Source organism: Benincasa hispida, chromosome 1 (genome assembly GCF_009727055.1).
Source record: "Benincasa hispida cultivar B227 chromosome 1, ASM972705v1, whole genome shotgun sequence".
Taxonomy (NCBI): Eukaryota; Viridiplantae; Streptophyta; class Magnoliopsida; order Cucurbitales; family Cucurbitaceae; genus Benincasa; species Benincasa hispida.
The window spans coordinates 15,557,395-15,622,021 of record NC_052349.1 but is presented as its reverse complement, the minus strand read 5'-3'; the positions used below and the strand labels follow the sequence as shown (position 1 = coordinate 15,622,021).

Genomic DNA, 64,627 nt, shown 5'->3' with positions numbered 1-64,627 from the left:
CGTGAAACAGAGGCAAAGGGGAGAATGAAGGCTTGACGAATGGTTAGGGCTCTCGGGCGCACTGAAGAAGAAAAACATTAGAGGAAGGGGAAGGTCGTGAGTGAGATGGTGACAGGAAGGAAGAGAAAGAGTTTTTAATTTTGAGAGAGGAAAATGAAAATGGGAAGAGGGAAATATTATTTTATTTGATAATTTTGTAGCAAGTAAACCAAAATTTAAGAGGGAAATGAAAATGGGAGAGGGAGGGAAACAAAAATAAAGCCACTACACGATCGCTGAGTAAAGTAAAGAAGGAAGAAAAAATTTAATTTGAGAGGGAAATGAAAAATAAAGTCTCTACACGATCGCTGAGTAACACTAAACGATCGCCTAATAAATGCTACACGATCACTAAGCTCAGCTACATGATCGCTTAGCTCTGCTTCATGATCGCTAAGTAATAAAATGCTATACGATCACCTACCAAATGTTACACGATCGCCGAGCTCAGCTACACGATCGTTGAGCTTCGGCTACACGATCACTTAGCTCTGCTACACGATCGCTGAGTAACAAAAATGGAAATGCTATACGATCGCCTACCAAATGCTACACAATCGCTGAGCTCGGCTATACGATCGCTTAGCTCTGCTATACGATCGCTAAGTAACAAAATGCTATACGAACGCCTACCAAATGCTACACGATCGCTAAGCTGGGCTACATGATCGTTGAGTAACAAAATACTATATGATCGCCTACTCAATGCTATACGATCGCCTACCAAATGTTATACGATCGTCTATCAAATTGGAAGCCTATCAAATATCCAAAATATTCAATCAATCTCCACTTTTTTAACCCTTTTACTTGACACGAAAAAAATGTCAAGTAAGAGCTTCTTATACTTGACACATGAAACGTGTCAAGTAAGACCTTATATTACTTGACACGAAAATCATGTCAAGTAAAGATTCACGTGAAAATATCCAAAATATTATGTCAATCTCCGCTTTTTAAACCCTTTTACTTGACGCGAAAAAATGTCAAGTAAGACCTTATATTACTTGACACGAAAATCGTGTCAAGTAAAGGTTCGCGTGAAAATATCCGAAATATTCCGTCAATCTCCACTTTTTTAACCCTTTTACTTGACATTTTTTTGTCCAAAATCATATTACTTGACGTTTTTTCCATAGAAACGTCAAGTAATTAAAAATTACAAGTGTCAAGTAATGTAGATTTTGTAGTAGTGGGACCTAATATATTAGTGCTCCTCTAATGAACAATCTGTTTATGGTCTAACCATTAAACAGAAACCCCTCTTGGGCCAGTGAGAGGGTATGGCATTTTTTCAAGTCCTAGAGACATCACTTAAGGAAACACTCATCAACTTACCCTGAAGCCGGGAAGAAGTGAAATCCATCTTGTATGATTATGTTCCTAGCAACCCACTTGGTCTTATCCCCAAATGAAATCCCTCATGAACAGAAGTTCATATATACTCAGGAGTAAGACTAAGTTGCCTAGGTCATCCTATTGAAATAGAAACCTAACTAGTCGATGGAATTACATCTAGTGGTCACTAATTCGCGGTCCGGTCTTGTGCAAACTCATTGTACAGGATACCCCCACTCCCGTGTCTCCTATAGAAATGCGTTGGATCACTACGTTTGTATCAAATACAAAGTGGGTCATATCTATAGTGTTACCAAGATAAAGTGGACCATTTAGGATATATCTTGAACATTGATCCCCATATGTCTCTACATACAGTTCAAGACTCATAAGACAGCCTAGGATATTAGTTTATTGGATTTTAGGGTTAATAAGACAAAATAAATAAAACATTAACAACACTTGTTGATAAAAAAAAATCATTAATAACTATTTATTAATGACAATCATTTAATTACATTCACTATCTACAAGTTTTAAAGCATAAAACCCAATAGTTACTTCTATGATCCTGAGGATAATAAGATGTATGTGTCTACAAACGCTACCTTTTTAGAAGAAGACCACATAAAGAAGCATATGCCCTACAACAAGATCGTGTTGAATGAGTTTTCGAGTGAAACTATTGAATCTTCAACAAGAGTTGTTGAAAAGCCCAATGCATCAACAAGAATTGTTGAAGTTGGTTCATCTAGTAGGTCACATCCACCTCAAGCATTGAGAGAGCCTCGACATAGTGAGAGGGTTGCAAACCTGCCTATTCGTTATATGGGTTTATCATAAACCTTAGCTATCGTAGCTGACGGAGAAGTTGAGGATCCATATCTTACAAGAAAGCAATGAAGGTTATTGACAAAGATGAATAGATCAAAGCTATGGATCTTGAAATGGAGTCTATGCACTTCAATTCGATTTGGGATCTTATGGATCAAGCTGATGGGGTTAAACTTATAGGTTGCAAATGGATCTACAAGAGAAAACGGAATGCTGATAGGAAGGTGCAAACCTTCAAGGTTAGACTTGTGGCAAAGGGTTATATTCAAGTTGAGGGAGTCGACTATGAGGAGACTTTCTCACATGTTGCCATGTTGAACTCTATCCAGATACTCTTGTCCATTGCTTCATATTATAACTGTGAAATTTGGCAAATAGATGTCAAAACTGCTTTTTTGAATGACAATCTCGAGGAGGCCATTTATATGGAGAAGTATGAGGGATTCATAACCTAAGGTCAAGAACAAAAGGTTTGCAAGCTTAATTAGTGCATTTATGTATTGAAGCCAACTTCTCGATCTTGGAATATAAGATTTGATACTGCAATCAAATCTTATGACTTTGATCAGAATATTGATGAGCCTTGTGTTTACAAAAAAATCATCAATAGTTTAATCGCTTTTCTTGTGTTGTATGTAGAAGATATCCTACTCATTGGGAATGATGTAGACATGTTAACTAAAATTAAGAATTTGCTAGTGACCCAATTCCAAATGAAAGATTTGAGAGAGGTGCAGTTTATTCTGAGCAGTCAGATCTTTAGAGATCGAAAGAACAAAATGCTAGCCCCGTCTCAAGCATCGTACATTAACAAGATGTTTGTCAAGTTTTCGATGCAGAACTCCAAGGGGGGTTTACTCCCCAGGCATGGGCTTATTTTGTCTAAGGAACAGTGTCCTAAGACACCTTAAGAGGTTGAGGAAATGAGACGGATCCCCTATGCATCGGTTGTTAGTAGCCTGATGTATGCGATGTTGTCTACTATAGCTTATATCTACCATGCAATGGGGATAGTCAGTAGATATCAGTCTAATCCAGGTTATGATCACTGGAACGTTGTTAAGAATATCCTCAAGTATCTTTGGAGAATGAGGGACTACATGCTTGTGTATGGTTCTAAAGATTTGATCCTTATAGGATACACGGATTCGGATTTCCAGACTAATAAAAATTCTAGGAAATCCACATCAAGATTAGTATTCACTCTTAACGGAGGGGCAGTAGTCTGGAGGAGCGCCAAGCAGGGCGCATTGCTGACTCCACTATAGAGGCTAAATACATAGTGGTTTGTGAAACTGCTAACGAAGTTGTGTACCTCAGGAAGTTCCTAACTGATCTGGAAATGGTTCCAAACATGTCTAAGCCCATTACCCTTTATTGTGATAATAGTGGTCATGTTGCTAATTTCAGATAGCCTAAGAGTCACAAGTGCAGGAAGAACATAGAGTGGAAGTATCATCTCATTCGGGAGATTGTGCATCAAAAGGATGTGATCGTCATGCAGATAGCTTTGACACACAACGTTGCTGATCCATTTACAAAGACTCTCACGACTAAGGTGTTTGAGGGCCCCCTGCAGGGTATGGGTCTACGAGACAGGCTATATCTAGTTTAGGACAAGTGGAAGATTTTGTACTAGACACGTATTATGCCCTAATGAACTATTTTGTGTACTTTTAGATTAGTTTGACTTTTATGATGTACACCCCACTAGCTTTAGGAGAAGTGGGAGATTGTTGGGATTGATGCCCCAAATCTCATGGGTCCTGTAGTTTGTAATTGTAATGAAAAAACGATTTATTTATTTAATAAAATATGAAATATTTTATTCGACATTTAGTAACATTAACTCACAAATCCAATAGACTAACATCTAAGGTTATCTTTTGTGGCTTAAACATGTATTTAGAGACATACAGGTGGATCATGTTTAAGTGATAATTTAGTAGATGGATGAAGTTGGATATCTTATCCTGGTGACACTACAAATATGGCTCGCTTTGTAGACGTTACAATGGTTGTTAAGTACTACAAATGATTTTATCCTGATCACTCATGTAGAGACATATGAATGGGGATGTTCTATACAAAAGGGTTTGTATAAGATCGGACCACGAAATGAATAGTCACTTTATAAAACGTCGTTAATAATAGAAACTTATATTTCACCAGGATGACCATAAGTGACATGAACTAAATCTTGAGTGAGTTGTGAACTCCTGCCTATGAAGACGGTCCTTTGATTTGTATAATGAGAGTGGTCAGATTTCCGACTCAATAAGCTTACCATTTTGGAAATTCGTCTAACTGGGGAGATGGGAGCACAGCCACACAATACGGAATTCATTCCTTCCCTAATGTCAGGGTAAGTAGATAAATTGCTCCCTTAAGGGCTGATTTCAGGGCTTGAACAATATGACACCACACAATCTCTTGGTCCGAGAAGGGTTTGGTCATAGTTGTGTTGGGCCCCACAGTTTATAATTGTAATGTACAAACATTTCATTTATGTAATAAAATATGTGATTTTTTATTTCAAAATTAATTGCATTAACCACAAACTAATAAACTAACATCCAAGGTTATTTTGTAGCTTAAACATGTATGTAGAGAGATACGGATGAATCATGTTTAAGTGATAACCTAAATGGTCTATAGTAGATAGATAAGGTTGGATACCTTATCCTGGTGTCACTACGAGTTGGCCCTCTTTGTAGATGTTACAAATATTGTAAATTGCTACAAATGATCTGATCCTGATCATTCATGTGGAGACATGTGAGCGAGAATATTCTATACAAAGGAGTTTGTATAAGACTGGACCACGAAATGTTTATTCTCTTTGTATAACGTCGTTCATAATGGAGACTTACATTCACCAGGATGGCCATAAGTTTTTAGGCGTGAATGCCCTAGTTTATTGTATTCATATGTTTATTGTACTTATATGTAATATTAATTTCTCATAGTTAAATTCAGCATCGTTTGATCCTACTAGGAGTTTTAGTCCAAGTGGGAGTTTGTTGGATTTTATGTCCTAAAACTCGTAGTTTGTAATATCATATTCTTGTTCAATAAAGTTGTTATTGAAAATCTTTAGTAAATTTAAATTCTATATTCATGAATCCAATAAACTAAGGTTCCAAGGCTATTAAGTTTAAGTTTGAACTTTATCTAGTGACATAAATGTGGACCAAGTTCAAATATATAGCCAAAATAGTCTATAGTATATGAATAAGATTGGGTGCCTTATTCTGGAGACATGGATGCGGCCCATTTTATAGTTAGTACAAACGATGTGATCCTAAACCGTTCATGTGGAGACATGAAAATGGGGGCATCCCATGTAAAGAGTTTACATAAGACTGAACCATGAAATAGTCACTTTTTATGTTCTAAATGTCGTTTAATGTATAAAACTAACTATTTCGTTAATTGATGACCTAGGTAACTTAATCTTAATCCTGAGCTAACTATGAACTCCTGTGTTCCACTTATTATCCTTAGATCTGCATAGGTGAGGGCAGCTCATTATCGCTGGCCCAATAAGCCTCCCATTTCAGGGGTAAGATCAGGTGGATAGCTGGGAACATAGAGTGTAAGACGGAAATTCACTCCTACCCATTATAGGGATAGTAGATAGGTTATTCCCTTTAGTATGAATCCAGGTCTTTAACAAGGGGCCCCACCCTCTCCTTGGCCCAAGAAGGGTTTGGTTTATAGGTTGGACCTTAAACCAATTGTTCATTAGAGGATCAGTGGAACTTAAGGAATAAGATGTAGTCTCGGGGGTAAAACGGTTTTTATAACCCAGCCGAGATTATGAACAACCTGTGAAGAATTAGCTTACTAATCATGGTTATATCATATGGACATAAATATATCTATAGTGAGGGGAGTGCAACTGCGGGACTACAGTGGAATGACCCATGAGTTAACGAATTTGATTAGCTCTATCTAAAGAGTTTAGCCAGCTAATCTCAGATCATTGGAGCTCATGATCTATAGGTCCATTAGGTTCCCCTACTAGCTCATATGGAATAAACTTAGAACAGTATGATAGAATAATTTGAATTGTTCAAATTAGGTGAAGAGAGAGAAACCGACAAGTATATGTGATATAGTGGTCGGTTTTTCAGTTTATAGATACAACTTAAATATTTAAATGTGATTTAAATATCAAGAATATGAATACGTTCATATTCGAAAGCTTGGAAATAATGAAATGGTCAAAGATGTAAAAAGTCAAAGAGTTGACTTTTGACTTTGAAAAGTCAAACTTTGACCGACTTATATTCAAATGTGATTTTGAATTTCGAGAAAATGAATGCGGATTCATGCTCGGGAGGTCAAAATTAGTCAACTTGGGAAAAATCAAAAAGTCAAAGTATTGACTTTTCGGTCAAAGTTTGACTTTGACAAAATGACTATTTTGCCCTTTGACTAAAGTTAGTGGGAAAATCCAAACTTTTGTTGGATAATTCCACTAACAAAATAATGGGTTAGGTGTTGGCTTATAGTGGAGACATCAAGCCCATTTAGATAGTGGATTTTGACGTGTTGGATTTTTATGAATTTGTTTCATGCAATTTTGCATGACTTTTTTCTATAAATATGGGCTTTCAATTTGGATAAAAGACTTTTGATATTTTGCCAAAATTGGTTTCAAATTTGGGTTGGAAAAATCACTATTTTTTAGAAAAATTCAAAATCCAAACTCAACCCAAAAATCCATCTTCTATTTCCATCTCTTTCTCTCTCTCAGATTCTTCATCCATTGGGTCCCACAACCCGGTTCTAAGTCCAGAGGATAGTAGGTCAGCTCTAGTGGTTGTCCAGTTCGTGTTCGAGTGGAGATAGAAGAGTTTTGGAAGCGTCAAAGGTAAGATTTTAAAAGAATCCCTAATTAATTAATTTAGGGTTATATGTTTAATTTATGTAATTAGAGTAAAATTGATCCTCATTTCCACTGTTCATGCCTATTTTTCATCATCAGTAACATGACCTGAATTCTGAGTGAGTTATGAACTCCTGCCTATGAAGGTGATCCTTTGATTTTTATGGGTGAGAGTGGCCAGATCGTCGACTCAACAAGCCTACCATTTTAGGGATTCGTCTGATTAAGGAGCTGGGAATACAGCTACACAAGATGGAATTCACTTCTTCCCCGAGGTAGGTGTAAGTAGATAAATTGCTCCCTTAAGAAATGATTCCAGGTCTTGAAAAATGTGGTGTCACACTCTCCCCTGGCCCGAGAGGAGTTTAGTCATAGTAGGACTATGATTTATTGTTCATTAGAGGGAACAATGGTACTTAAGAAGTTAAATGTAACTACAGGTGCAAAACGATAATTTAGTCTAGTTGTATTTACGAGCAATTTGTGAAGGGTCAGCATACTGTTGATTGGTTATATCCAATGGACACAGAAATATATTTGTAGTGCGAAGAATACAGCTGTCGGTCTTTATTGGAGTGCCCGACAGCTTACAGATAGTGAATAATGTAATTAAAGAGTTTAATTAATTATTCATGTACCATTAGAGCTTCAAGCCACAGGTCCATAAGGCCCCATTGGTAGCGCAATAGGATTTAGTTGAGAATCAATTTTTGGATTAATTTGAATTGTTCAAATTAATAGAGAGATTTAATTATATATGATATAATTAAGTTGTTTCCATTATGGTGATATAATTGTCATAATATATTTGATACATTATAGCTTAGTGGGAGGAAATAAATATTTGAATGAGATTCAAATATACTTTCTATGATGGGATTTATAGTTGTTAAATTTAATATAAATATGATTTATATTAAATATCATATAATAGAGAAAAGAAACTATAATTTATATTGTATGTGATACAATATTTAAGTTATAGATTATAAGTTATATTTGATATAACTTGTAGTTAATATATATATTATGATAAATTAGTTATCATATTTATATTTATATTTATATTATTATTATTTTAATAATAAGAAAGGGAGTTACAACTTCCTTCCCCATCTTTTCTCTCTACCCACATTAGTGGGTGGTAGTTATTTTTTATGGCAACTAGAATAAAAGAAAAGTTTCTTCTTCTTCTTTGAGAAATCAGTATTGGACGATTGAGAAAGAGGTTACAGAAGTGTTTTGTGTCTTTGAGTTTTGATTGAAAATTCTCAATCTTCTTCCTTTTCTACATTAAATATTCCCTCTTAACCAAAATGGTCAGAGCCCACCACTCCTAGGTTCTCACCTTGAGAATACTAAGGTTTTGTTTGTGGTAGTGTCTGGTTCTGTTCGAGATTTATCTTGAAGAAGGTCTTCAAGAAGTTCGTGATCCATTCGAGAGAAAACTTGAAAAAAAAAAAAAAAAGGCCTTCAAAGGCGAGGTTTCTTGAAACCATTTTCTTTGTTGTAATTTAGATTTAAATGCATATTTTATTACTTGTTTACTGTAAAACTTTGTATTCAATAAATTATGGAATTCGGTCGATCCGCTTCCGCTCAAGGTTCTCTCATTAGAGTTCCTTCAAGGACTGCCTTCATAGACAGGAGTTTACAACTCACTCAGGATTCAAGTCATGTCACCTATGGTCATCCTGGTGAAATGTAAGTCTCTATTATTAGCGGCATTATATAATGAGACTAATCATTTCGTGGTCTAGTCTTATACAAACTCTTTGTATAGGATATTCCTACTCACATATCTCCACATGAATGATCAGGATTAGATCATTTGTAGCATTTTACAACACTTATAACTACAGCTACAAAGCGGGTCATATCTATAGTGTTATTAGGATAAGGTACCTAGTCTTATCAATCTATTACAGACTATTTAGGTTATCATTTAAACATGATCCACTTGTATGTCTTTACATACATGCTTAAATTACATAAAATAACCTAGAATCTTTGTTTATTGGATTGAGTGTATACTCATAAAATAATAATTTTTTTATAATAATAAATTTTTTATACAAAGTTTACAACAACAAGAGAGATTTAGGATACCAATCCCAAAAATATTATATTTGATACAATATAAAAACTATAAGTTATGTGTTATATATGATATAACATATAGTTGAAGTTGGTTTTACATATCCTTCGTCTTCTTCTTCCCAAGTGATAACAGGGAGTTCTGTAAGTTTTATAGAAAATCTTCCTTGAAACTTTTCCCCTCAATTTCTTCTCTCTCTTTTCCAAAAGAAGCAGAGCACTCACCTCCTGCCAATTCCCTACCTAAAAGAGAATACAAAAGGCTCCGCTTGGTGGTGTCTTCATTGGGTATTCATGATCGAGTTGTTTGTGACAGATCAAGGAGGGATTTCGTGAAGGTCTTGTTCTTCAAGGGTAAGTTGAATTCTAACCCTTCTCCCTTTCCCTCCTTAGCATGCTGTAAATTATTTGTGAATATGCATAATTTTGTTGTTCTATGAATATTGGGAATTGGGAACGATCCCGCTTCCACAGTGGACCTCACGGTTCCTTCAATAACGATTATAAAATAATGAACTATTAAAACCAATAACCGTGCATCTAATGATATTATTTAAATATAAAATTTATATTTACTAAGTAATGTCATGCTCAATGCAACTTCATTTTCATCATATAATATAATACTTATATTAATCACTAAGGAAAATAAACATATCCATCATACATATTAACAATTATATTAAAGTATGATGCATGGATATACTGAATAATAAATCAAATTATACAATATAACACTTATATTAAATAATATGCATGTATATGCTTATAAGATCATTCAACTATATCTACAACATCTATATTAAATATGATGCATGATTAATGTTTATCCTAAGGTGAGATTTTAAAACTATATGGTATACATTATGCAACATATAAAATTTAATCATACATCAAATATAAAATTAAATAAATAGAAAAAAAATAGACCGAATTTTGGCACCCTAAAAATTAGTTAAATTAATATAATCATATTATATTAATTTAATTAATTAAAATAACAAAAAATACATATAATTCGAAATTACAAAAATACCTAGCTAAAACCGCTAGAGGATCAAATCCAAAGACCTCCAACTATTTGGAATGCACGCATGAAGCCTTGGAGCGTCACAACGTTGTTGGAGAGTGTTGCGACGCTATTGTCGTAGTGTAATACTATGCTGCCTCCAACATCGCAACATTCGAAAGCAGCGTCACGACATTATCGCCGAGCGCTACGACACTGGGCTTCTGTGTCGCAGCATAAAGGTTACCATTGCAACACTCTACTTTATGCTGCGACAAGCCCTAACAACTTTAATCAAAACTAAAGTAGTAAACTAAGTGCCAAATTCGAAAACATCAATTTTGGTAAACTAAACATTAATAATGCAGTAAACACCCACATTTTCTCTGATTTTCATTTCAAATTGAAAAAAAAAATTGCACGATTTGACTTTGATACCAATTGTAGGAATGAAATTCCTTTGCAAAAGCGTGCAAATTCCGTGCAATTGGTTTCCAATTTGAAAAATGTATAATATAGAAAAATTACATACATTCAAAAGGCATAACAAGATAAACATCATATAACCTATAAGCATGTTGCTCTAAAGAGGAAAGGAAGAAGTAGACTTACCCTTGTAGAATTATCCTCTTCACGAAAGTCCTCTCCAAAGCTCGAACACAACAATGCCCATGCATAACAATTTCTCCAACAAAAAGGACACCATCACTTGGAGCCTCTATTATTTTCAGGACAATAGATGAAAAGTGTGGTCTCTTTTTTTGCTTTTGAGAGAAGGGAAAGACAGAGATTTTAGAGGGAGTGAGAGACCTTGAGAGAATGCTTCACAGAGAAAAAATTCTACAAAAAAATTTCCTCCTTTTTGTTAAACAAGAGAGATGGAGTGAGAGTTATTAAAAAATAACTCCCCACCCACATAGGAGTTATTCGAATTAATTTAGATTATATATTAAACTACTTTAATATATAATTAAATTAATAAGGTTAATTAACATTTAAATATCATATATTTAATATGATTTGAATCATATTCAAAGTACAACCTCACGTATAACCTATAGTTTTAAAATGAATCATATTTACATTAATTTTAACCTACAGTATTTATATAAATTAATATTTGAATCTTATTCAAATATTATATAGTTTTAACTATAAGTCATATTTATAATTAACTGTATACTATAATGTATCAGCATACATCATACTTTATATTAATCACATTAATATAATTAACACCTTTAATTCCTTCTAATAATTTGAACAATTCAAATTATTTCAAAAATAATTATTTCTTGTTTTATTCTTATGAGCTAACAAGAGGACCTTATGGACCTACATATTAGAAGCTCCAATGATATGAGATTAATTAATTAGACTCTTTAATTAAATTAATCAATATTCATTAATGGCCAATCACTTCATTAAGGACCGACAGTTGCACTCTTCACACTGTAGATATATTTTTGTGTTCATGGATATAACCGATCAAAAGTAAGTTAACATTTCACGAATCGCTCGTAATTACAGTTGGGTCAAATTACCATTTTACTCTTGTAGTTACATCTAACTTCTTACATACCACTGATTCCTCTAATGAACAATTAATTATAGTTCAACTATAAACTAAACCCCTCTCTAGCTAGTGAGAGAGTGAGGCGCCTAATTGTTCAAGACTCGGAATCAACCTTTAAGGGAGTAATTCATCTACTTATTCTCAAGACGAGAATGAGTGAATTTTATTTTGTATAGCTATGTTCCCAGGTTCCCACTCAGACAAATCTTCAAAATTGTAGGCATATTGAGTCGGTGAATCTGGTCACTCTCACCCATACAGATCAAAGGATTGCTATCATAGGTAGGAGTTCACAACTCACTTAGGATTAAAGTCAAATTACCTATGGTCATTCTAGTGAAATGTAAGTTTCTTCAAGCAACGACGTTATAAAGAGAGACTAATTATTTCGCTATCTGGTCTTATACAAACTCTTTATATAGGATTTCTTCACTCACATATCTCCACATGAACGATTAGGATCAAATTGTTTGTAGCACTTTACAACCATTGTGTCAATTAAAAAGTAAGTATTATTCATAGTGTCACCAAGATAAGGCACCCAACCTTATCCATATACCAGGGACCATTTAGATTATTACTTAAACACAATCCACTTGTATGTCAACCACATACATGTTTAATTACCTAAAATAACCTTGGATCTTAGTTTATTGGATTGTGAGCAAACTAAATGTCGAATAAAATAATACTTTATTTCATTAAATAAATAATTTGTGTACAAAGATTTACAAACTATAAAAACCCACGAGATTTAGGACATCAATCCCAATATATATTTTATGGAAGAAAATTTTGAAAATTAGAAGTAATTTAAAAGATAGATTTGGGAAAGAGGCTACTTACATTATTGATCACTCATATTTTTTTTAGCTTGATTACAAATTCTATGAGATATGTCCTATTTATATTAGTTGACACTCATAAATTTTTTGCTAGGATTTTGCCAAACATGCACATGATCTAGCAATTACAAATGATTCTTTAGAATATTCTTTACAATGACACTTTTTTTCTCCTATTTTAGAGAATTCTACAATATACTCTAGAGATCTCTTAAAAGAGATTTCTCTAAAATATTGTAATACTTGATGCTTTGAGCTTCTATTTGGACCATGTTTTAAAATTTTCATCCAAATCTCGAGGCTCGAAATTTTGATCGAGGAAAATTTCATTTTTCCCCAATTTGACGAAATTTCGAGATTTCACAAAATTTTTGTTCCACTTCCCCTCATTTTGAGGAAATTTTGAGATTTTGAGAAAATTTTGAAAATTTTCAAAAATTCGAGAAAATTTCATTTTTAATTAACTACATTAGCTCCATTCAAGTTTTTCAATTTTATGTCGTCATTACACACAATTCTATAGTTTCACACACCAATGCCATTTTCGACGAAGAATTTAGCCTTTCTATGTGCTACTTTTTTAATTTCCAACTTTTCTCAATTTTTAGCTTTCTTTTGGATCCAAAACTTTCATTTCTAAAGAAATTAAATTTGAAAAAATCCACAAAAAAAACTTATATTTATATTTAACCTCATTCAAATTTTTTTCATTAAATTTTCACATCATTTTACCTCAAAATTGAATTGATGTGAGTTCTTTCTTTTTTTTTTACCATTAAAAACTTTCATAATTTTTACATCATTTCATCTTAAAATATTCCTAAACTTTATATTATTTTGTAATTATTTTTTCATTTTTTTTTAATTTCCTCTCAAATAAATATTTACACATACATTTACAATAGACATCTAAATGTTATCATACTTTATAGAAATTATAATTAAAAATAGTTAATTATAGTCTAATTAAACCACAATCAAAGTTTCATTAACTAATTATAAAAATTTCCATCAATTTCCATAACTTTTTTCAAAATTTCCCTCAACATCGATATTTCGAACCTTGATTTGGACTATACTAGACTCAAATATCAAGTTTATATTTCAACAATATACACATAAGAAAAAAAGATAAAAGATGTCCTCAACACATAAATCTTGTAAACCACATCTAAAACACAAGGTTTTTTTTTTTTTTTTTTTTTTTTATAAACATCATACATTATCACAAAACGAACGAGATAATCAAAATGTCCCCTATCACGGGAATCTCCCACAAAACAACCCACCCCTTAGAACTTAGCATAGGTGCAAGTATTTGGGTACGAGTAAGCATAATAGTTCAAAAAGGGCATGTACATTTTGCAAAAATTCGTCTTCCTCCATTAATAGACACAATGACAGATCAAAAGGAAAAAACATGAACAAGAAGTTGGATGATTTGAACTGTTTATACTATAAACTTTATAGACCAAGTTGTCCAATCCATTCTTAGCCAAAATTCACTCCTCAAATTTAGTAAATACAGAGGTGTAACGCTCCCAATTCAACAGATCTCTAATTCTTAACATTCTTCCTTTATTTAAAAAAAAAAAAATCTTAATCAACATATCAATAACCATCAAGGGGTCTATTTCAAAGGAGGATGACTTCGACCGTCAGGTATGCGGTGAATCCGTCCAGCGTGGAGTTTGAAGCCAAGGTAACTCCGGTGGTTCTCACTTCTTGTATAATGGCCGCCACCGGAGGCCTCATGTTCGGTTACGACATCGGTGTTTCTGGTAAGTAATAAATATAAATAATTAGGAATTGAAGTATAATTGTTGAAAGAATTGATAAAAAAAAAAAAATGGATATATGCGTTAAAAGTGTTGATGTAATTAAATTTCTAGCTACCTAAAAATTTAAGTCGTGTTTAGAGATTATTTAGTTTTTGCTTTTTGGTTTTTAGAAATTAAATTCTCATTTGATATCTATTTGATTTTTTGGTTTTATGTTTATAAAAATTAAGTCTATAAACACCTTTTATAACTCTAGATTTCTTGCTTTTTTATACTTTATATTTACATATTTTTAAAACCAAGCCAAAGTTTGAAAATTAGAAAAAGTAGCTCTTAAAAACATGTTTTTGTTTTTGGAATTTAGCTAAGAATTCTATTCAAGTGCTTAAGAAAGATGCAAACTATTGTAGGAAAATATGGTTAATTAAATAGATATAATTTTCAAAAAACAAAAACAAAAAACTGGGTGCCATTTGGTAACCATTTTATTTTTAGTTTTGGGTTTTTGAAAATTAAGTCTATTTTCTCTTCATTTCTTACCATGATCTACATCTTTATTAAGTATAATAGTTGAATTCTTAATCAAATTAAAAAAAAAAAAAATAAAAGCTATTTTTTTTAGTTTTCAAAATTTGGCTTAATTTTTTAACCATTAATAAAAAAGTAGATAACAAATGAAAAATTTTAGAGATAGAAGGCTTAATTTTCAAAACCAAAAACTAGAAAAGCAAATCGTTACCAAACGAGGTCGAAATGATTACCAAACAGGATCTACATTTTTTCCTCCCAATTTGGTTTTCATTTTTCTTAAGTAAAAGAGTTGAATATTTAACCAAATTCGAAAAAGAAAAATATTTATTTAAAAAGCTAAAGCTTAGTTTGGTAACCATTTATTACTATTTTTTAAATAAAACATATTTCTCCTCGATTTCATCTTTCTTAAGTAAACATTAGTAAAATAGTTTAATTCTGGGCCAAATTCTAAAAAGAAATACCAATTTTTTTTTTTCAAAAGTTGACTTGATTTTTAAAACTAAATAGATACAAAACGGCCAAATTTAGTATATATAACAAAACAAAAAAGTGAATGAAAGTGGTGTATGTACTGCAATTTTGAAAAAGAAAAAAAAAATAAATGGTTACTAAACGAGCTGTAACTTTCGAGTCAATCAACGATAGAAAATGGCATGAAACCTCTAATCTCATACTCAAACTCAATAATATCATTTCCTTGTATATTAATATTGATTTGCAACATTTTAAGTTAATCGGTGATTTAACCGATACAATAACATATGGTGTGGGTGCAGGGGGAGTGGTGTCAATGCCTTCATTCCTGAAAGAGTTCTTTCCAATAGTGTACGAAAGAACACAAAATGAAAAAGAAGAGGGCAACAATTACTGTAAATACGACCACCAAGGCTTACAATTGTTCACATCTTCACTTTATGTGGCTGCTGTATTAGCCACATTAATTGCATCATACACAACCAGAGTTTTGGGTCGGAAAAAGACAATGGTCATTGCTGGAATTTTCTTCATTGTTGGAACCATGTTAAACTCCACTGCCATTAGCCTTTTCATGCTCATTCTTGGGAGAATTTCTCTGGGTATTGGAGTTGGATTTGCCAACCAGGTTAGAAAATTCTTCGAGGCTTTTTTTTTTTTTTTTTTTCCTTGTTTTCTTTTACATTTGAAATTGAGTAGTTTTTTTCTTTTTTCTTTTAAAAAATAAATAAATAATAGGCAGTACCATTGTTTCTGTCGGAGATAGCGCCAACGAGGATGCGTGGAGCTTTGAATATATTGTTTCAATTCGATGTTACCGTCGGGATTATGTTCGCTAACCTCATTAATTATGGCACATCCAAGTAAGTCAACCTAGTTGGATTAATTAAAAATCTCTTCTATAAAAATGCTTTTAGGAAAAATATGTAGGTTGGACTAGTTTTTAATTGGTCTCTAAGTTTTCAGGAAGTTTTGGGTTTTATTTGACTTTTGATATTTAGGGTTTGTTTCAATTTGGTCTTTTAAGTTTTATGATTTAGATTTTTAACCTTGACTGTTTAGTAAATACATGTTTTTAGACGTTAATGTTTATTAATTATTTTAAAAAAATTAATTAATTAATACACATTAACATCGAAGTCTAAAGTGATAAATTTTGAAACCTAGAGACAAATTAAAACAAAACTTAAATTTTAAGGGTAAAATTATAACATTTTGAAACTAAGTGTCTACAATGAAATCAAACTCAAAATTTATTGATTAAGATCGGTGGGTGTCTTACCCAAAAGAGTTTAAAATGGGGAAGTGAAGTTGTGAGCACCACTCCTTATTTTATCCGAGGAGTGGACCTTACCTCTAAACACATAAAGAAATATTTAAGGAATTAATCTATTATATAATTAATATTTCATAAATATCCTAAAATTTAGTAATATTTCAAAAAATCTAACAATTTTTTACATTTTTTACGTTTGGATAGATTCTCTCTCATCTTTTAATTTCGTAATATTTTAAAATAAAAAAATATATCATTTTTGGATTTAGTATTAATTGTATAAGGCTTTTAATTTTTTCAAATATTATTAATTACATTATCTCTTATCGATAAATTTTCAAAATATTTAATTCTTTCCTTATTTCTACCATTTTTTTATTTTTACTTTTTTTTTATTTATTAATTTCAATTGATATTCGTTTAATACAAGATATTTCAAATTCATGTTTTCCTCATTTTAGTAGATTTCGTTTATTTTCCTCCATATTAATAATTAAAAATGGACTTCTCCATTAAGAACTCAAGTATATGTGGAATATACTGTAATATACAAGAAAATTTAAATATACATCACATATACCATTGTCTATTTTTTGGTATATTTACATATATTTAGAAAAAAAGATATATATCGCATATATCGTTCAATATATAAGACGACATATCATACTTTGTCTTATTTATGCACCTATCAAATATACTCTATTTAGTTCTAAAAAATCAACATGTCTTTATATATCAAATAAACCTTTTTTTCTCATTTGAAACTAATTACCAATTTATGTTTTCTTTTATGAGAGCAACAATTTTTAGATTTTTAGAGTAGCTTTCCTTACTTATGTATATTTTGAAAATATAAACAAAAACATTCTCTTACATGATTATTTTGATATTAATATTATTATATATATGTTTATTAAAAAAAATTAATGGTTAGAAGGGCTAAACAGGTAAATTGAGTCAAACATTTGTGCAAAATAATAGTCTATTGGACTATTCATTTAAAAAATAGGGAAGTTTAGACAATTGTATAATTAAACCTATATATATATATAGAAAGTCCTAACATAAATTTTTATGCTTTATTAACTCCTTCCTCAGTCAACTTTTCAAATCCAGCTGGTTTTGAAATTTAGGATCAAATAGAAACTAGATACAAAATAAAACTTAAAAAAGAAAGTAATTTTCACAAGTTTTTATTCTCTAATTGCTAACAAATCCCCAAGATTGAAACAACCTTATATGATATTAGGATCGGGTGCGGATGGGGATGGAGGCTATCAATGGCATTAGCTGGCGTTCCGGCGATGCTATTAACTGTGGGAGCTATCTCAGTTGATGATACTCCAAATAGTTTGATTCAACGTGGGTATTTGGAGAAAGGCAAATTGGTTCTGAGCAAAATTAGAGGCACAGACAAGATCGAGTCAGAGTATTTGGAGATCGTTGAAGCAAGTCGCATTGCTCAAGGTGTCAAACATCCTTTTGCAATGCTTCTTACGCGCCAACATCGACCGCCTTTAGTTATTGCCATATTGTTTCAAGTCTTCCAACAACTCACTGGAATGAACGCAATTATGTTCTATGCTCCAATTTTATTCAACACATTGGGATTTGGTAACGATGCATCTTTGTACTCCTCTGCAATAACAGGGATCGTTAATGTCCTTGCTACATTGATCTCTATTTATTCAGTTGATAAAGTTGGCCGACGAATGTTGTTGTTAGAAGCTGGAGTTCAAATGTTCATTTCACAAACGATCATTTCAGTTGTGTTAGGCTTGAAATTCCAAGACAACTCTAATAATCTATCCCAAGGGTTGGCCATTTTGGTGGTGTTGATGGCGTGCATTTTTGTTTCCTCTTTTGCTTGGTCTTGGGGACCACTTGGATGGTTGATACCTAGTGAAATTTTTCCACTGGAGACACGATCGGCTGGGCAAAGTGTGACAGTTTGTGTGAATATGATGTTCACGTTTATGATAGCTCAATCTTTTTTGTCCATGTTGTGCTATATGAAACATTGGATATTCTTGTTTTTCTCTAGTTGTGTGATTGTAATGTCATTGTTTGTGTTCTTTTTGGTGCCGGAGACAAAGGGTATTCCAATTGAAGATATGAAGGAAAGAGTATGGAAGCAACATTGGTTTTGGAAGAGATTTATGGATAATGTGGTCGAAGAGACGAAGTATTCTTTTTGAATCTACTATATATATTATATGTACATTAGAGAAATGTTTTGTATTCAAGTGTCCATCTACATACGCTAATGTAATGAAATGAGATCGAGAATGGAAAAACAGGTTAAATTTAGATCTTTCATATATGATCTTGATTATAGATATTATCTAGTGATGGTGAAATGAAATGTTTTATCATAATGTCAAAACTTTATTTACAACAAAGAAGATATAATTTTCTAACAAAGAAAACTCAAATTTGAGTGTTTAGTAGTATGTCCATGTGGTGGATTTTTGGCTCCCTTGTACGTCATTGAAAAACAAAGTCTTCATTTCAAAATGGAGTTTGAGAATAACTTAACTAGTTAAAGACATATACTTTCAACCGTAACTAATTCAAGGAGAATGAAAGTGAAAGAACAAGGAGAAACAAAAGGGAAGGATGGTGATGGAGTTAGAGTGGATAGGGGAGTGGGCAGCATTGATAAATCATTGAAAGAGGTTGGTATTTTCTCACATCAATCTAACAATTTTCGATTTGTGACCGATAATTCTCTTGGTAGAGATTCATTTTAAACCTATTTCACAAAACTTAGGGATTAACCGTGCATGTTTAACTCTTACAAAATATTAGGGGAAAAAAGTACACGTTTTAAAAAACGTAAACCAAAGTAACCAATATATTAGGTAAAAACTCAAAGACCAAAAATGTATTATCTTCTGTACTTTAATGTGAAAAATATTTTAATAAAACAAAAAATTAGATATATTATAATATATTTGAGAGTGATTTTAAAATAGTTAAAATCACTTTTGTTATCAAAAGTGTAAACATGATTTTAATCCTTTGAAATCAAGGTTAAAACTCTGGTCATTCCAGAAGAAGAAGATAACTTTAGAAAGTAGATTAAGACCTAAATTTATATCATGAGACCAAATCATTGATTTGACTTTTAATCAATTACACTGGTGAGGTATATGTGTATTTTTATTTATTATTATTATCACTATTATTATTTTAAATTAAGACTAAACATCAAATTCGTGAATTTTTTTAATCCAAGCCAGAAAAGTCAGCAACTTTGACTGTTCATTAGCAGAGGAAGTAACCAACATTTTCTTCCATTATATTTATAAACTTGTTTCTTTCTCTAATGGTCTGACCGTTTCTTTCAAATTTCAATGGCTTCTATTGAATTTTTACATCTCTCTCTACCATTATTTCTCTGTTTTCTCCAATGTTACGCCCAAACCCAGTCCCCAAACAACACAATCAAATTGGGTTCATCAATCATTGCTGGATCCAACGAATTCTGGCGATCCTCCTCCGGCGATTTTGCTTTCGGGTTTCACCAAATCGTCGATGGCAGATACCTTGTCGGCATAGTGTTCGACAAAACTCCGGAGAGAACTTTGGCATGGTCCGCCAACAGAGACGATCCAGCAAAGGCTAATTCCACCGTTCTTCTCAAACCCACCGGCTCATTTGTTCTAATTCATGCCAACAACACCCAAGTTTCGATCTACAATGGCACAGCCACAAGCTCTGCTTTCATGTCCAACAATGGCAACTTTATGCTCCTGAATTCCTCCTCCAATCCCATATGGCAAAGCTTCGATCATCCAACCAACACCCTTTTGCCTGGACAGGCCCTCCGCATCGGCCAACGCCTGATCTCCAATGCCAACGGCACCGCTGATTATTCCACCGGCCGGTTCATGTTGGAAGTTCAAGGATTCGACGGTAATGTCATCATGTCTGCTTTTCGGTACGTCGACCCTGCTTACAAATTTACCGGAACCGTCAATAACAAAAACGCCGCCATCGTCTTCAACCAGACCACAGCTTTCTTGTATGTAGTCAATGACACGACCATCATCTATTCTATGACATCCCAAACCCAACTGACGGTGTCAGTAAAAGACTACTACCACAGAGCAACGGTTGATGATCAGGGTAACTTCCAGCAGCTGATTCGGATCAAGAACGGCGGAGGCGAGTGGCGATCAGTGTGGAAGTTTGTTGAAAATCCTTGTATGGTGAGTAATATTTGTGGGGTGTTTGGATTTTGCACCACAAATGATAATCAAAACGTGAATTGTGAGTGTTTAGAAGGGTATTCACCAATTGATCCAAACAAACCTTCCAAAGGATGCTATCCAAATAAGATTGTGGACTTTTGTTCAGATTCAAATTTCAAAATTGTCAAGCTTGAAAATGCTGATTTCCCATTTCTTAAGGACTCTGACGCAACAATGGTTGAAGCTACAGATGTAAACCAGTGCGAGGAAGTTTTGAGGAACGAGTGTTTCCGTACAGCGGCTGTGTATTATGATGGTGCTTGTTACAAGAAGAGGATGCCATTGTTAAACGCAAGAGGAAACATTCCAGATACGAATAATCACGTGGCATTCCTTAAAGTTCCCGCAAACAATAACATCCATAGCAAAAAATCCCCTTCTAAGGAAGTTCTGCTAGCAATATTTGTGCTCTGTTCAACATTTGCTGTTGTTTTTATAGCCATGGCCATTTATTATCATCCCATTACAATGGGTTTCTTTCAAAGGAAGAAGCCTACAAAGCCAAAGCCATTGGAGGTGAATTTGAAGGCATTTTCATACAACGAATTGAAAGAAGCAACTAATGGATTCAAAAACCAACTTGGGAGAGGAGCTTTTGGCAGTGTTTATAATGGAGTTTTGATGTTAAACGATCAAGAAGTTGAGGTAGCCGTGAAGCAATTGGAGAAGGTGATTGAACAAGGAGAGAAGGAGTTCATCACAGAAGTCCAAGTGATTGGATTAACTCATCATAGAAACTTAGTTCGTTTATTGGGTTTCTGCAATGAAGGAGATCATCGGTTGTTGGTTTATGAGCTGATGAAAAATGGTCCTTTATCAAATTTCCTCTTTGGGGAGAGAGAAATTCAAAACCCCAAATGGGAAAACAGAGCAAAAATGGTGTTGGAAATTGCAAATGGGTTGTTATATTTACACGAAGAGTGCGACACCCAGATCGTCCATTGCGATATAAAGCCACAAAATATTCTCCTAGATGAGAATTACACAGCAAAAATCTCGGATTTCGGCTTAGCAAAACTGATGAAGAAAAACCAGACACACACAGCCACGATGATAAGAGGAACAATGGGATATATGGCGCCAGAATGGCTGAAGAATGCACCTGTTACAACAAAAGTAGATGTTTATAGCTTTGGAGTAATGTTGTTAGAGATCATATTTCGTAGAAGGCATGTTGAAGAAGAAAAGGAGATGATGCAATAATACTTGTGGATTGGGTTGTAAGTTGCGTGAGAGCAGAAAGATTGAAAGACATAATAAGCCATGATTCTGAAGCATTGAATGATTACAGAAGGTTTGAAAGGATAACAATGGTGGGTTTATGGTGCATTTGTCCAAATCCTGCACTTAGGCCATCAATGAAAGAGGTTGTGCTGATGCTAGAAGGAGACATTGAAGTGAGAATTCCACCTTTGGTTGAAACAGATGCTTATTTGCATGGTTAATGTTTTGATTAAGTAATTATGATGTAATTATTGACTGAGATTAGAGACAAGTTATAGATGAATCATAGAAAAATAAGAGAAAATTACAGATGAAATCATAGAAAAATGAGAGAAAATTACACTTTTAGTCCTTTAGTCCCCAAAATTTTAAACTCAATATTACTTGCTGAGGTTTGCTTTTGCTACCACTGTAAGTCCCTCCATTGGGTTTTTCGTTAATTCTTAACGAAAAGTTGACGTGACAATTAATTTTTATTAGAATATATTTTTCTTAATTTCTTAATTATTAAATTAAAAATATATTTTCTTTTCTCCCTCTCCCTCTTCTTCTTTCTCCCTCCCTCTCATGACTGCCACCTCCCAACTTCTTCTTTGAATATTCAAAAGTACCTAATGGAAGAAGAATTATTACACTTGAAGCCATCGGACTTGAATTATAGTAATAGTAGTTTTCTTTTTTTTTTTTTTAAACCACGTAGTTGTTAAATTTAATTTAGCTAACAAGATAAAAGATATCACTGTCCTTTCATTTAATTGTGTAATTACATTCAACAAATTTATTTGAAAGATTTGGTAGAAAGACTTTGACTTAATTTGGTAGAAAGACTTTGACTTATTTACTTAATTCGTCATGGTCAATTTAAAACACCTACTAAAATTTTTTAATATGTTAAAATTAAGGTTTATCCTAGACTTTAAAAAAAATAATAAAATAAAAACTATATTTTCAATCTTATTTATCACAAATTTTTCATTATGTATCTTATAAAATACATTAATAAATTATGATAATTAATAACAACCATTCAGCTTAAACAAACTCATATATAACATGTCATTGGTGTCCATGCTTGTGTTATTGTCAATATTAGGATATGTTGTTAAAATTAAGTAGAGTGTTAAACCAAAATTTGTAGAACATAAACATATATTCAGACAACTTACCCAACAAGTAGCACCACCTGTCTTGAAGAAGCAGGCTACGTAACGCAACTGTTTGGTTGGATTTATCCTTAATTACTTTGTAGACTCTCAAATTCAAACGCCACCCATAATCCTTTTCTTTCTCCTCCTTGATTTTTCTCAACTTTCTAATACAAGTCAAAATTTTTTGTATCAAATCAAATGAACATTACAATGCAGCTTCCAAAGACCCTTCATTTCAAATTCAAACCCAATTTTTCATAACTTCTTCAACTCCATCTGGATATATACTGCAACAACTAACAACATCCCATGGCGTCCATGATATTTCTTTCATTTGTTCTTCTAAACTTCTATAAGTGTTTGGCTCAAAATGGCTCCCCCATAAGCCGGGGTTCCTCCATAGCTGCAGGATCTAACCATACTTGGCTTTCTCCATCTGGGGATTTTGCCTTCGGTTTCTATCGTCTTCCCAACAATCTCTACCTTGTCGGAATCTGGTTTGATAAAATCCCACAGACACTGGTTTGGTCGGCCAATCGTGACAATCCGGCACCACCAAATTCCCTCGTCAAGTTGAACAGAACCGGCCAGTTTGTGCTCTCGTTCCCAAATGGCATCATTATTCAACCAATATTCAAAGAGCAGCAGGCCCCAGCAAGTTCCGGCCAAATGCAGGACGATGGCAACTTCGTGTTGAAAGACTCCAATTTCGTGGCTGTCGGGCAAAGCTTTGATTCGCCGACAGACACGCTCCTCCCCGGACAGATTTTGGGGGTTGACAAAAAGATGTTCTCTGCAAAAAACATATCAGATTTCTCAACTGGGAATTTCATGTTGCAAATGCAAAAGGATGGGAATCTGGTGCTTTCCAATTACCACTTCTCCAATGTTGGGTATTGGTTCACAATAGCAACTAACATTGAAAACACTGTGTTAGTGTTTGATAAATCCTCTGCTTTAATGTACCTCACAAATAGAATTAACCCAAATGGACAGAGTTTACGCAATTTGACAGTCAATGTTCCAGCCCCAGTTGGAGATTACTACCACAGAGCAACAATAAATGTCCATGGCGATTTCAGGCAATATGTTTACCCGAAAAGTAACGGCAGTGAATGGATAAAGGTTTGGGGAGCCATGAGAGACCCTTGCCTTGTGAACACGGTTTGCGGCTTAAATGGGCTCTGCAAATCACCCGACAACGATACCGTAACCTGCGATTGCTTGCCAGGTTTTGTTCATTTGGATCCGGCTGATGCTTGGAAAGGCTGTCGACCGGAAACAGTAATCAATTACTGTATGGGAGATTCCGGGAAGAATTTTACCCTCCAGGTGATCGAGGATGTGGATATTGACTTGCCCCCTGAATCAGAGCCTTTCTCAGATTTGGTTCGTATGTTCAATGTCGATTTTGAGAGCTGCAAAAGAGCAATCATGGAAGATTGTTACGTTATGGCTGCAACTTGGAAGAATTCGACATGTCTGAAGAAGAGGACGCCGTTGATGAATGGTAGAAACACTAATATTACCAAAGGAACCAAAACTCTAATCAGAGTGCCTTTATTTTTTAAAAACAGTTCAGAAGTTCATGACGGCAAAAACGAAAACAATTTTAACTACCGAAAAGTCCTGGAGATTGGCAATATAATCGCCGGAGTTTTGGCTTTTTGCTTCGGTGCCGTTGTCGTTTTCTATCATCCAACGGCTCGAAGATTGATTAGGAGAAAGAACTTTTTAAGTGCGAGTGCCATTGGAATCAATTTCCGAGAATTCACTTTCCAGGAATTGGTTGATGCAACCGATGGATTCAAAAAGATCCTTGGCCAGGGAAGTTCTTGTAAAGTAGTTCGTGGGAATTTACACATAGACGGTATCGATGTGGAAATTGCAGTGAAAGTGCTCGACAAAATGACTGAAAGAACCGAGACAGAGTTCGTGACAGAGCTAAGAATCATCGGCCGAACATATCACACAAATTTGGTCAGATTGTTAGGTTACTGCATCGAAAACAAGAAGCAACTTCTTCTAGTGTACGAGCTAATGCCCAATGGAGCACTATCAAGATTCCTCTTCGACAATGGCGAAAACATGGGAGCACTATCAAGATTCCTCTTCGACAATGGCGAAAACACTATCAAGATTTCTAATTGTAATTGGACACAAAGGGTAGAAATCGCAAAGGGGATAGCTAGAGGGTTAGCGTACTTACACGAAGAATGCGAGACACAGATCATCCACTGCGATGTGAAGCCTCAAAACGTGCTGCTCGACGCCAATTACGCAGCGAAGATCGCAGATTTTGGGATATCGAAATTGTTGAAGAAGGACCAAACGAGAACGAACACAGAGGCGAGAGGAACGGCAGGGTACATGGCGCCAGAGTGGCTGAGGGGCGCTCCGGTGACGGCAAAGGTGGACGTGTACAGCTATGGGGTAATGCTATTGGAAATCATTTGTTGCAGAAGACACATTGAGTTGGATCGAGTGGAAGAAGAAAGTGAGGAGGAGGATTTGGTACTATCGAATTGGGTTCTGAGTCGCGCGGCGGCCGGGAATCTAGAGACGGTGGTCGGAGATAAGGCGGAAATTTTGATGGATTTCGAGAGGTTTAAACGAATGGCAATGGTGGGATTGTGGTGCATTCATCCAGATGCATCTCAAAGACCATCAATGAAGAAGGTTACCCAAATGTTGGAAGGCACCGCCGAAGTTGGAACCCCTCCTCTGCTTCTCTGTTCCTGAATATCTCGCCTCTTCCGCTTCTCTGGGCCAAAATTTCATAAAAGGATTCCAATCTCAAAATTTTTTGGAGATCGAAAGAGAATTAAGAGAGGAGAAGAGAGATTGGAATTTTTTTTCTTAGAACTATTTTTCTTCACTGTCTTCTTTGTCAAACGAAGAAAAAGAAGCCAAAAAAATCCCAATTCCTCACTCACCACGTCCTGAGTTGAGAAATTAGGGAAGTAAGTTATTTCTTTCTCTTAGTTTTAAAATATTAAAATTAATAAATAAATAAATAATTTTAATATAAGATATAAACTAACTTAATATATTACTATATGTTATATCATATATAATTAAACTAAATTAATTATATCACATATAATTAATTCCCTCAATTAACTTGAACAATTCAAATTAATCCAAAATTGATTCTCATTTAAACTTTGTTCAACTACAGAAGGGAATTCATTGACCTGTAGATTGAAGCTACAATAGTACTTGAATAATTAATTAAACTTCTTTAATTAATTCATTCAACATTCATTAATTTTCAGGCAGTCCACTAAAGACCAACAGTTGCACTCTTCGCACTACAAATATATTTTTGTGTCCATTAGATATAACTAATCGACGGTGCAATTACCCTTCATAAATTGTTCGTAAGTACAGTTAGGCCAAAATTACCGTTTTGGCTCTATAGTTACATCTAACTCCTTAAGTACCACTGATCCCTAAAATGAATAATAAATCATAGTCCAACTATGACTAAACCCCTCTCGGGTCAGGAGAGGGTGTGACACTACATTGTTCAAGCCCCAAAATCAGCCCTTAAAGGAGCAATTTATCTACTTATCCTGACCTCGAGGAAGGAGTGAATTCCTTCTTATATAGCTATGTTCACATCACTCTAATTAGACGAATCCCCAAAATAGTAGGCTTGTTTAGTCGGCGATCTGGCCACTCTCACCCATACAAATCAAAGGACTGCCCTCATAGACAGGAACTCACAACTCATTCAGGATTCAAATCATGTCACCTATAGTCATCCTGGTGAAATGTGAGTCTCTATTATGAACAACGTTATATAATAAGACTAGTCATTTCATGATCCGGTCTTATATAAAATTCTTTGTATAGAATACCTCTACTCACATGTCTCCACATGAATGACTAGGATCAGATCATTTGTAGCACTTTACAATAATTGTAACATCTACAAAACGAGTCATATTCGTAGTGTCACCTGAATAAGGTATCCAGCCTTATTCATCTACTACAGACCATTTATGTTATCACCTCAACTTGATCCACTTGTATGTCTCTACATACATGTTTAAGCTACAGATGATAACCTTGGATGTTAGTTTATAGTTTCTAAGTTTAATGTTACTAAATGTCGAATAAAACATCTCATATTTTATTAAATAAATAAAATGTTTGTACAATACAATTACAAACTACAGAACCCTACGAGATTTAAGGCATCAACTCTAACACATTCCACTTTTTTTTGCTTACATCTCTCACATTGTGATTTGGGCTCTCGTTTACTCTCGTTTTCTCTCATTGTCTCCCATCTTCATCCGAGCATTTGGCCACCTTCTCGTTGGTCGTTTGTACACATTTTGCAGCGTCGTCGATCTTTGAAATGTATGCGACTCTTCTCCTTGAATGCATGTTGATATTAATTTAGGGTTCTCGCCGATTGTTTAGGGTTCACAAAAGTTCATGTCTACCTTTTGTTAAACGATCTCTCAACTTATCCTAGGCTAGCGTTTAGTATTATTTAAACGATCGGTTAGAGAAACGTAAACGATCGTTTAGATAATGATGTGCAATTATTTAGTTTTGTTTACGAGGTCGTTTAGTTCTTTGTAATGCGATCGTTTAGTTGTTTGTTATGCAATCGTTTAGGTATTGTAATATGATCGTTTGGTTGTTTATTACGCTATCATTTAGGTATTTATAATACGATCATTTAGTTATTTGTTACGCAATTGTTTAGTTGTTTGTTATCCGATCGTTTAGTTTTCTGTTACACGATCGTTTAGTCATTTGTTATACGATTGTTTAGTTTTTATTATGCGATTGTTTAGTTTTTATTATGTGGTCATTTAGTTGTTTTAGGCGATCATTTACTTATTGTGGTAATGTATACGTTTGGTAAAGGTTGTTAAGATGGTCGTCCCTACTGAAAAATATTTTCCTGCTACAGTTTCTTACCAAGTCCACAAAAGTGCATCGGTTATTAAGAAAAAGTTGACAAAAGAGCATATGAAAATGCTTAGGATAACGGCCTTTGGTCCATTGTTGGATGTATATCTTGTATTTAATGGGCAAATTTTTCACCATTTTTTGTTGAGGGAGGTAACATATGCGAATCCAAACGTTATATCATTCAACATACTGGGGAAAAAGGTAACATTCTCTCAAGACGATTTTAATTTGATAACTGGGTTAGCCGAGCAAGGAAATAATACAAAGAGAAACAACCAGTGAGAGACTGCAACAACTCATTTTTAGACCGAAGGACCCAAATGATAAGGATTGTTCTTAAAATGATATGAAAAATGCATTCGAGAAGTTCACTTTTACAAACGATGAAGATGCCATCAAGATTGCATTGGCATTATTCTTCGAAATGGTGATGATTGGAAAAGACAAGAAAACCTAATTTGATGTGAGAACATTTGGGATTGGCGATGACCCCGAAGTCTTTAGACATAATGACTAGTCGTCTGTCTTTTTCAAACATACATTGAATAGTATGAAAACTATCATGTACGGGAAGAAGGAGGCACATGAGACAAAGAAAGCAGTAAATGCTCATCATGCCTCATATTACTATATAAAGGGATTTGCACTTACACTCCAGGTATATACTTTCATTTCCATTTCACTTTAATTTGTATGTTATGTATGTGTAACAAAGCTCCCATGTTATAGGTTTGGGCTTACAAAATTGTATCCACGTCCAAGTAAGTTCATAGCCATGAAAGTCAACAAAGCTGCAATTCCTAGAATTCTTAGATGGACTTTTTCTCGTGCTCCATCTTATAAATCATTGAGTAAGAATGTGTTTCAGCCTAAAAAAGTAAGCGTTCCAATCACTTTTTAATTATTGGCATCTATCATAGGTTCATGCATTCTGACTTATTCATTCGTTTATGTATAGACTCTTGTTTTGACGAGACTTGTACCGAGCACAAAGAAGATAAAGTATAAGGAGGACTAGTTGGAAGGACTCGATGTTGAAGGAAGAAGGATTGAGAAGATTGAGTCATGACCACTCTCTTGATACCCATGAGTCCTTTGAGGGGTACAATGGGTTCAACCAACATGTTGGGAAGCAAGAACACCCTCCATCCAATGAACCCCATATTGGTGAACAAGATCAGCATGTGACTAAGCATCGTACCGTAGAGCCCAAATAATCATGTAGGTCGGTTCAGACTAACCAGGAGAAGGGTAAAAGCAGGTAAGATGAATCATCAAATACGCAACATAAGTCCTCAAAACATCGCCATTCCAAATCGTACATAGTTCTTAAAGAGGAAATTAAAGAAGTTCGCAAAGATTTGGCAAATTTGACTACCATGGTTCGTCAAATGGGTGATACATTTATTGTCCAACATCATCTGATGGGCCAACAGCTGAACGAAATAAAGTTGCTAGTCCAGCGTCTATATGGGATATGTATGTATATAATCCTAAAAGATCGATTGGAAAATCGTAAAAGATCGTTTGGAAAATCGTAAAAGATCGTTTGGATAATCTTGAACGATCGTTTGGATAATTCTAAATGATCATTCAAGATAATTCAAATGATCGTTTAGAAAATCTTAAACGATCGTGTGGATATTTCTAAACGATCATTTAGAAAATCTTAAACGAACGTGTGGATATTTCTCAACGATCGTGTAGAAAATGTTAAATAATCGTGTAGAAAATATTAAACGATCGTTTATATAACCATGTATGATCACTTATTTACTTGTATATTTTGTGTGATTTGTACATGATAACAATGAAGGGACTCATGGCAGTAATAATAATGATGGAAATGATGATGATGGTAATAATGAAGAGACTCATGATGATGATGATGATAATAATAATAATAATAATAATAATAATAATAAAAGAACCTTCATGATGAGTAGTCCAAATTTATCAATGATCAATGCGTGGATATTGAACACAAGACAACGGAAGCAACCGCCGGTGAAAGGATTGAATTCTACATACAATTGTTCAATCTTATGAGCCACTTCGATTTAGATCCAACCAATGTTATGGAGAGTGCAACTCAAAAGGAAGCCATTAAAATCAAGTCGTTGTATGAATTAATTATCTTAACATTGGAATCAAGGTAAAGTCATCATTATCTGACTGATTTACAATTTAAACGTATAAGAAAAATGATCTCCCCGAGCACCGAAAAAGGAAGAAACCAACCAAATTTTCATCCGATGATGGAAAAAAAAAGAGGAAAAAGTCACATATGGTTGGTAACAAAGAGGGAGAAGCTCAACCACCTTCAAATGACATCCTCATCCTTCAAGTGATCATCAACCATCTATTTTAAGTGATCCACACCCTTAATCACCTTCAAAATTTTACCAAGAGGCTCAACCACATCTAATTGAGTCACAGCCACAAGCATCTGCAGCGGAATTGAAACCAACCACTGGTGTTATCAATCCCAATCCATTGGTCTCGGTACCTAACTTTCCCATAAAAATCGTTATTTCCCACGACCCGTTGTTCCCAATCCCGGATATGTTGTGGAATGCATACAAAAAATGAAAAAGGCATCCGAAAACTAAAAATGAGGAGCAAACGGTGGTATATACAGTATGAACCAAGGAGTTCTTCAGGACACTTAAGCAGAACACATGGGTGATCGGGGACGTGAGTAATTCTATAACGATAACTTATAAAATTTCTATACGGTCGTTTAGAAAATGTTACGATCACTCAAAAAACCCTAAACGATCATTTAGAAATTACCAAACGATCATTTAGCAAATATTATACGATCCTTTAGAAAATCCTCAACAATCGTTAAGACAATCGTCAATAATCATTTATAAAAGCTTGAACGATCATGTAGTAAATCTTCAAAGATTGTTTAAGAACACTTAAGCAATCGACTAGAAAATCTTATTTATATCTTTTTTTATTTATTTGTTTGGATCAATATATGGATCTCTTATTGGTATATGTGCATCATAAGTTGCAATTGAGACCTGATTTGTGCAAGTATCGATTCACAGTGGTTGATTCGAGCTTCACGGTATGCAAAATTTCACATCATAATAACTTGTCATTCAACTTTATATTTACGTATTTGCTTTGCCCCAGGATGCAATAATGTCGCTAGAAGGAATTGTTTCTAAGATCCGGCCAGAAGGTATGGCAATGGAAAATGGAAAAATGGCAGATTGGTTGGATTAGGAAGCACACATGAGATTTTGGACAAGTTCGTCTTACTTCACTATGTGCTTGGACAACACGAAAAATATGAACCATCATGGATAGATGTTGACTTCATATTTGGGCCAATCAACATAAAAAAACAGTTCATATTTGCCATCAATTTAGAAACATGCATTGTCTATGTATTTGACTTCATGCCAAACTACATAGGTAGTGATATACTTGATAGTTATCTTTAGATGGTGGCCAGATCAATACTTTTGATGTTGATTTCCGTCAGATATGACAAGTGATAGAAAATTTAATTACGGACCATGGGAAGTGGAAAGATTGAAGACAACTCTCTAACAAGGCAAGTCTCTTGACTGTAGAATTTTTCGTGCTAAGTTTTTCGAATACATTGTAATGGGTACGAATAGGGGTAGCCTAGATCAAAACAATATGGAATTTTTTAGGAAACAATACGTTGCCCAGTTGGGCTAATCAATATATATGGTAATCTATACTTGAATTTCTTGAATTAAATTTGCACTGTATATAAATGTTAAACTGAATAATATTAAAAAACAATACAATGAAGAACAAAAAAAAAGTACACAATCGCACAGAAATAACTAAATAATCATCTATAAATAATTAAACGATCGTGCATATAATACTACACGATCGGTTATAAATAACTAAATGATCGCATATATATAACTACATGATCGTCCACATCTAACTAAACGATCGTTCATAAAAATGTAAACGATGACATAGAATTAAGTACACTATCACATATACACAAGTAAACAATGGCTCATAAATTACATATCATTAAGCCTAGATAGGCCCGTGCCAATTATTATTAATGTCTGTCTACAAGTTTTTTTGTTATGCTCTCTCCGACCACATCATGTACACCTGTGGATTTGTCGTGGCTCCTCTCCAATAGAAGGTATCCTAACAATTTGACGTCGACCATACCTAGTACCTTTCGTGGTGGTAAAAGTTCAAAGTCTTCAAATTTTGATCTTCAACTCCACTCTTGTCTATGTCCAACAAGGAAGATCGATTCTGCATAAGCAGCAAGCACACATTCAACTGTAAACCATTTTGCACATAATGTTTGAATATTAATGTTTCTAAGATTTGCCACAGATATTGTATGGGAGCATGGGATATCAATACAATTGAACTCCATACGAGTACATGTCCACAAACAAAGATCAACCAACCCTCCAAATATCCATCGTCCACATTAATTATATGCATGTCCACTGGGAAAACACGATATGTTCTAGACATTAGTTTTGATTCCTTAAGAATACTTATTGCGTAATCAGTTACGATGTTTGTGCATGCCATTGCATGTGTAGGTTGGACATAAAACCAACCTTGTAACCACTCACGGATATGCTCCAATAGCTTCGTGATTGGTAGTTCTCGTGCATCTTTTAACACTTCATTGAGACATTCTACTATATTTTTCGTCATATTGTCATACCTACAATGGACTTGATAAACCCTTTCCCACTGTTGTAATCCAATCTCCTCAAGATAGGCCGTCACTTCAAGATATTGATAGAGCTTAGCCCAAGACATCTGAAACTCAAACATTCTATAAGTTTTCAACACTAGATAGAAATGTGGAATTATGTCCTTATTCTTTAACCTATCCACCAAATTGTTCCAAAAATGGTACATACATAAGATACGAAATGCATTAGGGAGTATACTTGAAACAACCTTCGCAATTGAGATGTGACGATATGATATAATCACTAAATTTAGAATATCTCCTACCAAAGCCTTCAAATGAGTTATGAACCAATTCCATGATGCATCTTTCTGCCCATCTACAATATTGGAAGCGATAGTATATATGTTGTTATTGTCATCAATGCATGTTGTTATTAACAACATACTTTATATGTCTTGTATAGATGTGTCCCATCAACAACGATTACTGGGCGGATGTAGTTCAAGAAACCCCTAATACACAGACCAAGTGCCATGAAGACATACTTAAAGTAATGTTCGTCCTCTACTTCAACCTCAAATATCATACTTGGATTTGTAAGCTTAAGTGCCTCATCGTATGCCCTAACAATAGCATATGATCCCTCTAGTGACCCTCGTGCAAACATCAATTCATACTCTCTAGTACGATAAGTTCGTCTGTAACTTATATTCACTCAAAAATATCGTCAGACCTCCTCAATGATATCCCTCGGGCAGTATGTTTGACCAACTTGTTCATATTTGGACCAACTTGTTCGACCAACGGTATCACTTTGAAGGAATCGCTTTCTTTCAATTTTTTGCACGGACCCTCCACTTGCATTCCTCTACTGAGCACTGTACAGTTAGCAAGCTCTTCGTTAACTTCTTTACATGATAGTCAAAGTTCTTTTTTGTTGCAAGTATTGACAATTTAACTGAAAAGTCATATTTTGAAAAGAAAATCTAATAGACATTTTGTAGGATTATATCAGCATGCAGTGAAAGCAACAAGGATCAATAAGCATTATAATTCATTAATTTTGGCTATAAATAAAGCATGCTCTGATACCAATTGTAGAAGTATATCAGCATGCAGCGGAAGCAACAAGGATCAATAAACATTCTAATTCATTAATTTTGGCTATAAATAAAGTATGCTCATATAATAATAAGAGGGTTTCACAACATACCTTTGTAGAACCTCTTGAAACTCGAATTCAGCTGCAAATCTTCTCCAAATCTTGTTGTGAACCACCTCAAGGCCTTCCCTACTATTCTCTTGGAGCTTTAGATTGAGTTATGAAACTCAAAATAAGCTTGAATAAAGGGAATTTGGAGAAGAAGCTCACTGATGCTCCTTTGGAAGAACACTGTCTTCGACTTAAGTTTTTTAGCAAAAACTCAACTAATGCATCAGTTTTTTCATACACGATTCTCAGCTCAAACTTTCTTATTTACTGCAAGACTATCATGCAAAGAAGAATGATGCATGAAGAGCACCTCATGCTTGGAAGATTGAATAAAGAAGTTGGTGAGAATTGTGTGAGCTACTTGGTTGAGAAAGTGGAGATTTCCCACTTTTCATTTTGTGTTTTTTAAGCTTTTTCAATTTTGTTTTTATAAATTGATTTCCAAAACCAATTTTGATTTCACAATTAAAAAAACTTTATTAATTTTATAAAATTAATTTCATAAATTAATTTTTTAATAAAATTAATAATTAATAATTAATTGAACAATTTAATTAATTTTAATTAATTCAATATCAAATATTAAATTAATTTTACACAAATTCCACTATCATGAATCCCTATTCATGAGTTTAATATTTAAATCATATTTAAATATTAATTAATTCTCTAATTCCGTTTAATTCTAAAATTAAACACGTAATTATATCACATATAGTTACTAATTCCCTTAATTCTAATTTGAACGTTTTAAATTAACTTATCACGTTACTTTAAGGCTAATCCATTTATGAGCTAGTAGGGGACCTCGTGGACCTACAAATCATGGGTTCCAACGATCTGAGACTAATTGGAACTTTTTATACCGAATTAACCACATTTGTTAACTAATGGATCCCTCTACTAAAGCCCATAGTTGCACTCCCCTGTAGATATATTATGTCCACTCGATATAACCATGTTTAGTAAGTTAACCCTTCACAGGTTGTTCGTAATAACGGCTGGGTCAAATGTCTGTTTTACCCTCGAAATTACCTCTTATTTTTTAAGTCCCAATGATCCTCTAATGAATAATTGGTTTATGACCGATCAACAAACTGAGTTTGTCTCGGGCCAATGAGAGGGGAGGGCCCCTTGTTCAAGAACCGGAGTCAACACTAGAACAACCTCTATATTATCCCTTAAAAGCGGGTATGAGTGAATTTCATCGTGCACCCTATATCCCCAGCTATCTACCTGTTCTTACCCCTGAAATGGAGGTTTATTGAGCTGGCGCTATTAAGCCAACCCTCATCTATGTAAATCTAAGGATAATCCCGAATAAACAGGAGTTAATAGTTAGCTCAGAATTAAGGTCAAGTTACCTAAGTCATCGCTTTGAAATAGTCGATCTTAAATAGTAAATAACGTTATAAAGTAAGAGTGACTGATTTCGTGGTCCAATCTTGTACAAACTTATTGCACAGGACGCCCCTACTCCTCATGTCATAACATGTACGAATTAGGATCACATCATCTGTAGTACTTTACAACTCTTTGTAACAACTACAGAGTGGGCCGCATCCAATAGTATTACCAGAATAAGACACCCAACCTCATTCATATACTATAGATCATTTTGACTATTTACTCGAACCTGATCCACTTTTATGTCTCTACATAAAGTTCAAGTACTCATGTAATAGTTATGGATCTTTTTAGTTTATTGGATTTATTTCTAAAACGAAATAAGCAATTCATATATTTAATAATAACTTATTGAATTTTCAGAATAAGATTTATTGTTTACAAACCACGAGTTTTAGGACATAAAACCCAACACATTTATTAAAGGAACTCTTATTCAAGATTACCTATGAGCGAAAGTGGATCTTTCCAATTCATTGTGATAGAATTACCACATATACATTTAAAACATACTAATATGCATTCATAATGCTAAAGAGATCAATAGATTATACCAAATGAAGATTTCTTCTTCATGGCTAGTCTAAAACCCAATCATCTACCTCGAACAATCACCACTCGGACAGAAGGAAATGGAGATGACACAACCACTCAGAGCCCTCAATATTCTTGGAGTGAGAATCCAAAGTGTGGGCTTTGTTCGGATTTGGTAGAGGGAAAGAGGAAGAGAGACCATACACATCGATCAAGTAAGTAGGAGATGAGGACGTCTATCGAGACAAGATGCTTGATTGTTTAGGTGAAGTATACGATCGTGTAGGAAAAAGTAAGCGATCGTCTAAACGATCGTGTAGGAAAGGGCAAGCGATCGTCTAACCGATCGTGTAGGAAAAGGGTGAGCAATCATCTAAAGATCGTGTAGGAAAAACTGGGCGATCTCTATAAGATCGTTTAGTAAATATCAGGAGCTAAATGATCGCTTAGTTAATAGCGCGCGAAGGTGTAATCAGTAAGTGATCGCTTAGCAATATCATATATGTAAGCAATCGTGCAGGCACTATCATATAGACACTAATTTTCTAAGTGATGACACTCTCTTTAACACAATGTCTGCGCCTCCATGCTCAACACACCATCAGCTATTTATGCATCCCAAAGTGATCTTTCAATACACTCATCCATTATTTAGAACAGAAGAGACGTCGTCCCATTTCCTTTATAATCGTCCAATGAATGTGATCTCATCATATTCATAACATATAAATTAATATCATATATTAATTATAATATTTTCCTCTACTAGATATAAATCATATTTATATCCAATTTCCTCCAAATTAATGTATCTCATGCATAAAGTTAATTATATCATATTTAATTAACTCGTTCAATTGTATCATATATAATCGAACTCCCTCTTGTCAATTTGAACATTTCAAACAGACCCAAAAGTTTACTCTCAACTTGTATCCAAGCTACCAAGGGGGCCTTATGGACCTATGGCTCGAAGCTCTAACGGTACGTGAATAGCTGACTAAACTCTTTAGTCACGATATCCACCATCCGTTAACTGCCAGACATTCCACTAAAGACCGAAAATTGAACTCTTCTTGTCATAGATATATATCTATGTCCATTGGATATAACCAATCATCAGTACGATGACCCTTTACAGATGCTCGTAATTACAACAGGCCAATTTACCATTTTGTCCTTGTAATTACATCTTCCTCCTTAAGCACCACTGATCCCTCTAATGAACAATACGACATAGTCTTACTTACCCCTACTTTGGGCCATGAGAAGGTGCGTGGCGCCCTATTGTAAGCCTTAAGATCAACCTTTGAGAGAGCAATCTATCTATTTACCCCTACTTTGGGGAAGAAGTGAACTCCATCTTATGAAGCTGAGTTCCCAGCTCCCAAATCAGACGAATCCCCAAAATGGTAGGTTTGAGTCGGCGCTCTGGCCACTCGCATCTATGGCAGGAGTTCCCAACTCACTTAGGATTGAGGTCGTGTTACCTATGGTCATCCTAGTGAAGTGAAGTCTTAGTCATGAACGGAGTTATATGACAAGACATAAACACTTCGAGGTCAAGTGAGTTTGTATAGGACGCCCCCGCTCTCATGTCCACTACACGAACGATCAGGATCAGATCATCTATGACAAGTCACAACATTTGTAACAATTCCACAAAGCGGGTCGTGTCCGTAGTGTTACCGGGATAAGGTTTCCCTCCTATATCCATATACTACAGACTATTTTGGTTGTCATTTAAGACATGATCCACTTGTATGTCACTACATGCATGTTTAAGTTACATAAAGACAACTAGTGATATTAAGTTTATTGGTTTGTGGTAAAATAAAAAAAACATCTAAATGTGCAAAGTTAAGAAGTGAAGTAAATATCATATATATTATACATCACAAGTGTTCGTACAAATTTGTTTACAAACTACAGGACACGAGACTTTAAGGCACAAATCCCAACATTTATATCTTCATCATTCATATAGTCATGAGGTATTATGATGAGGTCATCATACTAAGGACCCTGTGATGGTCTGGGTGTATCTATAAATAGTTGGGTTGGAACAGTGGAATGTATTTTAACCGAAGGCATCACAACTAGTGGGATGAAAGCAGGTGGGGTTGAAACATGAATGTAAAGTGTTGGAGAAGTTTGTGGTCTTGAAGATTGTCCATATCCATGGTTAATATCGAACTGTGGAGTACATTTGGGTTCATTGTTATGATCAAACTAAGCTTCATTTCGATCCTCCCACAAGTTACATGACTCAATATGATCATCCATCGAAGACATGGTGGGAATATTACATGTTGGAATAGTTGCATATCCAAAGTTTTGACTAGTTAGAATGGGTTGATTCGTTGGATTGCACTGCTGGTACATATTCTCGGTGTGTACTCCATGACTTTGGTGAGGTATAACAGATACAAATAACAACATCTGGGATGCATCACTTTCTTCTAAAAAGAAGCTAAAATCTTCATCGTCAACTATGTCAATTGAGGGAGTCGAGACCAACAGATTGTAGTAACATTTGATGTGTATATCAAACATATCTGGATTGATATTCAGTCGTTAGTGCATAATATTCACTAATTCTGACCTTCAGACCTTTCACATGACCTCCAACATAATTACTTCCATTCCCCACCAATCATACAAAGATGCGAAGTAGCGCCATTGATCAAATTTGAAATCGTGTCGTAATTGATAAGCGATTGCCCAACTATTTATAAGTGTTCACTTATAGTTGTATCCGCGGTCGCATATATACTACTAACGTTTATATAATATTACACTATCATGAAGTAGTATATAAAAGATCGTTTATATAATATATAATACTAAACGATCATTTAAATGTTATATATAAACGACCATTCATATAATACTAAACGAGCAGTTATATTGTAATGAACAATCATCTGTATATTACACGATCGTTCATTCAATACTCTAGCGAATCGTGCTCTATATCCAAAGACACAATGAAATGAACAAATATGAAAGTGATCAACAATGAGGATGTTGTACTGAATAACTGATAGTGACCTTCCATTCTTGATGTCAATTGTTGAAGGCATGGTTTGAAGAATTTTTTTTTTTTAAAATTGGGGGTACAATTGGTATTTCACATCCAAAAAGTCAATCATAGATGAGTTTTTAAGGTCATTCATAGAAAAGTTTTTTTTTTTTTGGAGTTATTTTGTGAAATTTTCCCTTCATTTAAAAATATATATAATTAGACAATGGGACTGGTTTCAAATTTAAAAAATACCTTAAAATTTTCGACCCATTTGATACCCATGGCACATTTGTAAACTTTTACTTTAGCATGTGTTTAGATTTCATCATTTATTTAAGCAATAAATAAACATAGCCAAACTTTTTCATCTGACAAAAGCTTTCAAAGGATATTTTGAAAGGAAAAAAGGGTTAAAATATGTTCTTAACAAAATATTAATATGCATGGTTAGTAGAATGTAATGTCTTAGGAATAATTATGTTTTATATTTATTTTCTTTCGTATATATACAAGTTTATTGGATCTTAACCTTTGAACCATAAGTAATATTTAATGTTGTTTTGATGTTTTTTCTTTTTTAGTACAAAAATGATATAAACATTTGAAGTGAACTATATATATATATATATATATATATATATATATATTATTTACATATTTATATGTGAGTTATAGTGTAATAATAAATGGTTGGAGGATGGGTTTGAGGAGAGATAAAAAAATGAGAGATAAAGTGAGGGAAGGAATGAATTAATTACATTAACATAGAATAAAAAGATAAAAAGACAATGGAAAGGGAAATAAAACATTTTAAAAGACTAGAAATTATTATATCAAACCTAAAAATCTAGAACAATAAGGGGGAAAATCACATTAGACCCTAAAAACCTAATTAATAAACATCCTAACAACTAACTTGAACTGCAAGCCAATTATCTTTTGGATTCTTGCAACCCGTAAGTCCCAGATTAGCTTTTGTAACTTCAATTGAACATTTCCTTTTTCCAAGACATGTCTGCAATCCAAAAATAAATACAAAATAACATCAAAATCTATAAAAATAAAACAATAATATATATATATATATATTGTTAAAAAAAAAAGTGTTTTAATTTAAATTTAACCTTTTCGATAACTGAGAAGGCAGATGAGGAATCACAGCTACCCTTGTGGAAATTGTCACAATTGCCCTTAGGGTTCCCAAAGCTCACAAAATTGATTTCTTTGATAAACCCATCATGGCATGATAGCTCCAAAGTGCTTCCTAAGTAAGGCTTTGCACAAACTTTCTTCACCCTTGTTGTTTGAATATCTATATTCAATGGCATCCCACCAAATTCCTCGAACAAAATCAATGTGTTTTCTTTTCCTTTGTTCATATACGACCTCGGAATATGATACCTATATATATATAATCAAATCGACCTTAATTTATCAGCTTTTAAGTTAATCGATAATGTAACCACAACGATTGTAACAAAAACATACCATCTTTGACTAGGTTTTCCACAATTAGTAGCGCATTTGCTATCATAATAAGTCCCACGGAAGTCACAAGTTGAAGAACAACCATTTTCAGTAGCGAGATAACTTGGCCAATATCTTCCAATACTTTTTCCATTAACCCAAGCATGTCCTTTTCCCATGCCCATTAAATCCACTACCACTGCTTCACGTCCTTCTGGAGTTGGGAAACTAGTCTGTATGAAACACATTATAATATAATCAAAATCAATCAATTAATTAATTTTATGGATGGATTTTTTTCTTGATTAATTAATAATATACCTTATACCAAGTGAAATTCTGATTTAATGGGAGATCGTCAGAGTGCCATGGCTTTTTAAATTTATGGTCAGGGTTGAAAAATTCAAAATTTTCACCATCTAACCCAACTTTGTAAGCCCATTCATTTGTTGATAAATCCCTTATTGTTTCTCCATTAGCAATCAATTCAACTGGCCCATGAACTCCTACCTCAGCATTTTCAAACCGTGCTCCATAATTCTGCATTTATGTAATTTCATATATCAAAAGGGGTACTTTTGCAAATTTAATTTAATTTATATAGTACTTACAGGTAATCCAACGGTTGTACTTAATAGGGCTATTTGGTTGAATCCATGCCTTAGATTCCTGACTGACTTCTCTAATGTGAAATCATATTTCCCATATGGACCAAACTGTGATCCTAGAAAATTTAAAATCTTATATCAATATATGAATATGAATATGAATTTTCATAAATTTGATGATGATGATGATAATAATAATAATAATAATAGTGAATTTACCAATATGTTTCTGGTTGACAAAGGCATGGAGTATATGGCCGCGTGTCTTAACACGTAATCTTACATGTTTGCCAAAAAGTGGATCGGTTCCCTTTAGATGGAATCTGAAAAATGGGGGCAAAATGGGGATTAATGAGTATAATAATTATATTTAATTTCTTCTATGATTATGAGAAATTAAAAAAAGGGGGGGAAACTAAAATTACCCGGTGAGGTACCACAAATAATCACTGGAATCATTTGTGACAAGCTTTTGATCAAGAAGGCTATTGGCTGTGATAATAGCTCCTGATACATCACCCTCATGTGTAATGTGTTCAATTTTCTCATTTCTCCATTGCCATTTCAATGGTTTTTTGTATTTTCCCACTAATCTTGAAACCTTTTCCCTTATTGTTGTTTGAGTGTTTACCTAATATTTATGAAATAATAATAACCCATCAAACAAATATTTGAAAATAATAATAATTTGCACTTATTCATACCTTTGCAGTGTTGTAAACTTCAGTTTTGCAATCAGGAAGAATAGTGACAGACCAACCAGGAACAGTGTAGTTTCTATTTTGAAAGGTGATATCTCTATTACCATTTTCAGCATTTCCAAAGAAGCAACTTGATTTGCCTTTGTAAGTGTAAGATGTTGCCTGTTACAAAATATGTAGGTCACAGTAAGTAATTTTATCACTCATTTCAATTAGTTACAATAATTTAAATGCTCACTGTTGTCAAATGGCCATATTCAGTGTGTTTGACATCACCATAAGTCAAAACTTTCTCCATAGACATCAAAAGTTTATGAAGTTGCTTCAAATGTCCCCACTTTGGCTGGTTCATATTCCCTAACAAACATTTTTAAATCAAGCTCCCATTTTTATTAAATGGGTTTTATTTTAAAATTTAAAACTATTAACTATTAGTTAAATATAATATACCATATTCATCGAGCGGTGCATTGTAATCATAAGATGTTGTAATGTAAGGACCTCCGGAAGTTCTACCAAAGTTTGTTCCTCCATGATACTATACCAAAAAATAAAATCAAATTTAAAATAAGAATAAAAAAAAAAAAGTGATTTTAGGGTATGGTTTATCAAATTACCATATAGTAATTTTGCAAGGAACCACCATATTGGAAGAATCGTGCAACAGCAAATGCAACATCCTCAGCTGTTCTGTATGGGTCTCTTAGTCCCCAACTCTTGAACCTAATTTTTCTCAATGACTTAGTAATTTATTATTATTATTATTATTATTTATTTTGCATTTAGTGTAATATAATATAAAAATTAAATAAAAATATAAGAATTATTCGAATAGGCTAAGGTCAAGAACAAACCAGCCAGTCCAATTCTCAGTCCAGATTTTGGGAGTATTTTTGTTATTGGGTTTGAATTGGTCACAGTAAAAGCCATTGCATGTATTAATCTGTCAATTATAAATTGAAATGTAAATAAATTATTTTTTTATAAATTATATTAAATGAGAGAGGGGCATTATAGTAAATGCATACCATGGGCTGAGGAGCATCGCCTTCTTGACACATGATCCAAGGTTCGCTAAGGTTGTAAGATTGTGCCAACTTAGCACACCATTTCACATATTCATTTCCCGCTTGTCCGTACGATCCTTTTATATTTCCATACTCATTTTCAATCTAATTTTTTAAACATATTCCTATATTAGTATTTCTTTTAAAAAAAATAAAATATATAATAAATAATGAATTTAAAAAACAGGGGAAAAAAAAAACAAACCTGCGCGACAATTATGGGTCCTCCTTGTGAAGCAAATAACTTATTATCCTTCATCTTATTTACTATAAATGTAGTGAATTTTGCCATCTCATCCTAAAATCACAATAAATTTTATAATAATTAATACAATTTTCCTTTTTTTTTTTTTTTGAAGAAACGGTAATAATAATTCTTTTTTTTTTTTATAAAAATACCATGTAAACTTGATTATGGTCCTGAACTGAATACCCGGAGATTATGTAACAAAACAGGAAACCCCTGCAAAGAAATTTCAAAATAAGTAATTAAAAATATATATACAATTTATTAAAAAAAAAAAAAGGTGTATATATTTACCCGTAATTCCACTCGGCGCAAACATAAGGTCCAATTCTAAGAATAGCAAAAAGTCCTTGTTCTTGTACTGTTTTAATAAACTTTACCAAATCATTATTTCCTGTAAAATCATACTGAAAAAAAAAAATAAAAGGGAAAAAAATTAATTAAATTATTTGAAATTATAGAATACACCTTAATTAATTTTTTTTTTTTTTTTTAAATGATGAGATGAAAGTACTTGGCCACGTTGGGGTTCATGGGCATTCCAAAATACGTAGGTTTCAATTGCATTAACACCGCCGTCTTTTGCTTTCTCCATCAACATTGGCCACATCTAAATTAATTAATTAAACGAACAAATAGCAATATTATTAGTTAAATTATGTAAATGAAAAAAAAAATGTTAACAAAAGTAAATAAGAAAAATTACTTCAGGAGTGCTACGAGGATAATGGATGGAACCAGAAATTATAATTTTTCTTTCTCCATTTATCTTCAAAGCTCTCCCATCGTAACCAACTGAAACTTTCTTGGCAGAAGAAATAAATGTCAAACCCAAAACTAAACAGTTTAATATAAGAAAATTTCCACTAAGACCCATTTTTGAATTTTTACCTATGGGATTGATCTCTATTTATATAGGAAATGTAGGTATGGTTTTAAATCTTATTATTGTTTGGATTTTGTTCTTTTGATTTTGTTGTTGAGATTTTTAATAAAACTAGATTTATAAGTTGTTGGGATCTTAACCGTTTTTTTGTTATAAAGAAACGAAAAAGATTAAATAGTTATTTAATGCCTTTTCTTTTTCTTAATTTTTCTTTTTCATTCCTTAATTAACCAACACTTAGTAATTGGTATCAAGTCATAATTCATTTCTTTTCACATTTATATGTTTAATAAAGTTACTAGTAATTTATTTATAACTGAAAAGTTTATTTCTCCATTTGTCTCTTTAATTGTTTTTACATTTATTATTTAATATTTTATAAATTATATTTGTAATTGTGTTTCAAATATTTTCAAGTACATCTAACACATTTCATTTTCGTTAGAAATTAACTCAATAAAACATATATATAATTATAATCATCATCTCTTTCCTTACTTTTTTTAATTTCACCTTTAGGTATTTACTATTTAAACTTAACTACAATTATGTTTATTTAAAAATTTATGTTCTACACATTTTCAATCATGGCATGACCTTTACTTAGTTGCTTAAAAGAAAAAAAGGGAGAGTTTTTTTTTTTTTTTTTTTTAAATAATGTCTATTTTATCTTTCATTATAACTAATTAATCGGATCAAAATAGTTAAGCCGTGTATGGAGATGATCTATATGTGTATGCGAACATGTCTTTTGCCTTTTAACATTTTATAAATTTCTATTTTTTATTTATTTTCAAATTGTTATAACTATTCGAGTCAAAGTAGTGTATCATTTTATGTATATGTATGATTTAGATTGTAAACATATATGAATCATCTAATAGTTGAGATATGCTTGAACAACAATCATATCCTTAATTTTTCTATGAATCATCTAATAATTGAGATAGGTTTGAAGAACAATCCTATACTTAGTTTTTCTATTAATCAAAACAAACTATAAATTTTACATATACATAGGGGTGTTCAAAAAACGTGATGACCCGAAAAAATCGATGAACCCAACTCAACCCGCGCAGTTTGGATTGGGTTATCAACTCATTTGTATTGGGTTGGATTCAAATAAATAAAAATTTTATGGGTTGGGTTGGGTTGGTTCAAAGGTTCACCTAATATAACCTAAACCAATCTGAACCGACCCGAATTTATTCACCTTTAAAATATGTTTTTTTATTACTTATAATCAATTATTTATACATATATTGATTTTAATTTTATTTAATTTTAATTTTATTTAATTTCAATATTTTTTTAATAATTTATTCTTCAACAGCTCTTAAAAGTAGTTTCTTTGCACTTTAAAAAGAAAGTTTTCACTATTTAAATTGAAATTGAGTTGTTAATCTTAATTCAATATATGAAAATAATTAAATAAGTTTTTTACATATTTACGTTGTACTTCTTTTTAGAACAAAATTTCAAACAAATGATCCGAATAACTCGAACCAACCCAACCCAAATATTTCATGGTTGGGTTGGGTTGGATTCATTGGGTTATTTGGGTTGAAGAAACCCATGAACACTCCGACATATACATCAGACTATTATGGGTTAGCAGTTAAATTTTTTTAATATGGTTTAGATTTTGTTCCCTTGATTTTATTGATCTTCTATAGTTTTCTAATGAAAATACATATATGGACTATTGGGATCTTGATCATTTTTGATAGAGAAGAAAAGATTAAATAATTATTTATGTATGAAATGTGTGATTTTAAATTTTAATATGGTTTAGATTTTGTTCTCTTGATTTTCTTGCTGAGTTCTCTCAGTAGATTTTTTTTTTCGGTAAAGAAAAATTGAACAATTATTCGATGCTTTGTTTCTTTTTCTTATTTTTTTTCATTTTCTAATTTACTCTTGGTAATTGGTATGATAGCATAATTCATTTCTTATTGGATTGGTATGAAAGGTCCTAATGCCATGTTGAAATTTTTAAAAAAAATTACTGGTAGTTGTTTTAAATTTAAATTCACCCATTTAAACAGAATGAATAATTACTTTTCATTCTACATCTAGGTAGCTATTCAAAATTTTAAAATAATAATTTCAATAGATAACGATCTCGTCTTCTTTTCTAAATTAAATTTGTTTATCAATATATTTATAATCTTCACTTTTTAAAAAATATTTTTCAATTAAGTAATTATTTTTTCATCTTCTTTAAGATACAGGAGTTGTGTTTTAACAATAATCTAAAAATGATCAAATGGTTTTTAATTAATCATATATGGTAGTATATATCAAATCAATTCACAACGAAAAAAAAAAATTCTAAAAGCAATATTAGGTTGCACCCAAGTTCATACATTTCTATTTTATCAACACAAGAAAATTATTTTTAATAATTTATTTTTAAGTGACAATTTTTAATTAGATGTGCAACAAAGGCAACCAATTAAAATAGATGCAGCTTTTTCCAAAATTTTTAGGTCCTTTTGAACACCATGCCGGTTGATAGTATAAACACTATGCCTGAGCTACGTTCTTGTTGACTACTTTTTTACAAAATTGAAACACATTAGTGAATTTTTTTAAAATAGGGAAATTTCTAAAATAAAGTAGTGATGGTTCCCATGAAAAAAACTTTGGTTCAAAGTTAATGGTATTTTAGTTAACTTAGTCATAAAATTATTAATTATATAATTTCTCTTTTATTTCATATATATATATATATATACTTGTCTCCAATTTATAAAATTTAGTCTCTTAATATCAACTTTGAGCAAAAAAAACTATATATAGAATGGGCCATGAGAGGGCCAACATGAGCATATATTGCTAAAAAAAAGTTGTGAGAGGTTTTTTCTTTTTATTTTTTTATTTTTTTATTATTATTATCATTATATCTATAGTCTTTCGTTATAACTCATTAGATCAAAATAGTTACATGAAAAAGCAATAGATGATTTCATGATGAGGTTGAATTTAGATCATATATATGAAACAATACGTCTATGATGAATATATATTTTTAAACGAACAATCATGTCGATTGCCTTCTAAAATTTCATAAATTTATATTTATATTTTTTTCAAATAGTTACAATTATTCGAATCGAAGTGGTGAGAGGAGATTATGGATGAACATACATTCATTAACATTGTAAATTGAAGCCCAACATAAGATAACCTAGGTATGGATGAGATTTCTATATAGAAGGCCTAAAGAAATGCCCTATTTCAATTATATCTGGTTTTTATTTTCTTTTAAAAAAATGTCCAAATAAACTTCTTTAGTATACAAAAATTAGAGTATAATAACTTTTTAGTCTCATTTCTACACTTAATTACGATTTTTTTTAAAAAAAAAAAAAAAAAAGAAAATTGAAGGGTTTTTTTATGGAAAACTCAAAGGTTTCCATCATTCATGTGCAAATTTAACTTAATTTTTTTTCCAAAACAATCACTTCCTCCTCTATCATTTCACACCCCCATACACCTCACTCTTTGTTCATCTCTCTCGCCCTCTCCCTCTTTCTTTTTCTATCCCCCTCCACACGATTGCACACCCCTTCGTTGCCCTTGTATGCTGTCGCCACCATTCACTCGTCAGAATCGGTCACCCATCCACCATCGTCCACATCAACGCGCCATTCGTCCTCGTTCATCAGCTATTCGTCCATCGAAATCAATCGCGCGTTGTTTGTCCTCATTCATCAATTTTTTTCCATCATCTTCGATTTCCACGTGCCACCGACCGACAATCATCGAGGTTTATTTTCGCTGTTTGTCTCTCCTATTTGGGGCCCGCCTCCCTCCGTTCGTGCCGCTGCACTAAGATCTAACTGCCTATTTAAATTCATGGAGATTCAACACCACTCAATCAGATCCGTGGAGATCCAACACCCACTAGATTAGATTTATGGAGACCCGGCGCCCCTCAATCCAGACCCATGGAGATTTGACGCCCCCCCAGTCCAGATCTATGGATATCTGGCGCCTTAGTCTCAATTCGACACCCCCTTTGATATGTACTCAAATCTATTTTTTGAAGTCTTATAATTTATGATAGAATTTAAGTTTATAATTGTAATTGTGTGATTTTGACATATATGCTATACAACATATAGTTTATTTTGAAAATGGTGTATTCGTATACGATATATACTATGATATATCGTATATATTTTCAATAATGTGAGATTTCAGCAAACTTATTAACATTTAATATATGATATATAAAGTGGGTTATCTAAAATAATAATCATATACTGAACTGTCATATGGATAATAATATATGATATATTTATTGGGATTCTTGACTACTTAAATAAAATTTATGATATATACTGTGACTTATGTTAAACGTGCGTAGTCAATCTTACCAATATATTTGTAAACATCTAAAACAATGTTTCAAATTATATTGACATACATATCATAACATCCGGAGAATATATTACAAGCACGAGCGATACCTAGTTAGAAGTGTATACATATCAGAATACCTAGGATATATATACCAAATAAACAATGAAATATATTATATGAAAATAAAGAAGACGTCGTAAACAACAAGCTGGCTAGAAATGGAAAATAAAATCATATAAAATGCATTTCTCTCTCCCATTGAAAAATGAGGAAAAAAAATTCAATAATACATTTTCTCTTTTCAATTGAAAATAAGAAAAAAATTATATTAAATGCATTTTCTCTCTTTATAATAAATACATTTGTTCGCACGAGATTTCAAGAGAAATTTATTTCGGGGAACTTGAACTTTGTATTTGTATTAATTTTGTGGAAAGTGAGTACAATCTCTTATGCTTTCAAAATAAACTATAAACTTTAAACTAGTTGATCTTCTTGAACGATCGGCCTTTGGGCTTGTTGATTTTCTTGGGTGATCGGTCTTTGGGCTTGTTGATCTTCTTGCGTGATTGGCCTTTGGGCTTGTTGATCTTCTTGGATGATCGGCCTTTGAGTTTGTTGATCTTCTTGGGTGATCGGCCTTTGGGCTTGTTGATCTTCGGCCTTTGGGCTTATTGATCTTTTTGGATGATCCGTCTTTGGGCTTGTTGATCTTCTTGGAGGATCGGCCTTTGAACTTGTTGATTTTCTTGAATGATCTTGATCTTCTTTGATGATCGCCCTTTGGGATTGTTGATCTTCTTGGATGATCGGCCTTTGGGCTTGTTGATCTTCTTGGATGATCGGCCTTCGGGCTTGTTGATCTTCTTGGAGGATTAGTGTTCGCACGAGGCTTCCAGAGAAACTTGTTTCGTGGAGTTGAATTTGAGTTGGTGTTGATGTTGAGGATGATTTGATGCGATGTGGTTCGATCTTTAGTACTTGATCCTCTGATTCTCTCTCGGTTGGGTGGATGCGCTTGACTTGAAGAAGGAAAGCACCAAACGTTCTTGTAGAAGTCTTGGAAGAGTGTTTGTATCTTTAAGGGTCTTCTGTCTTCTAGGAGTGCAGCTTCAGGAGTCTTGAGAGTCTTCTGCTTGTTGATAAATTCTCTCTCGGCTCTCTGAATGTAGAATTACTTGTATCTTCAAAAGAACTTCAGTCTTCAAGCATGGTCAGAATGCTTGTATCTTCAAAGAACTTCAGTCTTCAGGATGCTTGCATCTTCAAAGGACTTCAGTCTTCAGAATACTTGTATCTTCGAAGGACTTCAGTCTTCAGACATGGTCAGCTTCAGGAGTGAAGGAGTCTTCTGACTGTAGAGAATTCCCTGTAAGCTCTCTGGAGTATAGAATTGCTGACCTTCACAAATGAGGAGAACTCCTCTATTTATAGAGTTCTCTACTGGATTTCATGGCCTTGAGCTTGGTCGGTCCATGGGCCTGACTAATTGGATTTGGGTCTTATTTGATATTTTGGTCAAATTAAGCCTATTTATGGGCTAAATTGGACTTTTAGCCCAAAAAATAATATCAAATTGGACAAGTAATCTTATTCAATCCAACGGTTACGAAGGAAACATGTGGCATCATCGGACTTCGTCAATTTATGTCTTCAACTTTAATTTGGGACAAATGTCAACTTCTAATTAGTCTCGAATTCAATTATTTGGAATTTCGTCATTAATTTAGTAAATGACGTGACAATTTGCGATTGGTCCAAAATTTCTCATTCAACAACATTTTCTCTATAGATCCGTAAATAGGAAAATATATATAAAAAAAAGGTTTTTTTAAATATAAAAATATATTTACACTTTATAGCAAAAAGTTCAAAAAGTACAAAACATTTTGGAACTTTTTGCTATAAAGTATAAATATTTTTGAGATTTTTCTATTTATAAAAATTTTTCATATAAAAATTGGATATAAATAAATGAAAAAAAATGGTAGAGTTATCCAAATCTAACACTAAAAAGCTATCTTTGAAAAAATTTCAAATTTTATGATATTTAAGAAATATAAAACATTTCTCTAGGCCTTATATGTAGAAATCTCTTAATCAAAATAGAAATTGATATCTTAACCATTCTTTTTATAAAGGAAAAAAGATTGGATAATTATTTATTGCCTTGTTTCATTTTCTTTAAAAAAAAAATATTTCTTAATTTACTCTTGCTAATTGGTGTGAAGATCATAATTCATTTCGAAATTAAAAGTTATTTTGGATTAATATAAAAGATTTTAATTAGAGATGTCATTTAATCAGTGGGGACTTGTCCTAAAAAGGGTGCAAAATTCTCGATTAGACGAGAAATGAGGGAAGAAGTGGAAAAAAAATTTCATCACCTAAACGGGAACAAGAACGAGGATTATATTCTCTGTCCCGCCCGATTATATATACATACATCTATAGTACACTGAGTTTGAAACTTTCTGTGAGTAACTTATATTGTTAGTTTATTATTATTATTTTAAAAGCATTGTTATATCCACGGTATAGTAACTCATGTTTTTTTAAAACATAAAAAAGCATTGTTAGTCTGTATGCATATAATATATTAAGTTAAGGTTAGAAAATGTGTTGTAATATTTAGAAATTATGAAAATAAAACATTTTAATTATATTTTTATCAAATATAAGTAAAAAAATTAACTATTTAATTAAAAAAATTCATTGTAGTAATTTAAGTTAATTATTAAAAAAACAAATGGGAAAAATTTTCCACCCCTACGAATTTTTTATGAGAAATTTTCATCCTGATCTCGGTGGAAAATTTTGTGGAGATGGAGAATGAAATGAATAGCGGGGATGAGGGATGGGAAACCATCCCGACCCTACCCCAGCCCGTGGATATCTTTGTCAAATATGAGTGAAAATTTAACTATTTAATTAAAAAAATTCACAGTAGTAATTTAAGTTAATTATTTTAAAAAAACCAAACGAGAATAAATTTTCTGCCCCTGCGAATTCCTTATAAAGAATCTTCACCCCGATCTCTGTAAAAAATTTTGAGGAGATGGAGAATGAAATTGGTAGCGAGGTCGAGGAATGGGAACCATTCCCACCTGTGGACATCTCTAATTTTAATTCATTTTGAAAGTTAAAATAAATTTGTTTCTCAATGATCCATATATTTATAATCTTCCTTTTTTACAAATATTTTTATTTTTACATTGTATATATTTTCTTTTTTCATTTTTCTTAAAATACAGGTTGAAATTGTATGTACGTAGGTAAGTATGTATTTAAGTGACTATATTATTACAAAATTAAAAGTAGATTAATATAATAATATTTAATGATTTAATTTCTACGAATTTTAAAGTACAGAGACAATGTTATAAATTAAAGATTAAATAACTACTCATGTGGAAGTTAGATCAATGTGTTTCTGACCTTAAAACTAAGTTCAATTTTGATTTAGTGCATAAATTATGTCCTAACAAATTGTTTGATTTTAGGTTTAAATATTATTTTGGTGGTTTTTATACTTTTGGGTCTGATTTTTTTTTTAAGTCATTCTGTTCCTTCTACTTTTATGATATTCATTTTAGTTCCATGGTCACGTTTGTTAATACTTTTTGTAAATAGTTATATCTCTTGTTTCTTGAAAAGATGGATAAAATGACGTAAATGTTTGATAATTATTTCATTCGACTTCTTGCTCAAAAGTTTCAAAAACAAGGATAGGCACACCACTAGTAACTGAACTTTAGAATAATGATGTCTCCGTAAAATTAAAATAAAAATCGAACAAGAGAAATTACTTTTTGCAATTCTTAAATTTAACCAAATTTTTAGATTTTTTTTAAAGTCTAGAAATAACAAAATTGTTTATCAAATAAGGTTGTTTCTTGAAAAATGAGAAATAGGAATTGGAAATAAGAATGTTATGGAATGACCTTATACTTTCAACTTTGATTCATTTTGGTCCTCTCTGCATTTAAAATATTCATTTTGGTTTTTTTACTTTTAAATTTTGTAGATTTTGGTTCTTGAAATTTAAAAATGTGATTACCATTTTGTTTCCTTAAAAATGGAAATGAAGGGACCAAAATAGTCACTTTTTGAAAGTATAATGACAAAAAAGAACGATAATTAAAAGTATACTGACCAAAATGAACATTTGTAAACTATAAAGACTAAACTGAACCAAAATTGAAAGTCTATGACCAAAATGAACATCTTAAAAATATAGGACAAAAAATGAATCAAAACAAAAATATAGGAACCAAAATAGTATTTAAACCTAAATTTTAAAACAATATGCAACCTTTTAACATATGCAATACATGTTTGCATTTTCTTTCTTTAAAAAAAAAACTTATTTCCTTTTATTAAAAACATTTTTTTATTAATTCATTGAAATCGAACAAGATTATTTGTTCAAACTAGAAAAAAAATGAAAAATACATTAAATTTGTACTTTGTTTAGAAAGATCAACAACTTTGAAAAGTTCAAGTTAACCATACTCTTTAACTAAAAAAAAGTTTTAAAAAATACCTTTATTTTTTTAAAAAGGTGAAATATATAAACAAACAACAAATCGGAGTCCAAACCACGAGCTTCCTCAACAATAGCATAGGAGAACCAAGAAGGCAGAACAAAAGAATCCCACCCAAGTCTTCGGAGGGGAAAGAAGGGGGATTGACAAAATAAACGTCAAAACTACCAAAAGACAAAGCCACACGGGCTAGACGGTACGCCACACCATTCACCGCTCTAGAGCACTAAGAGAGAGACAAAATGCGGTCAACCATAGCCAAAGAGAGATACTCCTTGACCAACCAACTCAATTGTGAAATGTCACTCCCCAACAAGTTAACAACATTCACAAACTCAGAATAATTAGGCTAGATCAACAAGGGGAGAGAAAGAGACGGGCCCACCTGATAAATAAGGATGAACAACCCTTTAATCACACCAAGAGTCTCCAATGATTTTATAGTCAAATAAACAGTCATCCTTTCAAAACCCACAAGAATTGGAGACCCAAAAAAGTCATGGACAATCTAGCTGATACCACATGCATTCAACTGATCATACTAAGATGCATCAGCGTTGAGTTTCCAAAAGCCAAACTTCAGCAGAGACCAAGTCACCTGACTCTACAGACTCTCTAACCTATGGGGACCCGACTCCCTATCCGTACTAACAATCAGCCACACTCTAGCTATCCCTACAAGAAGCCAGGAAAACATTCACCTTGGGAAGAATAGAAAGCCAGATATCTTTAGTGAATTTACAACTGCATAAAACATGCCTAATTGACTCAACAAATCTCATACAAAAGCAAAGGCATTTGAAGCACGGTCCAAATTGACAACAATCTTATAAGCATTCCTAACCGAGAAAATTTCCTTTGAGCCCATCCCCCAAATAATCTCATCCGACCCCTATTGCCTTTGAGAGGAATACTCAAGATTGCCATGGCATCATTGGGGAGAAAGTTATTTCTCATCAGATTGATGCTCCACGAACCATCCTCCCTGACGAGATCCTAAACTCTTTTTGCTTTAAGATTTTTATTTAAACATATTGGAATTCTAGAGCCCTCCTCAACTAACCAAGAGTCTTTATAAATATAAATACCCACCCTACTGCCGACTTTCCATCTAAAACCCTTGAGAAAGAGATCTTTCCCCCAAACAATGCTCCTCTAAGTTGGAGATGGGTTGTTTCCAAGCAGTGCATGGAGGAAATCCCCATATTGAAGTATCTTCCCTTAAGAACTAAAAAATACTTTTAGCTTTGGATAGAAATCATTACTACTTTATTTTGAAAATATCGAAGTTTCATTTTCTCAGCAACACATTTGAAGATTTAAAAGTTGCATTAATTACTCTAAACCAAAAGCAGTTTTTCATAGACAACTACACTCCAATATCTCCACATTAACATAATAGTGTCCACTGTAAGCCCTTGTCTTTTTTTCTTTTATTTATGCTTAGGGTTAACTTAAATAAGTGAGTTTAGAATTTACCTAAATGAATCACTTTGATTCTATGACCTAAGCATGCTTTGTTGCTAAGTGTTGAAGTTGGTAATTGGAAATTACTTTACAAGTGCAAGTTCATTTTTATTTATTTAGTAACGTAGTAACATTATTGATTGTTGGAGAAATTGAATATGAGTTGTGATTGACTAAGTGTTAGAAAGATAGAAGGAATAAAACTTCGTAAGAGAAACAAGTAGGTCAAGAGTGAGAAGGAGAAGTGTTAGGGTTGGAAAATATTTTTAAATTAATTTAACTTGATAAACTTAATTAGGGATGAAAAGGATAGAGAAGAATGAGAAGAATCCACATAGTAGGGCAAGCAAGCGGCTGGTTAACTCAAATTGATTGGATGAAGAAAAGGCAGTTTTTGGCAACATGTGAAGGGCATTTTTGGAACGCTAGTTCTTCCAATTTACCTGTGCTATTTTTGTGATTTTAAAACCAAATGAAAGATGATTGAGTGTAGAAGACACTCTAGGCTGCCAGATTGATTTAAGATTATGAAGGCTGAGAAAACTTGAAGGAAAGAGAGGTTGTTTGAAAATCGGGTGAATATGAGCTTGTTGTTTAAATGAGTGTTTAAGGCATTTAGAGGAAGATTTTGGCGCCCAAAATTTTTGGTAAGCTAGTTAAAAGGTCCCTCTTAAGTTATATAATTTTTTTTTTTTTTAAAGTTGATTTGACTGAAAATGGTGTTTTTAAACTTTATAAAATCGGGTTGCAACAAGAAATTCACTAGGAGAGGCAGCTACCAGCCACCCCCTCCCCTCGATACCCCAGCCGCATGCACCTATCCGCCCACCCACCTATGCACCTCATGCTACCCACCTACCTCACGCGCTTGTTGCCATGCCCAGTGCTCCTCAGTGCGCGCCCCACACCCATCCAGGCATGCCTACACCCTCACCAGCACCCACATCCATTTTTAGTGCTCATTTTCTTGTTTTGAACATTTTGGGTGTTAGTGAGAATTTTTAAGTCAAATGAGTATTTTTTACATATTTTTACCCTAAAATGAATAATTTGGATTTTAAAGCGATTTTTTAGCCGTTTTGGATAATTTTATAATAATTGACCCAATGAGCAAAATGTGAGTGTTTAGGTGTTAAATTAAGTTTAATTGGTTACATTGAATCACATAGGGTTGTTTTGGGTTAATTTGACCTCTTGTGAGTGTCTAGTAACCTTAAGACTTCGTTTCAGATCAAATGGAGATAGAGGAGGGGGGAGGGGGGCTTATAAGCCATGGAATTCGTGTCTGTGACTATGAGCGGTTTATTTTCAACTATTTTCGATATAAAATATATGTTTGATCCATGAGTGGCTTTATTTTGAGTATTTTGATATGAAAAATATATAAGTATGATAGTTTGCTATGATTTATGAAATGTGATGGCATGATTTGTTTTACTTGACTATTATTTAAAAAATGCTTGAATCATGATTTCTAAACTCTCGTTGGTTTTATATGAGCTGGATTTATGAAAATGTAGTTTGGAGCATGACTTTACATAATTGTGATGTGTATGGTTTCATATGAAAACCTCTTGATGGTAGATTTAAGAATGTTGAATGGTTGTGAAAGTAGTTTCAACCTACTGATTTTTATACCTGAGAGATGGTTATTTTTCTGTACTGGTTATTTTTCTGTGCTACTTGAATGTGTTTCAGCGACACCACTTAGGAAATTAGAGGGCTAATGGGGCTAGATGTGATCAGAGTATACCAAGAGGAACCTATGCCTGTAGCACCACTCAGGCTATCAGGGGACTACCGGGGTCAGATGTGGTCAGAGTATACTAAGAAGTCCAGAGTAACCTAGGTCTGTGGTGAGGATTTATGTTTAGCCTTAAAGGTAGCTTTGCGTGCACGTATGACCTTGTTATTTGGTTTATACCGCGTGGGGCATTCTTTGTTAAGAGTAACCCATCGTTGTAAAGAAGTATTAGGGTACAGAACTGGTGTGGTTTTCTGATAACACCTGTATGCTTTATAATGTGCTTTTTATGAGATGTGATCATGCCACTGTTTTACTAGCACATGTTTGAGGAGTTACTGCATCTCTTATACTTTGATAATTATTTACTGAATAATTTGACCTACTTTATCGATAGTTTCGAAAGAGAAAATTTATTTTTATATTAAATTTACCATTCACTGGGTATTAGCTCATGCTTTTCAATTTTTTATGTTTCCCCTCCTCCCCTTCACAGTTAGCGATAAAGTTTAGAATCCAAGCTAAGTTGTCTATTGCCACATGTCGAGGGACTCCTGCTACATCGTAGGTCTACATGTTTTAAAGTCTTGCTACATGTTATGTGTTAGAGAGTCAGTAGGCTTGCATGTAGCAGAATATCCATGGTTTTTACTAAATATAATGTCACATATTGTAATCTAAGGATTGTGATTCATCGTGGCAGGACGGAGAAATAGCCAGTTGACGAAACTAGTAAAGCTCCTGGTGGTGAAATAAGTAGAAACGAGGAAGCAGAATCTAAAACTCATCAACCCCACATAGAGATGAATTTTGGAGAACAGATGATGGCTAGATTGGCTCAGGAACTTGCAGCTAGTGTGAGGGTCGAGTAAGATAAATCTGAGGAGAACTTTGGGATAGAAGGTTTAAAGGCCTTGGGTGCACAATATTTTCAGGGACGGCTGATCCTGCAAATGCTGAGAAATAGATGAAAATGGTAGAAAAGTGATTTGGAGTGATGAGATGCCCAAAGGAAAAAAAGGTGAAACTTGCCACTTTCTAACTACAAGGGGCGACAGATGACCGGTGGCATATGACTCGGTTACGCCACAGAGATAGAGAGATCAGCTGAGAAGAATTCAAAAGATTCTTCTATGTTAAGTTCTATCCATGGTCATTCTATGATATGAAGTAGAAAGAATTTTCTAAGTTAGTATAGGGAACGATGTTGGTGGCAGAATATGAGAAAACATATATAGAACTGTCCAAATATGCTATTTCAGTAATTAAGAATGAGGGGGATAAATGCAAAAGATTTGAAGATGTATTGAAGAAGGATATTCGTACCAGTTACTGCAAGTGTTGAATGGAATGACTTTGCTCAGTTAGTTGAATCTACAATGAGAATTGAGAAGAGTATATCTGTAAAGAATATAGAGAGAGAAGTTACAAGGAATGCTCGTGTAGCTACCTACTCGAGCCAACAACATGACAGATCCAATAGGAGGTTTACTCTTGGAGTTTCAAATAAATAAAGCTTTAAACCAAGATATAGTGGTACTTCCAGTTTTAAATCAAGTAGGGGAGGAGGATTTCAGTCTTTTAACAGTTCAAGACGACCATCAAAGTCCAATGTAGGTTCATAGGTTAGATCATCCAATGGTGCTTCTGTAGGAGTTGAGAGAAGATCTATATGTGCAGAATGTGGTAGAGGTCATTAGAGTCATGCTTGGGAAGAATGATGTATGTTTCAAATATGGACAACCTGGAAATTTCTGCAGAAATTGTCCTAAGTTATTGCAAGAGGGCAATAATAGGCAAAAACCACGTCTTAGATAGTTGACCAGCCATCTATGCCAATAGCTTCCAAGGGTAAGGCTTCAAGTGGTGCTAAACAAAAGGCATCAGTGGGTCGTCCCCGTGCTCAAGGGAAGATTTTTTAGATGACTCAATAGGAAGCTGATGAAACACTTGATGACGTGACTGGTACGTTATTTTTTTTTTGATAAACCTGCTTATGTATTGATTGACTTGGTGTTACACATTCTTTTATGTCACATATGTTTGCTATAGGTGTTATAAAAAAACTAGAATGTTTTCCATAAGAGTTGTTAATTAGTACACCATTAGGTGAAACATTTGTGGCTATAGATGTAGTAGGACAAGCAAGCGGCTGGTTGATTCAAATTGACTGGATGAAGATTAGGCAGTTTTTGACAACATGTGAAGGGTATATTTGGAACGCTAGCTCTTCCAATTTACCTGTACTATTTTTGTGATTTTAAAACTAAATGAAATCTGATTGAGTGTAGAAGACACCCTGGGGCTGCCAAAGTGATTTAAGATTAAGAAGGTTGAGAAAACTTGAAGGAAACAGAGGTTGTCTAAAAACTGGGTGAATCTGAGCTTGCTATTTTAAAAGATTTTTCAAGGCACTTAGAGGAAGCTTTTGGCATCTAAAATTTTTGGTAAGCTAGTTAAGAGGTCTCTTTTGGGTTCCATAAAATTTTTTAAAGTTTATTTGATTGGAAATGGTGTTTTTAAGCTTTAAAAAATCAAGTTGCAACAAGAAATTCACCAAGAGAGGCAGCTGCCAGCCACCCCTCAAACACTCTGCCGCGCATGCCTATTTGCCCAGCCACCGCTGCGCGTGCGTTCAGCATGCCTCATGCTACCCATTTGCCTCACGTTTGTGTGCTCGTTGTCATGCCCAGTGCCTCAACCCTACTATGACAGCGTGGGTTGAGACTCCCACAAAGTGGGCAAGACAAGAAACAAGCATGATGACATCTAAAAGGGCGCCATTCATTAGGCTAAAGAAAGGGAAGAAAGGTGAAGTGCCATGATATGATCGAGGAGGATGATGCATCACTCAACACACAAAGAAGAGTGAGCAAGCATGTCAGGTTGAACATCAAATAAGAAGACAAGCACCAGTGTCATTAGTGGTGTCAATGACAAGCTTAGTGGAGGCCAAATGGCTCCTAGGCCATGACCTTGAAAGTAAGGGTCTCGTCGCGAGTTTGGAAGAACGGCTCTAGAGTTAGATGCATATTGAGCAAATATACAAGCACGTCGAATCTCATGTCAATCGGAGTTCAAACGAAAGCTCTACGCTTGCGAGTGATCGTTCGCCATAATCCATATGCATGTGTGGTAGATTAGAAAATGTTCAGAAAGCATTATAAGGGGGGAGGCATAGTGTTAGCTCTCCACCACCCCTGGGCCTTGGTGCTTAAGTGAGCTACTATATGACATACGAAGTGCGAGTGTTGCAAGATGAGTGTCTCGGACAACTTCCTATGAGGAGAAGTAACTTAAGGACAATGTCGAGTGGCATGGGTGTACCGACATTGCGCCTTCTCGGGAAGAATGGAGGTTGGTATATATGCTCAAGTAGCAGAATGGTATCCTTAAATGACACAGTATGGTCGCAAGTGTCATCATGCCACGATGATGTTCTTATTGATGATTGTTCCATTGGTCCTGGTAAATGTGAATGATCCGAGAGTCAGTTCTTGATTGTTGTGTCCCTATGTGAAATGAAGTTGTATGTCATCTTAAGGTCGGGGTGGCATCCTTAAAGACCGGCGGACACCTGATGAGCATCAAAAAGTTAGTCTTGTTTCAGTTAGAAGCAAGACCTATCCTGATAGGTAAGTTAAGCTAGTTCCTGACTCAATATGAAGCATGAAGCTTATAGTGAGTTTGATAAAGTAATACTGACCCCATGATAGGTCAGAACTCATGTCAGTAAGGTCCCGAATCGATATGAGTTATGGGATGATTGAGTGGTCGACAACTAAGGTGAAAGAGAGATGGTTGAGTGTACGAAGGGGCGACATATATTGCAAAGATAAGCTAAGGTGTATGCATTAAGCTGAGAACACTTAGTTAAGACAAGGTAACTAGCGAGCGAAAAAATGCTCACAGGTATGACTAGTCGAGTGGATGTTCGATGCAAGTCATGGGATAAGATTACATAAGCTCAGCTAAAGATGAAAAAACCTTGTCTGAAATTCGAACAAAGTAAGATGACTCGAGGAAAAAAGATGTATTGGCTAGAATTAGCCTTTAGGCTGGCCATGGTCGAGAAAAGACGATGGTTTCGTACGGTTGAAGAAGTATGACCATGAAACCTAGCACCCCCCAGCGCACGCCCCATGCCTAGCCACGACCGCCCTTGCTCCCTACCAGTACCCATACCCATTTTTAGTGCACATTTGCTTGTTTTTTTTTAGAAATTTGGATGTTGTGATCATTTTTGAAGCCCAATTAGTATTTTCTTGATATTGTTACCCTAAAATGAATAATTTTAGATTTTAAAGTGATTTTTTAGCCATTTTGGATAATTTGAGAAAAATAGACTTAAGGAGCAAAATGTGAGTATTTAGGTGTTAAATCGAGTTCAATTGATCGCATTGAATCACCGAGGGTTGTTTAGGGTCAATTTGACCTCTTATGAGTGTCTAGTAACCTTGGGATTTTGTTTTATGTCAAATTGAGATCGAGAGGGCTTATAAGCCAAGGAACTCGTGCCCGTAACTATGAGTGGTTTATTTTCAAATGTTTTTTTTTTATAAAATACATGTCTGATCCATGAATAGTTTATTTTAAGCATTTTGATAAGAAAAATATATAAGTATGATAGTATGCTATGATTTATGAAATGTGATGGCATGATCTATTTTACTTGACTATTATTTAAAAAATGCTTAAATCATGATTTCTGAACTCTCATTGGTTTTATGAGTTGGATTTATGAAAATGTAGTTTGGAACATGATTTTACATAATTGTGATGTGTATGGTTTAATATGAAAACCTCTTGATAGTGGATTTAAGAATTTTGAATGGTTATGATCGTGGTTTCAAACTACGAGAGATGATTATTTTTCCGTGCTACTTAAATATGTTTCAATGGCAGGCAATCAGATGGCTACTGGAATCAGATGTGGCCAGAGTATATCGGGGAGTCCAGAGAAACCTACGCCTGTAGCACCACCTAGGTTATAAGGGGGCTACTAGGGTCAGATGTGACCAAAGTATACCGAGGACTCCAGAGTAACTGGGCCTATGGTGAGGATCTATATTTAGCCTTGGAGGCAGCTCTGCTTGCACGTATGACCTCGTTATTTGGTTTACATCGCGGAGGGGCATTCTTTGTCCATAGTAACCCGTCGTTGTAAACAAGTATTTGGGTACAAAGTTGGTTTGGTTTTTTGATAATACCTATATGCTTTATAATGTGCTTTCTATGAGATATGATCATGCCACTGTTTTACAAGCACCTATTTTAGAAGTTACTGAATCTCTTATACTTTGACAATGATTTGACCTACTTTATTGATGGTTTCGAAAGGGAAAATTTATGTTTATATTAAATTTACCACTCACTGGATATTAACTCATGTTTTTTAATGTTTTATGTCCCCCCCAGATAGAGATAAGGTTCCGGATCCAAGTTGAGTTGTCTACTGCCACCAGACGAAGGTCTCCTGCTACAATGTAGGTCTACATGTTTAAAAGTCCTGTTGTAAATAGGTTGTATATCACGAACCATATGTATTTGAGTTTTGGGAGTGTGGGACAAAAGTAGTTGTGGTTGTACAGTATAAAAGGTGTTTCAATACTACATAAACATCATTGATGTTGTATATAACAGGAGATGGAAAAATATAAAGTGTGTTTGTGAATGCCACGATATGGATTATGTCGAATGTGAATTAGCTATACTAAATGACATTGTGTAACTGTTCAGGTTCATGTACAAATTGAGTTGGTTAGTTGGATGCTAAATGTCATCAGGGGAGGTGATGTTTAACATCTTCACACCTCTTTCTAGATTAGGTGGGTAATTTGGGAGGGGTGTGACATCCACTTTTAACATAACCTCATGACTTTGTTTTTAGTTTCATCCAAATGATGTTGGGTCATTGGAAATAATTATCCACATTTCCATACTATGAATCTTCTATTTATTGTCCATATTTACATAGTATGAATCTTTCCTTTATCTAGTTAATATTAGAGTTCAATTGGACTCTAATAGCATGAGTAGGAAATAAGTTCTTTTTTATTTAAAAATTATTTTTTCTTGTTTCCAATTTAAAATAAAAATAGCAATATTTTATCCAATTTTACAAAAATGAGTTGGAATAAATTGAGGATGAAATAAAAGGTGCGGGTGAGGTCTCCATATCAAAAACACTGATTCTAATTGGCCAACCAAAGATCATCTTATCCACTCCCCAAATTTCCATCACCCACACAAAACACAAAATCCCCAAATTCAAATCTTCTTATTATTCTTTCTTCATCCTCCATTCTCAATCCACCATTTTCAATCCTCTTCCTCTGCTCCAATCCCATGGCCATGGCCGCTCAAGCAACCCTCTTCACCCCATCTCTCTCCACCCCCAAATCCACCGCCATTACCGTTCCATGGAAGCAATCCCCAACTCTCTCCTTCATCAACTCCAAGCCCCATCTCAAGCCCGCCTCCTCTTCCCGCTCACTCAAGGTCTCTGCCGAAGCTGAGGCTGCCGTCGAGGCCCCTGCCGGATTCTCCCCACCGGAGCTCGACCCAAGCACCCCTTCCCCAATCTTCGCCGGTAGCACCGGGGGGCTGCTCCGGAAGGCCCAGGTGGAGGAATTCTATGTGATCACATGGGAGTCCCCCAAGGAGCAAATCTTCGAGATGCCGACCGGTGGCGCGGCGATCATGCGAGAAGGGCCAAATCTGCTGAAATTGGCAAGGAAAGAGCAGTGTTTGGCTTTGGGGACAAGGCTGAGATCCAAGTACAAGATTAAGTATCAATTTTATAGGGTTTTTCCTAATGGGGAAGTTCAGTATTTGCATCCTAAAGATGGGGTTTATCCAGAGAAGGTGAATCCAGGAAGGGAAGGAGTTGGTCAGAACTTCAGGTCCATTGGGAAGAATGTTAGCCCTATTGAGGTCAAGTTCACTGGAAAACAAGTGTATGATTTGTAAGAAATTTCCTATTTCTAATGCCTTTTTTATGATATCAATTATGATACTCTCTTATATTAATTCTTATAAGTCTCTATGTTCTTCTCTTTTGTTTTGTTTGGTGGAATTCTGATGTGTGTTGGGTGTAAATTTATGGCTTGTTTTCAATGATCATGTTAGATAATTCTGTGGATCAAGTTGATTTCAGGGGTTAAGTGATGAAATTAATTTGGTCTCTTTTGTGTATGTGGTTTGGTTATGAGACGAACGAGATATTATTTGCTTAGATTTTTTTTTTTTTTTTTTTTTAATATTTGTGAGTGTTCGAGCCAGTTTATGGGCTAATCTAATAGGATAATATATTGAATTCTAGATAAGGGACGAACCCATAATCTCTTTGTTTTTTTTTTTTATCATTGTTGATTTAATTAAGTGATTGCAAAAAGCAAATGCGATTTTGATTTATGGATGCATCGTTAATTTGGTGAAATGATCGTTTTCTTTTCATAATTTATTAGTGATGAGAATTAATAGATGTAGTTGATGTTGGTAAGGTTGATTATGTATGAATTTGTTAGAATTGCTTTTTTCTAACACTTTTTGAAGTGTATATTTAGAAGTGATTTTAAAATAGTTCATATAGTTAAAATTTCTTTGGTAATCATTTCTTTTTTTTTTTTTTTTGAAAATTAAGTTTATTTCCTCAACATTTCTTACAATGATTTGTATTTTTATCAATTACAATAGTTGAATTCTTAGTCAAATTTAAAAAACAAAAACAACTTTTTAAAAGTTAATTTTTTAGGCCTCAGTTGGTAATCATTTAGTTTTTGTTTTTGTTTTTGAAAACTAAACTTATTACAATAGTTGTACAATGATTAAATTCTTAGCCAAATTCCAAAAACAAAAACAACTTTTTAAAAGCTACTTGTTTTTAGTTTTTAAAATTTGGCTTGGTTTTTTAAACCATTGGTAAAAAGTAGATTACAAAAGAAGAAATTTGGGGGTGGAAATAGTATTCATATGCTTAATTTTAAATAACAAAAACAAAAAACAAAGATTATCAAACGGAATCTTAGTTTTCAAATTTTGGCTTGATTTTTTAAACCACATATAAATAGTAGATAACTAAGAAAAAGAATTTGGAGGTAGAAGTAATGTCTATGGGCTTAATACTAAATATATATAAAAAAAAAACTAAATGGTTACCAAATGAGGCTTAAAATAGTTAAAATCAGAAATACTCTTTTAAATATTCAAAATCATTTTTTTTTTAAAAAAAAACACTCAAAATCAATTCAATTTTTAATTTTACACTTTTAAATTCAACTTTTATACTATTAAAATTAATTTTAAATGGTTAAAAATAGTTTTGGAGTGATTTTGAAAAATGAAAAAAAAAATAACTATTTCAAATTACT

The 64,627-nt window shown here is 33.6% G+C and overlaps 4 protein-coding genes and 1 pseudogene across 4 annotated transcripts; 4 read left to right on the top strand and 1 right to left on the bottom strand.

The window, feature by feature from the left end:
- The first annotated feature begins 14,280 nt into the window (after nucleotides 1-14,280).
- On the top strand, nucleotides 14,281-18,901 carry LOC120076103 (sugar transport protein MST4-like). Its single transcript, XM_039029883.1, has 4 exons — nucleotides 14,281-14,416; nucleotides 15,727-16,052; nucleotides 16,163-16,287; nucleotides 17,953-18,901. Exons 1-4 carry the CDS (start codon nucleotides 14,281-14,283, stop codon nucleotides 18,899-18,901), a joined length of 1,536 nt encoding a protein of 511 aa, XP_038885811.1.
- Nucleotides 18,902-19,945: 1,044 nt separating this feature from the next.
- On the top strand, nucleotides 19,946-23,105 carry LOC120084706 (annotated as a pseudogene).
- Nucleotides 23,106-23,385: 280 nt separating this feature from the next.
- Nucleotides 23,386-26,305, top strand: LOC120084699 (G-type lectin S-receptor-like serine/threonine-protein kinase LECRK1). Its single transcript, XM_039040512.1, has one exon. The coding sequence runs from the start codon at nucleotides 23,644-23,646 to the stop codon at nucleotides 26,074-26,076; it is 2,433 nt and encodes an 810-aa protein (XP_038896440.1). The 5' UTR covers nucleotides 23,386-23,643; the 3' UTR covers nucleotides 26,077-26,305.
- Nucleotides 26,306-32,469: 6,164 nt separating this feature from the next.
- Nucleotides 32,470-45,405, bottom strand: LOC120076095 (beta-galactosidase 7-like; the record flags this gene model as incomplete). Its single annotated transcript, XM_039029875.1, has 21 exons — nucleotides 32,470-32,586; nucleotides 32,695-33,087; nucleotides 40,064-40,162; nucleotides 40,272-40,548; nucleotides 40,636-40,847; nucleotides 40,936-41,154; nucleotides 41,226-41,338; nucleotides 41,442-41,545; nucleotides 41,648-41,853; nucleotides 41,927-42,085; nucleotides 42,162-42,280; nucleotides 42,374-42,461; nucleotides 42,541-42,646; nucleotides 42,778-42,866; nucleotides 42,952-43,095; nucleotides 43,196-43,288; nucleotides 43,390-43,453; nucleotides 43,532-43,644; nucleotides 43,752-43,847; nucleotides 43,944-44,074; nucleotides 45,381-45,405. Coding segments are annotated over 21 exons (2,967 nt in total), but the record flags the coding sequence as incomplete, so codon positions are not given.
- Nucleotides 45,406-62,538: 17,133 nt separating this feature from the next.
- On the top strand, nucleotides 62,539-63,430 carry LOC120068454 (photosystem I reaction center subunit II, chloroplastic). Its single transcript, XM_039020236.1, has one exon. It carries the CDS (start codon nucleotides 62,604-62,606, stop codon nucleotides 63,225-63,227), a length of 624 nt encoding a protein of 207 aa, XP_038876164.1. The 5' UTR covers nucleotides 62,539-62,603; the 3' UTR covers nucleotides 63,228-63,430.
- The last annotated feature ends 1,197 nt before the right edge of the window (nucleotides 63,431-64,627 follow it).

Bases quoted from the DNA above. Each gene is read 5' to 3' on its own strand.
- LOC120084699 (XM_039040512.1), top strand. From the start codon at position 23,644: ATGGCGTCCATGATATTTCTTTCATTTGTTCTTCTAAACTTCTATAAG.
- LOC120076103 (XM_039029883.1), top strand. From the start codon at position 14,281: ATGACTTCGACCGTCAGGTATGCGGTGAATCCGTCCAGCGTGGAGTTT. The intron at 14,417-15,726 runs GTAAGTAATAAA...GTGTGGGTGCAG, and splicing joins TTACGACATCGGTGTTTCTG to GGGGAGTGGTGTCAATGCCT. The intron at 16,053-16,162 runs GTTAGAAAATTC...AATAAATAATAG, and splicing joins GAGTTGGATTTGCCAACCAG to GCAGTACCATTGTTTCTGTC.
- LOC120068454 (XM_039020236.1), top strand. From the start codon at position 62,604: ATGGCCATGGCCGCTCAAGCAACCCTCTTCACCCCATCTCTCTCCACC.